Source organism: Bactrocera tryoni, chromosome 2 (assembly GCF_016617805.1).
Source record: "Bactrocera tryoni isolate S06 chromosome 2, CSIRO_BtryS06_freeze2, whole genome shotgun sequence".
In the NCBI taxonomy this organism is placed as follows: Eukaryota; Metazoa; Arthropoda; class Insecta; order Diptera; family Tephritidae; genus Bactrocera; species Bactrocera tryoni.
The window spans coordinates 32,234,298-32,287,743 of NC_052500.1; the positions used below are offsets into that span (position 1 = coordinate 32,234,298).

Genomic DNA, 53,446 nt, shown 5'->3' on the forward strand with positions numbered 1-53,446 from the left:
ACGCAAGTTTTTCCAATTTGCAAGTATTCGTGAATTCTCCACATCTGCTGAATTGCACTTACCTCTAAGATTTATCAAATTTAGCTGATAATCTGAAAATGTTGCAATATATTAGTTGTAATATATTAGTTCTGCAGATATAGAACAAAGTTGACGGGTAATTTTTAAAGTTTGCGTCGCAAAGCAGACAAAGCGCCAACGAATTTGCTAATGATTTGGCTTTCAGGGCCTTATTCAGCGACTGTTCGCTCGTGCTGAATAAGCTTTAAAATCTCCACGTAAGAAATAGAGCTTTACAAAAATAAATAAGATATAAAAAAAATAATAAAAAACAATAAAAAAATAAAAAAAAAATAAAAAAAAAAAAAAAATAAATTAAAAAAATTAAATAAAAAAATTAAAAATTAAAAAAAAAAAATTAAATAAAAAAAAAAAAAAAAATTAATAAAAAAAATAAAAATTAAAAATAAAAAAAAAAAAAAATAAAAAAAAAAATAAAAAAAATATAATAAAAATAAGAAAAAACAAAGAACTTTAGCGAAGCTAAATACAAAATAAATTACTTTTCGCGGAGTGTCGGACAAAACATATTAGACCCATACCTACGAGTTACATTATCATCTCCTATTCTCGTAATTATCATTTTAAATATAATCAAGTCACTCAGATTTGAAGAATAATTCATAGCTTAACAATTATTTTTCACCTTCACTGCACCTATTTGGCATAGAAGCTATAAGATTGTTAATAATTCATGTGGAATGTTTATCCAGGCTTGTTTTGCAGCTTTGAACAATTTGTTTTTATCTTCATTCATCTCTTTCTCTGTCTATCCTTATATTTATTACATCCCAAAGATTCTCAATAGGATTAAGATCCAGCGATTGAGCTGGCCACTTTAGTACCTTAATATTTTAAGCTCCGATATAGTTTGTCACAAGTTTCGACGAGTGCTTTAGGTCGTTGACGTGTTGAAATGACCACGAAAGTTGCATATTCCACTCGGCATGGATAAGCATCACGTTCTCTCCTTGTATATGAATCGATCCATAATGCCATTGATTCAATGAAGAGGTCCAACACCAAGCCCGGAAAAACATCCTCATACCATAATGCCACCTCCACCATGCTTAACCGTACCTTAAAGGTATCGGGGACCTAACCTCTTATTTTATATTTCAAATTAAATTTTAATTCATCAGAAAAAAGTATTGTTTTTCATCGTTTCACTGACCCATAGATGTGTTCCGGAGCAAATTGTAATCGTCTTAATAGATTTTTTCTTGATGTTGAAGTATATCTGCGCTATAACTTGCTAGTCCACCTGCACACGCTCTTCTTTGTATAGGACGGCTATTAACTCTCCAATTTACTTCTTTAACCGTGCTCACTGCCGACTTATCTGGAATCTTTTTTAGTTCTCTAAGTATTTTTAAATCGTCATGCCGTGTTGCAGCTTTGGGTAGTCCTTCACGATGGTGAGTTTCACAGATCCACTCTCCCTAAATTTCTTTATAATAAAGCTCAGTGTTGATTTAGACATAAAATTTGTTACAAATGTATTTTTCCATTCTTGTAGTCGTTAGTAATTAATCGTTTTAATTGAATTGAATGTTTGTTTCCAACCATGGTCACTTTTTGTTATTCATTTCTTCGAAATAAGTAGAATTTTAATCGCGTCACAACTCTTTATATAACGAACTTGGTTAAACTAAAATTATACTGATTTTTTATGACTTTGTTCAAATTGAGTAGAGAATGCAAAATCGTCATAAAATAACGCAAAAAACTGCGACTAGTCCAATATGTTTTATCGTAGTGAATACTGGGTACGTGTAATTTTTTTCGTATAAAATGTAAACTCTTAAACAAAATTTTTCATTGTTTCACTAAATAAACACTATGCCTTTATATTTAAGTACTTTTTTATATCCAAAATTGTAATTTGGAGTATACGACATGTTTTAGCATTCATAGCCATCAGTCCCATATGTTTTGTCCGACACTCTATGCAGTCAAGCACTGTGAGAATTTGGGCAATAACACTTGCTACTAAATAGCTAGTATGAGAAATTCAAAATCAAGAACATTTGAGTTCACGAAATTAAAAAAAAAAAACGAAATTAATTGAAGTGACTTTACTGGCGATATAAGTGCAATACTGATTAAAACTCAACGGTAAAAATAAAGGCAATATTTAAATTATTAGCTAAAAAGCGTTATCCATCGACTGACGTTAACGTGATGCATTTTCCAATTAGAGATCCGTCGCAATAACTGTAGATGTGCTCAACTGCCTGTGGCCAACCGTCCGTTTAATTAAAATTAAATTACGAGGTTGAAAAACGTAAGGCGGCGAAGAGCAAGTAAATGCTTGGTTGCACTTAACCTTAAAAAATACATATTAGTCCTTAAATACATGGAATTAGAAAAAAGCGCTGTTGTTGGTTACGTTTTTTGTAATATTTTTTTATGTTTTATTGTGTATAATTTCTTCGCATTTTTCAATTGCCCATTTTGTGAGTATATATATGTGTATGCGTGTTTTATTTGGTACTAGTGATAATATAAGAATAATTAATCCATAGAAGAGAATGCGTTATAATAATAAGAAAAAATTGTAAAAGTTCCCCAAATATCTCATCTCCACTTAAACGCCATAAGAAAAATGTTATTGTAGTACAATATAAGTATTTCATATATAATAATAATGTTCATAACAAAATTGACAAGTTTGCTTTTGATATATATTTATGTATATATATATTTGTATATATATGTTTTGCTTTGTGTTTGTTTGTATTAATGCTTGCATGTGTGTGTATGTATGCGTCTATACGTATACAAATTGAATGTATGTATGTAAGTGTTTACAGCGCCGATAAGGATTGAAGTATAAGTTTAAGCAAAAAAACAATGAAAACAAAACAGTAAATTAAATGTAATTACTATGCTACTGCGCCAAGCTTAACAGTAATTTTGAATAGCGCTTCGCTTTACTGCGAAATTTAGTTTTTTTTTCTTTTTAATGATGCTTGGCGAAATTAAAGTAAGCAGAAGACGGCTTAACAATTCCTCGGAGTTAAAGTTTTTAAATATGTTCTTTGTATGTACGTATGTATGTATGTATGTGCATAACCTCAATGTTGCAGTGTGCGTGCGCACTTACATTCATTGCTTCTTTGCTTTTTAAATGTACTATATGTAGGTATGTATGTATGTATGTATATAAAAATCAACGAACAAAATTAACAGCATCGTACGTAACATTTCGAAACTCGAATAATCAAAACCCAAACTTAACAACTGGTACTTGGATTAATTTATTATGCTATATGTAGAATTTAGACAAATTTTTTTATTATATCCATTTTTTTAGTTTTTCCTTTTCAATTTTATTTCAATGACTCCGTTAATGATAACAGTTCCTGCACACTTATTGCGCTGTCACATGACATGGTGTATTTTGTGTTTTCTTTTTTTGGTTTTTTTTTCTTGCTTCGTTTTACTTCTTATTTGCTTGTATGTATATTTATATGAATTACCTATTAAGTTATTGCTAGAATGTTTTGAAAATTAAAAATTAGCGCTTAAAAATTTCACTTCTACGCTTTTTGCTTTTCTTTTTTGAATTTAAATTCATTTATTATGTTTCAATATTTTTTTTATTTTTTGCTTGCTGTCTTTTATTTTTCTTCTTCGATTTCACTCGTTTACTATACAAGCTCTCTAATTAAATTAATTACTGGTATTTGATGCGCTTTTTATAGTTCATAGCATATATAGTTAATATGCATTGCATGTGGTATTGTGTTTTATTCTTTTTGTTTTTTTTTTTTTTTGGTTTATGTTCATATAGCTTCTATATTTTTAGCGTTTCAATGCATTAACAATATATTTTCTGCATTTTATTCACTTATTTTGCAAATGTTTATTTATTTTTTTTGTTTTGTTTTTGTATGCGTTTCTACTGTTATGTTTTACTTCTTTTGTGTTTTAGAAAAAGTTACTTATCCTTAGTATTTGCATTAATTATAATTAATTATGTTAAGACTAAACGCTCGCGTTACAATTATTTTAATTTTGTAAAGTATTTTTCGTAAACATTCGTGAAATATGCTATGTGCTGCTGCTGCTATATTTACTATCTTTTGCAATTTTACCTACCGACGGCATTTGTTCTTTAATTTTTTTTTGTTCATATATATTATATATTAAGCTATTATTATTTACGTTTCCATGCTTGCACTGCCTTATTTTATTAGGTTTAGGTTTACGCTTCTTCTATGCAGTTTGGTGAAGCTCGCAAACAAAGTGGTATGTGTATGCATGTATGTATGTTTCATGTGCGGTTTTCGATCGGTGTGCTGCAGTCACTTAAGTCGCTGTGTGAGTGTGTGTGTAGGCAATAAGATGACATTCGGTGTTCTTACAATAGGTGATTATTTAGATGCTTCTATCAAATTTGAAAACAAAAGCATTCGGAATTCACTACACTGCAATCGGTACACACTAATATCAAAAATAAGACAAAGCCAAGGACGTAAAATTTGGTAATTGTAATACTTGGTTAAATTGAAGTCAATTCAGTGAAATCCAATAGTTTTTAGGTGGAGAAAAAACAAAAAACGACAACATTAAACAAACATTAAAAACTTTTAAAATTAGAATAAAAAAAAATGAAATTAAAAATAAATAAAATAAATAAAAATAATAATTAAAAATATTTAAAAGATTAAAAAAGTAAAACAAATTAAAAAAATAAAAAAACAGATCAAAAAATAAAAATAAAAAATAAAAAAAGGTCAAAAAATAAAAAAATAAAAAAAAGGCTAAAAAATAAAAAACAGATAAAAAAAATAAAAAAAAAAGAATAAAAAAAAAAAATAAAAAAAAAAAAAATAAAAAAAAATGAAAAAAATAAAAATGAAAAAAATGAAAAACAAAAAGAAAAACTAAAATTGAAATAAAAAAATTTGATTTAAAAATAAAAATTAAAAGAAAAAAATTTAAAAAAATTGAAAATATTTAAAAAATTAAAAAACAAAAAATTTAATTAAAAAATGTTGAAAATTAAAAAGTGATAAAAATAATAAAAATCAATAGCTTGGAATCAATATCGTCATTTTAGAACTTGATCTTGTTTTTAAAAACTATAGCTACCAACTTTGGAATGCTTAGAAGCAAATTTTTCGGTCGTGTTTATTATGTTATGCGGCGCGTTAAAGAACTTATGAGTCTAACATTAACTCATAACAAACAAGTTAATTTAAAAGCACTTATTTCCAATGCAAATCTCTTGTTTAGTGCGGCGTATTTGTGGCTCTTTATTATCTTTGAGGTTAGCGTGTGTGGCTTACTAGTTTAACTGGTACCAACTGACATTAGTACACGACTGGTTCACTTCCTGCATGCATGCATACAACTAAAAGGCTTTTTAAAAAAGCTTTAACATTTAAAACACTTTTTAAGACTTCTATTTTATGCTTTACTACAACTGTCAATATTCAAAATCTCTTTCACTTTTTGCCACGCATTGACGCGCCTTCAATGCGCTGCAGAAAATAACTGTTCCTGCTGCTTCTCCTAGTTTATCATCTATGTAAGTTTGCGCTTTCAAACAAATAATCTACTTGGAATATCTTCATGTATACAAAAGTATTAGCGTAAATATTCCAAGTATAATTTTGAAATAGAAATAATTGTTGATATCGCAAATAGACAGCGACGCTGATGGATTCTCAATTTGCATCGTTTTGTTAGTAAGTTCATGCTCACGCTCACGCTCACGCTCATGCCCACGCCTACACACTCCAATGCGTACGCGAAATGTCAGACTGCATGCCCATTTTTGCGCGTATGTTGCTGTGCGACACTGGCTTTGCTCGCTCTGGCACTGGTGGAGGCGCCACCGCGCTTGCTAACCGACGCTGTAGCTGCAGTGACACTTGGTCGCTCACTTTGTCGACTGCCGCGCTTTTGCGCTGCCGCCGCTGAGTGTGCTGCACTACGCTTTTCACGCCAGCGATCTATAGGCGTGTAGCAGCACTTGAAGAATGGCGCACGCCGGCGCTGCTCTTCAGAGCTAGCGGAACTACTGCTGCTCTTTGCTAGCGACGCCTCCATTAGTGAAGTGGCGGTGAGTTCGGTTTGTACGCCGCTGCTGGTCAGACGCGCTTGCATGCCGTAGCGTCTGGGTGTTGTCGGCACGTCGACGCCGCTTGAAGATGGTGTTGGTGTGGCAGGCGCTGGTGGCGGTGGTGCCTTGCAGATGACGCTCGGCGGCTCGGTCTCGTGCAGCTCGAGGGATTGCTCCGATGAGACAGATGCGGCCGATGTGCCCGTTGTCGTCGTCGTCGATGGTCGGAACTCGTGTGAGCTGCTCTCAACCATGGCAGTGCGATAGTTGGCGGCAAAATAATTTGTCTCCAAATAGTGGCAGGACTGAAAAAGGTAGTCGTCGAATTGTTGCAGCAAATATTGCTGTTGATCGACGCTGTCGATCGCCTCGTCGCTGTCAAGCGGATATTGCGTGCACTGCTGTTGGTGCAGTGAGGCGTAACGTCGTATGCCTTTGTGTGACAGCGACGATGGCGAGGTTATCACAAGCGATTGCGCTGTCGGTGAGTGTGCCTTGTCCACGCCGTGGCCCATATGCTGTTGCTGTTGCTGCTGTGTCAGCTGCTGTTGTTCATCCAGCTGTCGCTGTCTTTGCTCCATATCAACAATTTCTATTTCTTCTATATCACTAAAACTATTTAATTGTTTCAACAAATAATGCACATCATTTCGTTTCATTTGATTATCGTCGTTTGATGGCGCTGTTGCAGCAGCTGCGGCCGTCAAGGCTGCCGCTTCCACTTCCGTCGCTATTTCCGCTCGCGTTGTACGCGAACGATCATGCGTTGCACCGGATTTTCCTTTCACTTTCGCTTTCGGTTTTGCTGTTTGTGCGGTTGTTGCTGTTGTCTTCGCTGTTGCCGCCGCTGCTGCTGCTGTTGTGAAATTAATTTTTTTCGTTTGCGAATCGGTCGAGACAATGTCGGGATAGACGAGCGCTAAGCGCTGCTGTAGTGCATCACTCAGCGTTGCTGGTGGTGCTGCACCGGCGCATATGGCATGTTGCATGCTCTCTTGCGCTTGCTGCTGCTGTTGCAAATGGTGCTGATAATAGTTAGTTGCCGGCATTGTACTGTCGATGATTCGGTTAAATTTAGCTAATGCCGTTGATGATGAATTCAACAATGACGGTGATGATGATAACGATGTCGCTACTCGTTTTGTTGCTGCTGCTACTGTTCCCACGTCTCCTCTAATTGTGGTTTTTGTTGTTGTAGTTGTAGACGACTGTCCCACTGCAATTGCTTCGATTTTGCTATATGCTTTCCTAAGTTGTTGTTGTTCTGCTTCTAGTATTTGTTGTTGATGTTGTTTTTGTTCGTGTGGTTGTAGTTGTTGTTGTTGTTGAGGCACTGTTGTGACGGTTTCTACATTAACACCATCCCATTTTAACTTAGATACTGCTACTGCTGCTGCTGCTGCTGCTGCTTCCATCGAATCACTCGCATTACCATCATTATCAACATTCAATGTTCCCGTTACATTTAAATTTAAATGTAATTGGTTTTTCATGAACAATCTTCTACTATTACTTAATAACGCGTTCGTAGTTATATTAGTTAAATTAGTCGTATTATTCGCACAAGTAGTAGTTGTAGTGCTCGCAGCTGCTGCGGCTGCCACAGCTGATGCGGCGGCCGCTGTTGTTGTTGTTGCTGTTGCTGTTGCTGTCGCACTGATTTTGGTATTAGCTAAATTTCTATTAAAAATTAATTTCCTCGACGAAATGATGTCATTATTGTCGCTCCCCCGCGATTACCGACTATCGCGGGTGGAGCGAGGCCTTCCCTAACTGGATGTCGAAGCGATTGGCGATACTGGCGACAGCGGACTGCGCGCTGTCTCACGCGGACACCCAGACAGTGTTATAACTAGCTTGCGTGAACCCGCTTGATCGCGATGCTCGCATAGCCAAACGCCCTGCCATGTACCAAGCGATAATTTACCATCAGTTATGGGGATTGTCAATGAGCTGCCGAGGAAGCAGGCTTTCACGTGCGCCGGCTGCAAGCATGAAATCAAGATAAACACAATTATTACAACAATTAACAGTATTGCAATTCAATATTTCAGAAATTTGTTTGTACCCACCATATCATCGGGTCCTTCGCACGAGTGCCTGTACGGTAGACCTTCGGGAACTATTTTATTTAACATCATTTCCATGTCGTCTCTATACATCACACATATTAAATTTAAATTAGCCAATTATAAGGAAATCAATTTGGTTTAAACATAAGGAATAGAATAATTGTTTTTATATTACCTGACGTCTGGATCCCAACTCTCATTTAACGCCAAACTCGCGGATGTGTGAAGGACTGTAAACAAAAAAGAAAAAAAACTGTTATTTTACGACACAGTCCAAAATTTCAAATTGTTTTAGAAAATATTGAAATTAATTAAAAGATTTGTATATTCTAACAACACGCTACGAAGAGAATAATTGTTTTGTTCAACTAACGGTTCTTTTCAATATTTAAAACGAATTTATATATAGTATATTTAGAGTTTAGAGTATCGAACCATTGACACGCCCACAAACACAAATGGAGGTAGGAAACTCAAATTCCCTACCAGGGACGATAGTAGGGCTGGGCATTATCTTGATATTCTTATATCTATAGTTTGAAAATGGCTTCCACGATTCCTTCAGTTCACAATATTTTTAATATGAACACCAAAGACAATGAAAATGAATACATCGAGATAGCTGAAAAACTAAAAATGTCCAAAGAACATGTTGGATGTAATATTATTGAACATTCAGGTATTACAAATCTCAGTGCAATGTGGATGTTGACCATTCTGGACAATGTTTGGAACTATGCAATCATCATCATCCAAGTAGACTGTAGAGAATCCCAAAGTCCAGCTGGCAAAGTCTTTTATATTTCATCATATGCATATTTCAAGATGTCCATTGATTAATTATCAGCGATTATCTTGATAATGGGAAACACATCAACATTGTCAATTATCAAGCGTTAGGTGAATATTTGCATCAGTCTTGGTCTTTTTCTTTGGTTTAAAGTATAATCAGCCTAATAGTAAACCTCGCGTGAATAAATCATTCCCATGTATTTTTATGTTCACGTGATTATTTTCGTTTATGCTATTGTGAACTTCGGCAAGCTGCCACATATGGTTTTGTTTTGATTTAATGCCATTGTTTTCATTTTTAATTATATATCGTAAAATTTTTTTTGACGAGTCTTTATAACCTGCATAAATTATGCAGATAATAATTTTCGAATGTATAAGTATATTTTAAGGAATAATGGATTAAACAAATTTAGTGCACTCACATTGAGTAGCAACTTGAAAATCGATGAATACCTATTTCATTCTGGAATCGATTTAGACGTTGGCCCCTCGTTGTTTTCTTTTTTTTAACCTAACATTGTATTGAATGTTGTCCAAACTAACAATTTTGTGAACAAATTTCATGGACTCGCGTGAAAAAAATTAAATTAAGATTAGGGAAAAATTTCGAATATGGGAGATTTTTCCCATGTGAAGTGCACGATAAGAATACAAATTTGTGAATTTTTCCCTGTGCAATGGCATTCCGGCGCAGTTTACGATAAGGCTGAATATTTTTTACGAGCCCGCCATTTTGCGAGCAAATTACATAAAGCAAAAAACAAACGCACTCTACAAGGTTAAGAACCCGTTTTTTTCCTCTCAGACAGCACTAATTTATAGAATTGGCTGAAAAGCAGCTATTTTATATCAACATGTCAATATACGGAAATTAGGTTTAATTGCTTAGGTATCCAATATATTCGGCGGATCTGAAACCGAGACTTTTTTTCGTTCGCAGACCTGAAAATAATGATTGTTTGAAAAAGAAATTGCGAAAATCTCGATGTAATCGCCGTGACTGCGATCTATTTTACAGCAAAAGACAAATCGTACTAAGAAATTAGTATCTAAATGTTAAATAAAAATCTTTATAATAGGTGTATAGCACTTGTTGGCAACTATATTAGAGGTGGAGAGCGTTTTTTTAAATTCTTAAATGAGTAATATCTCAAAGAATGTTGTGTCAAAATTTCAATTCGATTAGAGCAAACCCGAATTGAAGTTGCAATTCGGTCCTCCTCATTACTCCAAAACTACTCCACCGATCCTTTTTAAATTTTGAACGCTGTTTTTTGTACAGAATTTACGAGATAATAACGAAAAGTTATTTTCATACTTGTTAAAAAAATTTGTTTTATAATAAACAATTAGCCGATTTTTCGCAAAAAATTGCGTTTTTCCTTCAAAATATTCAGTAAAAAAATAAAAATTTTAATTTCGAAAAATCTTCGTTTGAATCATGTTGCTATGTGACTACTTCTGCACGGATTTACCCTACCTATAATACCTTAATTTTCATGGACTTATTGGAATATGATAAAACACTAAATAACAATATTTCGGTGCGTTATTGGTTCTGTTGGATATCGAGAAAAAAGTTAGGCCAAGGTGTTACAATACTTTTTAACACATAGCACCTTGACTTTGTTAAATATAATAATACTATACAATCGTATGAACAGACCTTCCGGTTAAGTTTCATTTGTTGAACAAAAACTAATAAAATACTTTGAAAATAATTTGTCACTTCAAGCTTCTACTTCAAATTGGTACGCTATTGACTTCGCATTTCTGAACTTAAGTTCATATGTTTTTTCAGCCTCTTCAGTTGCGTATATTAAGCGATTAGGGATTCTTTCAAAATGTCGAAATGCCAATTAATAATTTAATGGCTCGTAACTACGATTTATACCGGCGTGATACTAATGAAAGATGGAATGATAAACATCCAACCAGAATGAAGTTGCAACAATAATATGTACATATGTATGTATGAATCTTTGGAGGAGCGCGTTGTACACCACACCTACAAGAAGGCAACGCGATACATGCCAAACACATAAATATATACCGACATGCATACAAACGGGCAAATACTGAAATGCTTTTTAATTTATACAATTAATTGTTTAAACGGTGGAAACTTTAATTATAGCGCACAGTTCATAAAGAATGTCAGACACACCGACGAGTGCGAGTCGCGTGGTTATGCGGCATGCCGCAGTAAGAAGCTACTGCAGTATGAATCTTCTTTAAATAGCCGAATGGGGGTATGCAAATGTTGGTGAAACGAGCATAGCGATTGCGGCGTGTAAACGGGTGAAGTGGTGGGGGGGGAAGGGCGAGCCGATGGGGTAGTGTGTAAAACATGAAAGAAAGAAATAAAATGACTTGTGTGAAAATATGCAAAAACTGAGACACAATGATGATGCCGGCGACAACAGCAACAGCAACAGCAAGACCAACAACAACACAAACATTAATAAGAGCTGCTATAATGGGAGAACAACAGCAGTAATGCTGCAAAAAGTGGAGAAAATATACTTGCAAATATGTCGAGCCATATACAGTCATATGGAAAATAACAGGAACATACTATTTTGGCATGTCATAAAAATCCATATATTTTTATTTATTTCAGAGTAAGTTTTTTTTTTTATTTTTAGAATAGGTAAAGTAAATACTTACTAATCAATAATCAAAGAATTAAATCGGATTTAATTCACAAAAAAAACAGTTTCAATCGCTCATCTCGTTGTATGCTGTGAAAAAATACTTAGATTTGCAATATTTAAATTCTATTAAAAAAAAAAATAATTATATATTTTTTAGCATTATTTCATTGTTGCGATATTTTGATTCTTTAATATTTTATTTATTTATTTTCCGACATTGACGAGACATGTTGCCTTTACCAGTGACCGGAGGAGAGCTGTTTTATTGGTTGATTTCTTACTACTCAAAGCTACTTTCAACTCTCGCAACAAGTTTTCAATTGGATTGAAATTCGGCAACGGAGCAGGCCCAGCTAATTTTATTTTCTGAGAACCATTTTTTTCCAAGCTTCGATGTGTGCTCTGGTCCATTGTCTTGCTTGAACATAAGCTAACATCACTTCAGCGCCTAGACGCTGCCATTGTCTTCTCAATCCGATATATCGGACCTATTACACCAGAGCTGTTGAGCATCCCAGTCGCTATTAACCATGTTACATTTAGACTCATCTGACCATTGCATATTACGCCATTTCTTCACTGGCAGTTGGCATGCTCATGAGCTTTTTAGAAACATTTTGTTTTGTCAGATAAGATAATATCCTCGGCATTTCGATTTTAAATCCTTTGCATTGAGCCTTTTTTAAATGGTGAAAACGTTTAAAGAAAATGCAAGGGGTTTTTTCGCAAACCTCACAACTATAACATTTTCAATTGTATTTTCTACTATTCGTCTTACGAGTATTGCAACGCCTCGCCCATATTTCGCTACAAAAATCTCTTTCTGCGAAGGTGTTTTATTTGTTCTCGTTATACTTATATTTAATACCTTTACCGATTATAGATGCTTAAAATCCACAATATTTCAAAGAAATTATTTAGTCAAGTTCCGCGTCTCTATTATTTCGCACAGGCTAAATGGTAACATCTAAACAGATGGATCCAAAATTGCCAATGCAGTGGGAGCTGGAGTCTATTGCTCGCAGCTGGATATCAGGCGACCATTCAATCTTCCGGATTACTGCAGTAGCTTCAAGGCGGAAGTATTTGCAGTTGGAAAAGGGGCCGAGATAGCTAACAACACCGGAAATAACATAACATAATAACGCAGTACGACAGAGATTCTCCTTAGAAGCAAGTAAGCAGTAGATGTAGCGGCTGCCGGAAAGCGGCTGCATATGTACTGGGCTCCAAGCCATAAAGGAGTTCCGGGAACCGAAGCAGTTGATTACCAAAAGTGCCATCCGTCTGGCTACCGAACAAGTACAGGAAATACGGAAGTCACTAAGAACGAAATTGATGAAAGGGCTGACACGCGAATCTGAGCGAGATGGAATACCTTCATTACATGCGAGATCGCCAAGATCATGTGCAAGAGACACTTAAGAAAATCGCTTGCTTCTTACTCCCACCACAAATAACCTACTGGCGTCACATGCGATCCGGATGGTCAAAAGTGCTAACGATACATGCAGAAAGTGCAGAAAAGTTAACATGACAGAGACGCTGAATTGTCCAACCCTATCAAGAACTCGACTCAAGTATGTAGGAGCTTCGGAGTTCAAAGTACTGAACTCAATATCAAACGTAGACATCAAGACGTTCTTAAAGCTCGCAAAAAACGTTGACGTCCTATACAACGAATTCTGCAGCTCAAATTAAACTGAACCTCCATCTGACATTACTAAGGACCATTAGTAAGGACCAAAGTTCTTGTATGGAAAAAGCAGTGAAGGGTTTTAAACTATTTCAATGTTGGTTTCCCTATTGTTTTTCACATGACTGTATGTGTTTTTCACATCAGGGTATGTACTTGCAGCAATGAATATGCATGAAAAACAAAAGCAAAAATAGCATAAGCAATAACAATCTCGCCATAAGCAACTAAACAACCGTTATAGCCACTATTAACAGGTGTACCAACAACGCCAAAGGACATTAGCAAGGTAACTAAACCAAGCCACGCTTACACACACACACACACGACAAACACATACAAACATAATAACGCAAATGCAAGGGAGATATACCGCAACAAACATGGCAGCTTCCATTTTCTTTTTATTTACTTTATAAATATGAAAGAAAGAACGGAAACAACCAGCTAAATAAAAAGAACAAAAACAAAAAAGAATTCCCACATTTTTTCACTTTTGGTGAAAGAAAGAAGTATAAAAAAGAATATGGTATGTATAGTATGTATGTGTGTATGTAGATAATGTGTGAGCAGAAACAGAAACAAATAACAACTTAACAATGGAATGTGACGACTTTAAAATGTGAAGTACATAATGGCGACTAAATTAAATTATGTGCTTTACAAATTAAAGATGGGGCAAGAGGCGAATTACGCGCCCAAGCACTCATCATAAAGCGGACTCAACACGTGCACACATACAAATACCAATTCATACATATGCTGGTATATGAGTAGCATGCGACTATGTTTGGCCTCGTGTGCCGCACGGTATTTATGTAGGGGATGTGGGGGTTAATAAATGTCCAATGATGACAACAAAGGCGATGAAGTAACACAGCGATGAAGGACACTGGCGACATGTCGCGGACTTCTTTGTTTCGCGAAATATTTAGTTCGAAATGTAAAGGTGAGCAGAACACCACACAGAGCGAAATAGAAGGAGAGCGAGAGTGGGCCTGTGACTCCAATTGAAGCACTAATATACACTACGGTGGCAATGCATTAGTTGCTGGCTTCGAATTGCCACTCTTCTACTTAGATGAATACTCGTACCTCATTAAAGTGATATACATAATTGCGTACTACTTTCGATATCTATTTTATTATGATAGTCTGTATTCGATTCGCCACTCTCTTTGACGAGTCAAAGAAAGATCCTCTTTATTATGGCAGGCTTGCTGCTGAACCCTAGATAACATTCTAATACAACACAAACTCAATATGGTGAAATACCTACTAAAAAGTGATCCAAGTAGAGGTACTTTTTCAATAGCGTGAGTCGTGGCAAGCTGTCGTGTTATTTTCGTTCAGTATTGTTTGGCTTTTCATCTAGAAAAACTTACAACTGAACAACGTTTACGAATCGTTTTACTTTATTACGAAAATTCAAGTTCCGTAAAGAATGTCTTTCGCCGCTTTGCTCAAATTATGGTCAACATAATCGGTCTACTGAACGTACTATTCGCAACAACATCACCAATATTGGAACCAAGCATTCATTATTGGATAATATTCGACCGAATAGACCACATCCAGCACATAGTGAAGAAAATATAGCAGCCGTAGCTGAGAGTGGAGAGTCGATTCGGCGCCGTTCGCAGCAACTCGGACTGACGTATGGAACGACTTGACGCATTTTATGTCGAGATTTTAAATTGAAATAAGACTGATAAAATACAGCTTGTACAAAAACTGAAGCCGATCAATATTCCCAAGCGACATCGCTTCGAACTAAAAGCTCTTGAAAAAATCCAAGAAGATCCGACGTTTTCGACTAAATTTTGTTCAGCGATGAGGCCCATTTCTAGCTCAATGCGTATGTAAATAAGCGAAATTGCCGCAGTTGGGACGCAGAGCAACCTAAAGAGATTCAAGCCATTTCATCCACTGGATAGAACGGTTTGGTGTGGTTTGTGGGCCAGTGGAATCAGCGATCCGTATTTCTTCAACAATGATACCGATGAGAAAGTAACCGTCAATTTCGAACGTTATCACGACATGATAACCGACTATTTGATGTCCGAAATTTAAGTTCGTGTTCACGGCCACGTTTGGCTTCAACAAGATGGCGCCATTTCCCAAACACCGCATCAATCAATGGATTTATTGAGATAACCGAATGAAAATAAACATTCTCCATTAAATTTGAAGTTTGTGTTTTTTTTTTTAAATAAGTTTCCTCTAAATGGACCACCCTCTATCTGCCCTAAAAGCTGAAATGGATCGATTTCAAAATCTGTTCATACAAAATCACAGTAATTCGATCATACATAATTTTAAACACCATATTAACCGATAAATACTTTTTTTAATTTTTTTTCGGATATCTAAATTCTAATTGCTAAGTTCTTAATAAGAACGAATACATATTAGTAGATAGGGTATTTTGATTGGGCTCTAAATGCACATATAGATCGACTCTACGTAATACCCTTCTAATCACTAATCTCTGTATGTATTTGTATATGTTTTCCCTCACGTGACACCATTTCCCTGTCGCATAATTGTGGTATTTATAAACATGCATGCATGCATTATTACAGCGTTACTCGTATGTGTGCGATGGAAACGATTATGTAATTGTCAACGTCATACTTGTTACACTGACAGTAAACGCATTACAAATTAAAATAGAATACCCAAATGAAATTACTAATATATTCAAATTCGTACGACATTTGCAAATTGATTCAGTTGCACATAGACACAGCTCCTTCGCCTGCTCACATACATATACATACATGCCCATATATGAATGTAACATACATACATGTGTAATGTGTGGGTTTGTTTTTAGGTACACTAGGAATCAAATGAAAGTATCAATTTCACAGACGTGTTTTCAAAGCAAATCTTAAAAAAAAACATGAGTAATTCATGCAATAATATTATTTAAATAATACTTAAATTGTAAATTATTATACCTTTTTCCAGGAATAGAAAGAAAAAGCACGAAGACGTTTTGGCAGGCTTCGAACCAAATTTACTAATATTTTAATGGAAAATTATCCCATTGACGCTTCAACTTTTGGTATTTTGGATTCCAAAATTGAACACAAATGCGCAATTGCATTTAAATGCGGTGAATGAGCTGACCAGTTAAGTTTTTCGATTAAGCTTTCTTCAATAAAACGAGTAACCAGGTGAAAAGTGTGTGTGGCGTCGTTAGATAATGAAAGATAATGTCTACCGAAGGGTGCAGTGTAAATTGCCGACTAAAATTGCTCGCGCACTCCTTCGGCCATTGAATTGGATATCAACTCTGTCCTCATTTCTCTTCGGATAAGACATAGCCTTTACCGTAGTCCAAAGCTTACTAACACAGGACTTCAGGTGCTCTATCCCTTTTGTCCGGTTGTTTTGATTTATCATTCCTCGAATCTCCAAATTGAGATCCTTTATTCGGGGATCACAGAGATCGGCATGGCGTACGGTGTCGCGTTCATTAGCTAAAACAGCTGCTTCGGCTGGGAAATTCTTCCAGATGAAGCGAGCAGTAGCTGCTGCGATCATTTTGCGAAATTGACGTTCGCCAACGATTATGTCCATAGGAATTGGTAAAGCGGTGAAGATGCTGTCGCTAAATTCAGTGAAGCCGACCCAGTTACCTTTGTTAAAGTCAACGAAGGTGCGGTTGTCCACAGATATAAAGTCGGGAGGTTTCTCAGTCGAGATAATTATGGGCAGATGGTTTGATGCGAGAGTTAGTATAGGTCGCCAGCTTATGCTATTTATCAGACCAACCCTAGCATGGCAATATCGGCCGAGCTATTACACGTGCTTATAATTCTAATGGGGCCTTCGTCATTCATTGTGTTCTGCCAGCTCCATCCCCTTTCAGCAACTTTTCTTCGTATAAGTCGCTCAGTGTGTATGGAAATTGTGGGTTTTGCGTAAGAGTCTCTGTCCTGTCTTACTTTTCTTGAAGTTTTCAAAAATCTTACATAAACCGAAAATATTCCATTTTTCAGATATTTTTTGATACGTTTCACCTCTCTTCCTATCTTCTACAATTAAGTTCCGAATTCTTCAGTTATACCTTGATTGAAAGGAACTAAAACTAAAATTATACTTTCATTTGACGCGCACTCATAGGCTTACCTGCGAAGGCTCGACTCTCAATCGAGCAAATATTTTTTGTGTATAAATAATAAATGCAAATTTTACTCCATTTCATAACGGTGCATCTGCATGATATGCTTTAATATAATTATACTTTCATTTGACGCCTTGTGTAGTTACATATGCCCTCCTAAATAGTTAAATGCATTATGCATATCCTAATGCGTTTGTAAATGCGACAGTAGACAAACGACAATGAGACTAAACTAAGTGCCATAAACCAAGGTATTGATTCCATAGACTGGTGGAAAGATTTACGGTAGTACAAGTATAATACTCTTGCTGAGGATCTTAGTGCACAAAACTAATTTTGACTGGGATGTAGAATATCATCCCACGATTTCGGGTTTAAAATGGGTATTTACGGATAGAGAAGGTTCTCAAGATTAACTGACTTATTGTTTTTGAGATATTTGCATTTAAGGTTTAAAAATTCAACAATTTAGAGTGAGTATTTAGTTTATATTTAATTTTTTTCACCAAATCGCTGACCAAAAATTTTAAGTGATTAAATTACATTAAATCTATTAAGAAGAAGAATAAATCTATTCACTATTCTAAACTTTTCTAACTGTCATTGAAGATTTATAAAACAGCTGTTTTTAACATTCAAAAATTCACATCGTTTAATATTTATTAAAAGAAAATATTGTAATATTTTACTTCGTTACAAAAGTCATCTTGTTTTAAATATTTTTCATTTAATAAAAATAATGGACGCAGTCTTTAATTTAAGATGTCGATTTCCAGGTGATTTCAGATGCATTATTTTTAATTTATTTGTTTGTTTACTATTTTTTCTCTTGCATTGTGTAAATCAGCTGTGATAATGTGATAAATTTCACTACTTACAAACAGATGGCGCTTAATCAGCGTAGGGAGATTTCGGCAAGTTTGGCTTCAAATCTCGTCGGTGACAAGTTTAACAAGTGTCATTCTTGTATGGAAATCTTGTTAAATCTAATAGAATAGAGAGATAATCCGCTCAACAGCCCGAATCTCGCGATTAAGTGTCGGTCGGAACATGGTATAAGGCACACACTGTGATAGCTTCATATTATTATTGTGGTTTTTACATGAAAAAAATGATAATGGTATGAGTCGAGTAATGTGGAATCAAAAAAACAATTCTTGACAGACTTTTGGCAGCAATTGCTTACAGGGTTCAAAATCTCGTGCGCGTAATACCCACTGGCATTTTAAACGTTTTATATGACGAGCTCACTGGCACGTCAAGTGAGCCAGGAATCGACAGCAACCGCATTAACTAGTGTTTTTGTACATTTTTTTCTTGCATCACTAGTGTTGACACCATGAGTAGCAGAAACATTACACTTATAAACGCCACCAAACACATACGCATATAAACACATACTTATGTATATCCATACATACATAGATATGTGAGTGGGTATCCCTGTGTCAAATGTTTGTTGCGCGGCCATTATTACTGCGGTTTATGATGTGTTGTCACTGGTGAAGTGAAGTAGGCGGGGATATGGCAACGACTCGCAACTGCGCTTATGAATATGTTAACTATTTTTGTTATCAATAAAGTACAAGAATATGTCTATGTACATATACAAAACAAAATAAAATGGTTTAGCAAGCCGAAATGGGCTAAAAATTTGGATTTCGATTGCGAGGATAGTGTTAAAAGCAAAATATAGTAAGGAATTGCGGTTGTCATCGACACTATCTGCCGGAAAGACTCGAAACAACGAGGAAACAAGGTCGAACCAATGAACTAGGGATGAGGGATCTGAACAAATAGGGTTATAATGCTACGGTATCAAGGACACAGGTTGATCTGCGATTGACAGTCTCGTGATATTCGGTTCGCTGGATATATTGATTCAAGCAAGTGTTTTCGGGAATGATTTCAAAAGTGAACAAGTCCCTTTATATTTATTGTCCATCTTAAGTGTGGCGTTCACCACCAAAAGGGTATTGTATATGTTTTTTGGCTACCCCGAGGATACTTGGTCAAAGACCGGAAGTCGTAAGCTGCCTGAGCCATATGTAAAAAATCGTTTCTGACCACTCCCAAGTGAATGGCACTCAGAGAACGTTCCTCACTTGTGTGAACTTTTTACACATGACTCCATCCTTTATTGTATAGAATATATGCAACCGATTAACATTACCCGTATAATAAGGACCCCTTTGTATGAAAGACCCACAATTCTAGAAGTAATTCAGTCCGGTTCGGTTGATTAGAGGCAATAATGTTTATAAAAGAAAATACTGATTACAACAACTATATACATATCTGATCTACTTACAAATTATTCAAATAGAATGTTTTTGAGTCGACAAGAAAGCCCTGAAGGTTACATATATTATGGGCAATGTTTGCATACAACATCTACTTCTAAGTTTTTTTTGAAATATTTGGGCCTATTCCATGCATTTTTAAATGGGTTAATACGCCTTTCCACACTAAAAGATGCGTCCAGAATGGGATTGGTATGGCATTATAGAAAGTTACGGATACCGTTAACTGATAAATTATTTCAGTAATCATAAAATCATTTGTTTTTAGATCACATATAGATATTGTAATCAGGCTTTTTTTCAAAAATGTATTGCCTCTAATCAAGTGTACCGGACTGCACTGCATATAAGCTTACCTATACATCTATGGAAAACGTCAATTTACATACAAATGTAAAATGAATCGCAAAGCCTGACATTTTTTTGTAATCACCATTATTATGTATGTATATGTAAATATGTCTTCTTACAATATTACACTCATTAACACATTTACAAATTAAATATGCACATGAAGAATGCAAAGGTACATATTGCCACCTCACAATAAAACTTCCAGCTTATGCACATTCAGAAAGCCCAACACTGCAGCGGCACCCCTTCACTCCCTTGCATTCTTGGCGGCTGATGTGTAGTGTTTGTTGGCATTGTTTGCTCGGTGTATAAGTTTGTATAGACATGTGAGGCAATACATAATTCATTATTCTTTAAAATGGCATTTTCCAGATTCATAAACACATTAGTGGTGACTTTACAAAGTAATTGTCTATTTACAGGCTGTCAGTCATGACATAAAATCTAAAGGGAGCATTACAACACACCAGCAAATGGAAATGTACATCGCAACATTTTGTAAAGTTTAATAATTTCGCTCGCCTAACAGTTTTTACAGTACCTAATCCTGATTGAGAAATATCTTAAGTTGTACATACATACATATGTAATTATTTGCGGATATATATCCGGTAGTAATTCGAGTAAGATTTCAGGTATCTTGTTACTTGTTGCACGTCTACCTTGGCACTCTGAGGACTTTATGGTAGTATATAATAAAAATTTAATTTTTAATCTAAAATGTTGGAATAAAAAATTGGAAATATAATTTTCAATTCAAATATTTTAATTAAAAAATACGCAACCTTGATTAAAGATTCTCGCAGCCGACTTAGAAGCATACATATGTAAATATTCTTGCCTTCGCCATTACCGATTTCAATTTACCCATTTGATTCCATATAGAGAATGTTTTGGTATTAGCATATGAAAATCCCGCAATTTGTCACTTCCGTTTCGAATAAAGCAGTGTTTTTGAGATCGCTGGTATCTTAGTTTTTCACCACCAGAAAAAGTTTCCTAATAATTCTTAAAAAAGTTAGTAAAGGAAGTTTATTTTAAGTATTCAATATAAATTTAGAGGTCATTAATTTTGATCGGTCAATTTGTGTGAAAGCTATATGCTATAGTAATCCGATTTAAACAAACCCAGCATTCATTATTGGATAATGTTAGACCGAATAGGCCACGTCCAGCACGCAGTGAAGAAATTATAGCAGTCGTAGCTGAGAGTGTACACGAAGACCGTAGAGTCGATTCGGTGCCGTTCGCAGCAACTCGGACTGACGTATTGAATGACTTGGCGCATTTTACGTAATCTTAAATTGAAAGCTTTTGCAAGAACTGAAGCCGCTCGGCCTTCCCAATCAACACCGCCTCGCTCTATGCGTTCTTCAAAGGTTCCAAGTAGATCCAACGTTTTCAGGACAAATTTTGTTCAGCGATGAGGCCCATTTCCAACTCAACGGGTACAAGCAAAATTGCCGCATTTGGGACGACGAGCAACCTGAAGAGATTCGAGAGTTGCCATTTCATTCAGAAAAAAAACGGTCTGGTGTGGTTTGTGGACCGGTAGAATCATATTTTTCAAAACGATGCCGATGAGAACGTAACCGTCAATGGCGACCGTTATCGCGATAACCGACTATTTGATGCATGAAATTGAAGCTCGTGGTCTAGGCGACATTTGGTTTCACAAGACGGCGCCACTTCGCACACATCGCATCAATCAATGGATTTATTGATAGAACACTTCGGTGAACAGATAATTTCACGTTTTGGCCCGAGCGATTGAGCACCTAGATCAAGTGATATCGCACTGTGGGGATATGTAAAGTCTAAAGTCTTTGCGAACAATCCCGCTTCGATTCAGGCCTTGAAGCAAAACCAGTTACCAGTCGAAATACTCGAATGTGTCATCGAAAATTGGACTCAACGGATAGCCCATTCTAAGACGTATCGCGGTCAACATTTGAAAGAAATCTTCAAAAAAAATAAAATGCCAAAGAATGTTTTTTCGAAGGATAATAAATGTTCCTCATTAAATTTGAAGTTTCTGTGAGTTTTCTTGAAAAAAGTAGGCAACCTATAAATGCATCCACCTTATATATGAAAGAAGAATTTTGAACAAGGTCAGTATAATTAAATGGATAACAATTTGAAGAAGATCATGCAAAAAACCAAGGAAATAAATGGTGAGGCAGAGCAGTCCTTGATAAGATATATGTAAATAAAGTCAACTTTATTACTACATCCGATAGCCTTCTCAAAACCGAATTATTTACACTAAACGCATTTCAAATAGTTATGGAAAATTAATGCTTTTTAAGTGTTGCTTTCAGTCAGACCGACGATACTTTGGATCCAAATGATCCTTAACTTGGGCGCCACAGTCGTCAGATTTTAAATCAATTGAAAATGTACGGAAAGAGGTTAAAGTTGTTCTTAGAAGCTAAACTCCTTCTTTCAATAATTATTTAGTATTTACTGGAGACAATATGTTAACTCATGTCCGAAATTGAACCCAATATCTCCTATATATAATATATACTTGTGTTCAAATTAAAAGAATTGTACGAAAACAAAGAAGGTATAAATTTTTTCCTAGAAAAAAGTTAAAAGACACCAACGATTGATTTCTTATATGTTCGAAACTTCTTGATTAAGGAGCAGCATCTATAGGGCCATATGAGTGAACCCTTTTCCAGCTTTTTGCAAATTATTCTAAGAATGTAAATGCGGGTTCTTTCATAAAATAATTCAAATCAAAATAAAAATATTTTATTCCACTAAAATCCCTCGTTAACAAAAGCCTAAACAACAAATATAAAACTGTTCTGCGACAATCATACTCGCACTGTAAAAGAAAATCAAAAGTAAAGAAAGCTTCCGCATTGAAGAAATCTGTTTCTGTCTTTACAACCGCAGATATCCTTGCAAATTAGGTTATAGCGCACTGTGGACATGTTGTTTTTGCAATGGCAAACATAAAGCTGTGCGATGTTAATGTAGCAATATGACCCAAATTAAATCACCTTCGTTAGCATATTCGTAGTGAAATAAATAAATGTAATATAAAGAAGACTGCAAGCACGCATCCGACACAGTATAAAAAGGCAACACGCACAGACAGAAGGAAAGCAAATAGGCGAGTAGTCGGCGCATAATGAAATAGACAGGTGATGGGCTGAATGAGTCCATTGCTGGTTTTTGTCTCCACACTATGCAATCAAAACTGCAACACAGAACGCAAACTACTTCCCAATTGGTTTGCTTGCAGTGAGTACACTGTGGGTCTTACTAGTTTGCAATTAAATTTTGTGTGCAATGTTTTTCTTTTTACCGTAATCTTAGGTGTACGGCAACTGTTGGGAGTTCACAGAAGAAGTGAAATTCTATCAATACTAGAATTTTCGATACGCGGGTTTGAATACCGCATCCTGTGTGCAACTAGTTCCGCAGGCTCAAGCCTAAAACTGTGCCCTCGAACAAATTCGTCTAACACACTTATACCTATAGTTCAACCCCGCGAAACAGCTTCTGCCTGGAACTCCCATTAGATAATACTGATGACAACAACTAAATGAAATCTTACCATTTGCCGAGCCTAACAGAGTTAGATCCCCGAAGTAAAAACCCTTTAGCCAGATAAATGCCTGCAAATTCCCGAACATAGAACCGCCTGCTGTTACCGACCAGACTACAAACGCAACGAGTTTCCGACATGCATTAAACATCTTTCACGGTTTTTTGGGAGTCAAACTGTCATTTATAGCAGAAAAAAAGTCTCAATTATCTCGCAGATCTTGAGTGACCCTTGAGCAACTTTGTTCTGAATACTGTAGCAAGTCAAACCCTACCTATTCAGAATCGATATCTAATCCATGGCTGCATGTAGTGAGTCTCCGCATGACTCTAACCACCTCTTTGCAAACGCTATGAAAGGAATTCATTTAAGGGGGTATTCTTGTCTAGGATTTTGAAAAAATCGATTTTTTTTTGCATATCTTGAAGGTTTAGACTTTCAAAAATATGACCTTGGAAGGATTTTTCAAAATTCGACTTATTTTCGGAGATACAGCCGATTTTGTGACGTGGCGTCCGTGTTCACTAGAATTGTCTCCTAAACTTTAAACACGTTTTTCTCAAAACTGACTTTTTCGGAACGATACCCACGATTTCTCAGGTTCTACTGGACCGGTTTACTTGAAATTTTTATAGAGTCTTCTTTATAGGCTTGTGTATGGTTGGAACTAGCCCCATCCCCAAATTTTTATTTTTATTATTTTAAAAAAATTCGAAATAGTCAGAAAAAGTGATCCAAAAAAACTTTTTTTTTCAGGCAGTCGCCATTTTGTGAAACAAATTTTTTTCACTTTTCCGTAGTTCCGGCCATTGCGACATTATTCTAGATTAATAATCTTTTTTTTTGATTTCAGATAACTAGGAGGGTTGAAATCATGGGTATGGTCACGTGGAAATTTTTAGAGACCCCCTACTTTGTCAGCTCATAATTTTTGAAATTTTTTACTCTTTTTAATTTTTAATTTTTTTCTGTACTCTTCTAAAATTAACAAATAGCTAATAAAAAAATGGATAGTAAAAATATTAATTGCCTTTTTTTTACGACACTTTAAAAATTACCTGAAATTCATGCTTCTAGACCAGAATACCCCCTTATCATCATTGTCCCTATGGTCCGAACCCGTCAAAGCAACATGTTGCCTGGATGATTTTGATGACATCTAACTTACACCTTGCTGCCCCAACAGCGTCTGGATAACCGGGAACAACAACAACTAAATTCAACCCTAAATAATAACCATTATAACCGTCTGAACTTCGCCATTTACACCTTCTTATAGAGGCATTGAACTGGTCAGTAGTTAACCGGTACGAATTCAGTGAATTTGCTAGCCAAATAATTTTGCTGCGAGGGTTATAGAATTATACAAACATATTTATTTACATACGTATGCATATATGTAGATGAGGCTGCGTGCGCAAAAATGCATGAGGAAGTGTTAAAACATAAAATACAGCACAAAGATGAACTATAAAACAAATTTTCAAACTAACTTTTGCATACGTATATGAATACCGGGTTTTCCAAAAGCGATTATATGATTTCTAAGCGTAAATTGAAAGTTTGGTCTGGTGGAATAATCGGTCCGTACTTTTTTGAAATGCAGCTGGTGATACTGTTACTGTCAATGGAGAGCAGTATATAGTAAATCGATTATAACCAACTTTTTATGGCCACAATTGGAAAAAGTTAATCTTGACAACATCTGGTACCAACAAGACGGAGCTACGTGCCACATAGCATGTGCAACAACCGAATTATTGCGTGAAATGTTTAGGGTTTCGATGATTTCAAGAAATTGTGACATTGAATGACATCCCGGAAGTTGTGATTTAACACCATTAGACCACGTCTTGTGGAATTATTTGAAGTCATTAGTCTTTAGCAATAAACCGGACTCTTTTCAAGCTTTAGAAGTCAATATTAAACGTGCTTTTCACGTTTCATATCACTCTTACTGGAAAACCCTGTACTATGCTAGATATGTACATGTATACACATGGGCACATGAAAAAAGAAATATGTCTGCATATGACCAGAAGTGCATAACAAGCGACGGAATGACGACTTTCAATGGTTCTAAGGTACACACTTTGTTCACATCATTAAACACACATATACACGTTTATACACGTATGTGTCTGATGTTAACACGTTGATGCATTTTTATTGCTTGCAGAGCTTTACATTTTTCAACCACATTCAATTGAGGCCAAGACATATGAATATTGATTTCCATCCCCTCCGCAGTTTACCTTTCATTTCCTCCATTACCGGATTCAGCAATTGAGCTTTGAACAAGCCTCTTATTGGCACCTCTTTATTGAATATTAACTGCTGATCGTTTGATGGTGTAAACCTATTTCAAATTAGTGATTACATTTCAACCTACGCCAAACTTGGGACTTTTGTTATTAAATTTAATGCTGTAATTGGTCACGATTTTTTTTTTTTTATTTTATTTATACATTAATACTAGTTCAAATGAGAAAGAACTAACAAGCAACTTGAATATGACTTAAACGTATAATTACAAAATTACAAAACTACTATGAGAGGTATTGGCTAATTTGAAAGATCGCTGGGTTTGAGGCGTTTGAGTCGTCTTGGTGGTCCATCTCTAGAAGTTAACATGGCTACTTCTTCGTAACAATGCTGTAGCAATCTTGCACTATGTGCTGTTGCAATTTTTAATATTTCTGCGTTAACCGAGTTCACGCCTAGATCACGCTCTATATCAGCACATCTACAATACCAAGGCGCTTTGACAATTAGTTTTAGTACTTTGTTTTGAAATTGTTGGATGACTTTCTTACTGTTTTCGTTAGTAGTACATCCCCAGAGTTGTGCACAATAGCTCCATATCGGTCGGAGTATTTGCTTATAGATAAGTAACTTATTTCCGATGGATAACACAGATTTGTTACCGATTAACCAATTATAATTTTTGAGTCGGATGTCCAGCTCCTTACGTTTGTTTTTTACGTTAACTTTACACCGTAGCTTAGAGTCAAGCGTCATTCCTAAGTATTAAGCGGAATTAAAGTATGGTATTCGTGAACCGTCTATGAAAATTGGTAAGTGCTGTAGCTTGTTGTATGTGAAGACAATGTGTACAGACTTAGCTTCATTCAGTTTTACCTGCCATCTCTTTGCCCATTGTAGGACTTTTTTCACAGCTGTTTGGAGATTAGTAATGGACTCGTGTTCACTACTACCAACAGCAAGCAACGCGGTATCATCTGCAAATGTTGCTGTTGTATAGTTGCCGTCTACTGGCAGGTCTTGCGTGAATAGAATATAAAGAAGAGGGCCCAACACACTACCTTGTGGAACTCCTGCTTTTATTTCCCTAAGAATAGAATATTTGTCTCCTTGTTTAACGCGAAAGTAGCGATCTGATAAATACGATTTTATGATGTCATAATGCTGTTTCGGTAAAATCAGTTTCAGTTTCGAAAGTAGTCCTTTGTGACAAACTTTATCGAACGCTTTTGCAAAATCCAAAATGAGAGTCGTTTTATGAGAATTTTCTCAAAAAACTTCGATATTATCGGTAGAAGTGATATGGGCCTGTAAGAAGATACATCATATCCTGGTCTTCCTGGCTTTGGAATCATGATAACTTCTGCAATTTTCCAATAAGTTGGCACGTATTTAAGATAAAAAGCCGCGTTAATAATGTTGGTAATTTTTACTATACTTATTTGAGGAAGCTGTTTTAGGACCTCGGCAATAATCAGGTCGTAACGGGCGATTTTTTGTTTTTCAAATTTTTGATTTCCTCACTTAGCTCACTGCTTGTGCAACTTGAGATTTCTTCGCTTACTTGACTGGAAGCAGTAGGATAATTTACGTGTCTTTCATATAGGGAGAATATTTTGGCTAAATAGTCCGAAAATACTTCTGCTTTTTTTGAGACGTCTCTGGCCCAGCTATCAGCACTTATTTTAATGGGACATACTTGAGTTTCTGGTGTTTGTAGTCTTTTACAACTTTTCCAGAGAGAGTAGTCGGAATTTCTTCCAAGGTTTAGGGACCGAAGATATTTTGCGAAACTTTCAATTTTAAGCCTCTTACTTTTCCGAATAAGATCTTTAGAAACTTTATTTAGAATAGATTTATCAGCGGTGCAACGAGTTTGATGCCACTTACGTCGTAGCTTCCTCTTTAATTTAATTATTTCTCTTATATCATTGGGATATTGAGAGTCAACAGAAATTTTGCTTAATTCTTGTGTACTTTTCCAAGCTGCGTGCTGCATACTTGTTGTAAAGTGCAAAAGTTCAGATTCCAACTGGTCTGTATTTAATATAGTCATATTTACTTTCATAACATTCCATGATCATTCTAAAGTATTCCCAATCCGTACGTTTATTATACAAGGCCGCGGTTTTGTCTTTAAAGATGACGCTTTCACTATAGGTTAAATATATTGGAGAATGATCCGAGTTAAGGTCATAACACAATGAAAAAATCTATCAGGTCTGGAACCTTTTGATTATCTGATGGCCAATACGATGGTAAGCTCGTCGAAAATGCGTCACTTCCGGTTGACTGCAGTGTTTTATTGAGTTCTCTCCCCTTTGTAGTCGTAAGCCTTGAATCCCAGTGCGCGTTCTATGCGTTGAAATCACCACCCATTATGAATCTATACCTGTGTCTATTTATTAAGTGTTGGTACGCTTCAAATTGGATTTGATGCCTTGGAGGACTGTACACAGAGGTAAGTGAGAGCGGACTTTTAACTCCGTAAATAGTCACTGTTGTAGCTTGAAACTTATGAGTTGAAAGTTTTTCTTCCTCAAAATGTTTAATCGCATTTTTTATTAATAGTGCGCTTCCGCCACGGGCGCAATTGCTAGGATGAATTGTATGGTAAGTTTCATAGTTTTTAATTTTAAAGTAGATTTGTGACGTAAAATGTGTCTCCGATATCATACATATGTACGTCAACATTTTCCGAGTTTAATACAATTCCGATTTCAATCTTATGTTTGATTAACCCATTTGAGTTCCATAAAAGAATTTTTATAGATTTAGACATCTTTGGTATTAAAAAGATATTTTTCAAGCTTGCATAAGCGATTTTGTAGGGAAGTGTTGAATTCGTCTTGTTTGTTGAGTTTCTGTAAGATCTGTGATAAAATGCTATTATTGGATATATTTCACTAGTTTACAGTATTGAACTTTTTGTCTGTTGCCGCATATTCTGCGATTGATATTGTTCGCTTATTACTTGTTTTTGTCAAATCTACCCTCAAAAATTTTTGAGCAGCTCGAATTACTTTGTATTTGATTTTTATCATTTAAGCATATATATTAATCGAAAACAGACGTATTTTACTGTGTTAAGATTAGTTTCTCAAGTTTTTGCGTCATAAGTAGTTCAAGAAGACGTTGTTTAAATAAATCACATCATTTTTGCTACATATGCGGAGAATATGTGTTTAAAAATTGTAGAAAAGTTATATCAGAGTTGGTGAAAAATACCTATTTTGAGCATTTTGGGGTGCTCTTGGAATATTTAAAATTATGGAAAAGAGGTAAAAGTGGTAAAAGAAGTGTCTTTAAATTTGCAACACCGACTATTTGGCGAGAACCACGAAATCATCTCGTAGACTGTTATTTTTGTATGATCTTGTAAGAGATTTAAATCTTTCTAAACAAGCTTCAGAATTGTTAGCATCAAGACCAAAAGAAAAAAATCTTCAGATACTAAAATAAGTTTTTATCGTGAAAGAGATACAGAATTACGGCGTTATTTTTCCGAAGAAAACGGCATTACCTTTTGGTCAGATATCAAAAACTTGTTGATAAAAATGGGCTTGAAGCGATACGAACTAAACGACTGGCGTTTATTCACTGACAGCTCAAAACGTAGCCTTAAATGTATTCTATTACATAATGGAAATAAATACGCTGGGGAACCTATTGTCCACAGTACAAAGTTAAAGGAGGAATATTGTAACATTTCGCTAGTTTTGAACGAAATAAAATACAATGACCATGAGTTGCAAATTTGTGTCGATATAAAAATGGTCAACATTCTTCTCGGTCAACAAAGTGTTTATACCAAGTTTCCCTGCTTTATATGTCTTTGGGACAGTAGAGCTAAACAAGAGCATTGGGTGAGAAAAAACTGGCCCTTGAGAGAAAAAATGGAGCCTGGAAAGCACAATATAGTCCACAATTCATTAGAAGCTCGTAACAAAATTATCCTGCCACCATTACATATAAAACTGGGCATCATGAAACAGTTTATAAAATCACTAGATAAAGATGGGAACTGCTTTTCTTACATTTGCCAAGAATTTCCTCAGCTCACTATGGAAAAGATTAAAGCCGGAATTTTTGATGGCCCCCAAATTAGACAACGAAAGATACTCAAGTTAGAAATTCTATGACTGAGTCAGAACTAAAGGCTTGGACAGCATTCGTGTCTGTGATGCAGAATTTTCTAGGAAATAAAAAATCTGAAAATTATATTGAACTTGTAGAAGACCTTCTGCTACAATTAAAAAATATGGGATGCAATATGAGTATAAAACTCCACTTCCTCCATAGTCACCTAGAGAGGTTTCTGGAAAATTTAGGAGATATGAGCGAAGAGCAGGGAGAGCGTATGCATCAAGACTTACGCGTCATGGAAGAGCGCTATCAGGGTTTCTGGGAAACAAATATGATGTCTGACTATTGTTGGTCTCTAATACGTCATTTTCCAAAGTCTACACATCGGAGAAGAGCTTTAAAACGAAGTTTTTTAGAACTTAATGATTAATTATGTTTCCTAATAAAATTTTTCTTAATAAATTCATGTTTTTTTCTGTGTAATACCTGCATAGCTGAAACTCTGAAACTAGAGCTGATAAAAATATTTAAATTATATTTTTGGAAATAGCATATTATATGTAGTCAGCAACAGCTAAAATTTCTTCGGCAACAAATGTACTGTAAACTAGTGTTATCATTATTATTTGCTTTTAAAACATGAGCAAAAGTAAATTTTTTTTAAGTTTCAGCTGTAATTTTAGAATCTTCTTGTTGATGACGTTTATTGATTTTCTTCCCGAAGCCTACAGGACCTTCTACCTTTTGGGCTAGACCATCACCTTTTTTGTGGCCGATTGTGTTAGCTCGTAGTTTTTGTAATTCTTTGGCAACAAGGCCTCCTCGATAGTTGGCTGGATGTGCTTCGCCACAGTTACAGCAATTAGGCTGCTGCTTCTCTGATTCCGAACATTCAGATGTCTTATTACCGACGCACTTAACGCATCTTGGTTGTTTGCCACAATAGTTTTGTGTGTGGCCAAATGACTGGCAATGTTTGCATTGTGGTTTCATCTTAGGCAGTTTTACCGATTCAATAGAAACTATTGAATTTAATATAGTTTTGGTTTCGTAAATCTTTTTTATGTTCTCCATGGGATCGAATGTTACCAAAAACATGTCGAGGGAAGTTTTAGTTTTCCACTGAAGACAATTGACAGCACTCAGCGCATTTAATCCTTGCTTTTTTAAGTCATCAATAATCGATTTTGGATCATAAGAATTGTGGAAATTTTTTACAATAACTCTAACTGGCCTAATTTCTACTCGAAAGTGCTTTTGATATGCATCTGTAGTCCTCTATGGAGAAAGTATTTACTTTGTATATTCCATTATTTAAGAGTTTAACGGTAAAATTGTTTTTTGCCTCCGATTTTGCAATAGCATATAGTTGCTGATAATTACTGCCGTTGGCATCTCCAGACACCATAATTGGTGGAGGCCGCGAACTATTTTTTGGGGTAATCGGTTTTGATATGGCTTTATCTTCTTTTTCCGGAAGATCAGGAGAATACTCCGCTTTTCGTTTTTTTCTGGCCTTTTTTTTTAGAATCCATTCCGTTTCTCTAGCTAGTTCTTCTTCATCCGTTGAGAATTCAACCTTATTTTCCAAATTCGGAATATTCTTTGCATCAGTTGACTTGAGCTTTATATTTTCGGCTTTTAAAGAATTGACTTCCAGTGAGAGTTTTTTTTTACACATTTGTTCTCTTTCCTCTAGCTTTTTTGATAACTCTTCGATTGTGACATCTTTTTTGGCAGTTTTAGTTAATTTACCCCCTACTGGAGGTGGGGTCTTGATAATTGGCATAATTGATTTTAATATTTGCTTACAATTACATTCATATAAATAAATGAAAATGTAAACATAAAATAAACAATACTTGGCAACCATATAACTCAGTTGCCTTGTGAATAATTATTGATCTAAATTTTTGGTATACTTTTAGGCTAAGGTAATAAAAGTAATTGTTTGTGGCGCCAAAAGTCTCCAAAACAGCTGATATTTTTCTCCTCTGTGTCCGATAAAAAGTGATACCGGCGAAATAGCAAACCTTCCAATCAAAACCAATCAGTGGTTGCAAGTCGCTGCTTTTGCACTCCACTACACCTGAACACCACGCCTTGGACTCTTCGGATTGATGAACAGATTTTGCCAATTTTCTGCTTTTCTCCACCGAAATTATTTAATTTTTTTAGCACGCACAATTACTCACTCTTTTAACAAGCAGAGTTGCCATTCGGTGGTCACAATGTCATTTTTATTTTGTAATTACAACAATAAATAAAATAGATTTAGGAACACACCTACATATAGGGCCACAAACGATGTTCAAATGTTGAGAAAATCGAGGCGAATTGTTTTTGAAGACTTACATGATCTAGGAGTGTACGTAAGTGCCATAAATCTCCAAAAAAATAACTCAAAAACACTTTTAAATAAAATTTTATGAGTCAGAAACTTTTTTACCCATTTGGTTTACCAAATTCCCAGGACCCGCTCCTAGAAATCAAAATCTGATTAAGATCAGTTACTAGCTGAGTTAACAGCAGCGCACCAATCGTTTTCTTCTTTTAACAATTTGGCGCCAATTCGGGGCACCAAGTGTAGTCAGGTTTCTTCTCCACCTGATCTCTGCAACAGACTGGAGGTATTTCTCTGCTTCCCCCGGCGTGTACTGCGTCGAAAACTTTCAGAACTGGAGTATTTTCATCCCTTTCGGACTACATGACCTAGCCAGCACAGCCGCTGTCTCTTAATTATCTGCACTAAGTCACTGTCGTCGTATATCTCATATAGCTCATCGTTCTATCGAGTGCGATATTCGCCGTGGCCAACAACGCAAACATATAACTTTCGCAGAACCTTTCTCTCGAAAACTCATAGCGTCGACTCATCAGAAGTTGTGTCATGGTTTTTAAAAATTATGAATTCGATTCAATTGTATTTCGCATATATTAATATTGTTTCAAATAGCAATTAACCGTCTGAAGAACAAAAAGCGGCGGGGCCGATGGATTGCCGACCGAGCTATTCAAATGCGGCGGCGAAGAACTGATAAGGAGAATGCACCAGCTTCTTTGTAGAATATGTTCGGACGAAGCATGCCCGACGATGTGTGCTCTGTCCAATCCGCAAAAAAGGGACCCCACAATCGCCGCCAACTACAGTGGGATAATCCTCCACAACATCGCACATAAGGTCCTATCGAGCGTATTGTGTGAAAGATTAAAGCCCAACGTCAACTGATTGGACCATATCAATGTGGCTTCAGGCCGGGAAAATCAACAACTGACCACATTTTCGCCAAGCGCCACATCTTAGAAAAGACCGGTGAACAGAGGATGGAGAGGTGGTGTGTCTCTTCGTCGATTTCAAAGCCGCAAGAAAGGAGCTGCATTTATGCCGCTACGTCTGAATTTGGTATCCCCGCAAAACTAATACGGCTGTGTAAATTGACGATGAGCAATACCAAAAGCTCCGTCAGGTTCGTGAAACACTCATAGTAATTAATTACAGTCTTACCAACTTAGCAAAATATATTTTTTTGAATGTAATTACATTTTCCGGGTACTTTTTTGTCACAATTTATGTATAGCAACTATCTATTTGGAATATTTATATAGCCCAGCATGGTAACTGTTTATGGTGTATTAAGTAGTTTCAATAAGGGAAATTATTTTTATTTTAAAACGTTAAATATTCCATTATATTCTAATATTTTATAAGATTTTCCAAAATATTATAGTTTGAGAAATAATCTTGACTATATTTATTCGAAATCAATGAAAGTGTTACAAACACCCATTCGTTGCAAGAGCTAAAATAGCCTTGCGAGAAATGTTGAGTCTGAATTTAATAATACTACAAATAACAATGCAAAGCGAGATTGTACTAAAACAAAACAAAAACGCAAATCGAAAAGTTAATACATAAAAGACATTTGAAAAGGCCTTGCCATATGCCTTTATCTCTTATACCAAGAGTTGTGCCACAATTCGCTCCACTGCAGCACAGCACAGCACAATCCGTAACCAAGCTTGACCTCAATTTTTGTTTAGTCGGTAGAATTAAAGAGCAAATTAAAAAGGACTAAGCAACAGCAGCAATAACAATTCCATATATGCTGTAGATGAAGACGGGCTGAGAGGGCAAAACTTGAAATAATATCGAAGCAACACGAAGGGCACGGGATGATAGACAACATATGAAAACCTCAATTTCATTCACTGCCGCGACCGAGTCGCACCGAATGGTTTTGGATTGAGTTGCGGAGCAAGTGTAATGAGCAAATAACATACATACATACATATAACCACTTACAGTCACAGCAGTGTAAAACTATAACTAAATAGTATGTGAGGGCATAAATTTAGGGGAAAGCGTCTGCTCATAAGAACGAATATGTCAACACCGAAACAATCACAATCGATTAATAGAAACGGCGCTAAATTTCATATGTACATATGTACGTACACACATATATATATATACATATGTATGTTATGGACCCAGTGTATTTTATGTACGGACAAATTGGCGGAAAAAAATACGAAATCATATTTCGTATACAACTGAACATGATGACATGACCAAAGTGTATTCAACAAAGTGAAATAAGTATTTGGCATTTAATTTTTCTTTACGCCGATATGATATCTACATATGTATATTGTCATTGATTTTACCCTTACGTTTATCCAAAAATTCAAAATTTGAAATCCAAAAGTAAACTAATTTCAAATGAAAATTCTTACGCCTGAACAAGGTTTACAAAAGGTTCAACTTTATTACGAAAATTCATGTTCTGTAAAGGATGTGTTTGGCGTGCTTCGCTCAACCATCATCCATCTTGAAACCAAGCATTCATTACCGAATAGACCACGTCCAACACGCAGTGAAGAAAATATAGCAACGGTTTGGTGTGGTTTGTGGGCCGGTGGAATAATCGGTCCATATTTCTTCAAAAATGATGCTAGTGAGAACGTAACCGTCAATGGAGACTGTTTTAGTGCTAATGTCGCGACCGTTCCCATTCCCAGTCGTTTCTACGTAACCCGAACGGATCCAAATTTTGTTATCCTGTCAAGGACATCACTTCAAATTCCAAAAAATTTTACGTACAGTTAAAGAAAACCCAATTGTAATCAGTAATGACCTTGCTATTTAAGACGATAAACAGATTAGTGGATGAGCGAAAAATGGTCGTAGAGAATGGATTTTCGTATAGAACGCCAAAAAAGAAGTTGTAGAAGTGTGAGTTCAATAACCAAAGAAAAATCTAAAAACATTTTAACAAGCCTTTGGAGTTTTGGTACACAATTTTAATTTCAATATTTAACGTAAATGCAAACAAAAGGTTCTGGCGCAAGGCAGAGAAGCGCTCAACCCAAAGAATACGGAAAAACTGTTTGTGGAAAATAATATAGACCGGAAATCGTATCTAGCTATTCTACGAAATAATATGAAGTAAAGTGCTCTTAACTCGTTTTTTATTTTATTTTCTTAATGTACATACAAACATATATTTAAGAATACACACAGAATCATATCGTTCCGGTGAATATTTTTGAAGTTACATGGAAATTTGAGGAGGCGTTTCAAAGTGCTTGAAAGTGAAAGGCCGGAGCGACAGCGCCTATCTGGAATTTCTATCCGCTCACAGTTTTGTATTAACTGACGCATTTAGTTCATTGCTGAACCTGGTCAGCCAGCAAAAATCATCCGGTTTCTATAACTAATTCAACTGGTACATAATAGAACTCTACTTAATTTTTTTTTCTCATTTTCCGATTTTTTAGGTTAGTTTAAAAAGTAAATGTCTTTAGAAAGCAATAACAAGGGTCTCCTAGAACATGAAGAGCTGAACGAGAATATCAGTCATTTTTTGGACAACGGTTTTAATTACGAAGACAAATTTCACTATGCAAAATACAAGTTGATATACTTGTCTCCTGATATGGTTAGAGCAATAAGTTAATTTTTGTAAAAAAAAAGACGATGCATGTCACATAAGCTTGAAGAGGCGTTGTTTTTGCGTGTGTACTCCCTTATAAGTAGAACTAGTTTAGTTTATTTGCCACTTGTGAAGTAAATACTTCAACGACAACAAATCAATAAAGTCGGTTTTGGCTTTTAAGGAAACCTCATTACTACAAATCATAAAATGTTTTATTACAATGTTAAAATGGCATATTTATGTATATATGGTAATATTAAAGTATGGTCCGAAGTGTGGTAGCTCATGATAGAAATTCTGTTTAATTTATAATATAATTTTTATATAAAGCACAAGAATATGTATTTCACATTCTGTCTCTTGCAAGAGTCTTTCTTTGAATAGTTAATAAGCGAAATTTACTTACTTTGCACGTGACACAATCCCACTGAAAACTGCCCTAATTCGGGCATCTGTCGGAGTATCTCTTCTGTGACTAAATGAACACCTCGATGCTGTGGTCGTAAATTGATTTTGCGTTGAAACCACGCCGAGCCAATTTGCAGGCCCGAACTACCGCCAACACCGCCACCACCTCCGCCACCACGGTGATTGGACGATGCCATTGTGCTATTGGACGAAGAACTGCGAATGTTGCTATTGCGGCTCGCACTAGTCTTAATGTTGTGGCCGCTTCTGGTGTTGCTAATAGTGTGCTGCTGCTGCTGTTGCGGTATAGTGCTGCTATGACTGCGTCGTCCACTGCGACTGTGTGCACCACCGCCGCCGCCACCACCACTTGCACCACCTGTTCCTGACGCCACACCAGCACCAGTGCCTGCACCACCACCTGATGACGATGGAATCGCCGTTGTTGTCGTCGTTGCCGTTGTTTTAGCAGCAGATGATGCTGCTGCCGCTGCCACTGTTACCACTTTACTCGATCGGCGACCACCTGCTGTCGGGCCTGAAGCAGCAATAATTGCTGGTGATTTTTTGCTTGTATTTTTCGTCGACGTTTTGGCAGTAAAGTCGCTTATAAATTATTACTAATTTTTTCACAACTCGTATACTTTTTTCTATCTTTCTATTAAAATCGCAACCAACCGATAATTTCTTGAATTAGTCGTTGCAATGCAACTAAGCTGACACTACTCGTTATCTGGCTTAAACTTTGAATTGACTGTGCAATTCGCAGAGCGGTTGTAAATTGTTTCCTGTGTATTATTTTCACCCAAATCTATAGCAGTGATGTATACTGCAGCACTCGTGTTTGGGTACACGTGATAGAAATATCTTGTGCTTTCCCGATTTATACTTTTAAAGACACTAAGCCGCACACGTTTCCACTTGAAATTATTGCATTCTGGTTACTACGCTCAAATCTATTGGGAAAGCACCTGAAATTAAAAAGAAATGTCATTCAAACCTTTACTTGTAGAACATACATATGTATGTATGTATAATATAATAAAGCTTTTGCACATATGTAGACGTATGCATAAAAACATATTTATTCCTTTCAAAAAATCCAAACTTGATTTACCCGAATTCTGTTTAAATGAGCACAAATACAAAAAGCAGGCTTAACTTAAAAATTAATTTATAATAAATGTTAACAAATAATTATATTTTATAGATCAACTGAAGCACACCAACTTTAAGTCAAAATACAGTCATTTCTTTTAATTAATCCTATTATGTTCTATAAGGTATCGGTTCACTTTGTAAATGTAATCATAACAGTTCTCACGCCTGACACAGATTTTTTTACTGTACAAACATATATTTTATAAAATATATTTAGTAATAATCAGCTATTATCTTTTATATTAAATCTATTGACGAGGAAGGTAAATCATAAGACCTTTAGAATCCAACTTATTTTATTGATTGAAGTAAATAACTGACTGCTACCAGACATATGTATGTATGTATATATTTTATCAAAAATAAATTGACAAAATTATTAAGACAATACAAGAACAAGAAAAAACATTAACTTCGGTTGCAACGAAACTATAATACCATTCACAAATAAAAAAGTTTCCATAACAAAACTTGATTTTGATCGGTCAGTTAGTTAGACAGCTATGTATGTACATATATGCTGTAATGGTCCGACTTGAACTAGAAAAGGAGGTGTGCAAAATTTCAGATTCATATGTATCTCAAAATCTAAGGAACTAGTGGGTAAATTTTAGAATAGCATTCGCTGAATTCGGGGTCAAAATGGGTATGTATGGTTAGTGGAGGAGAAGACAATATATGACATTAATATACATATAAGTATAGTTGCCACTCACTTATGATTTTTGAGATATTTGCAATTAAAGTTTAAAAATACAACTATTTAAAGTGCGTGTTTCTTTCATTTAAAATGAATTTTACACTTATGTATATTTCCAACTTTTTATATACTACACAACACTTCATTAATTCCTTTCTACACGTTTATTTTATATTAAATAGGAAAGAAAATAACTTTAATTCAATATTTAACTTTTGTTCAATTATTTTTGTTTACAACAAAGGGGTGCATTCTAACAAATAATGACGTTACGTTTTCTACATATTTTACAAAGGAACTAAAACGGTAAAGGAAACAGATAGTATGCCAATGGTAGGAAAAAATTGCACATTATTAGTTTTTCGCGTAGAGTTCTTGTCTACATTGCCTTCGGCCGCGCTTCAAAGCAAATAACCATGGCAGGTCCTACACTGGTCGATCCAACACCGGGATTTATAAAGCGGATGGAATTTTTTTATGAATTTTGGATTTGAACCAAAGTTAAATATTGAATTAAAATTAGTTTTGCACTATTTGCCACAAATGTATAAAAACGAATTAATGAAGTGATAAAATGGATATAGGTAAATGTATAAAAGAAATTATTGAAGTGTTAGTGGATATAAAAGTGAAAAATATATATATAAATCAAAGAAACATGCACATTAAACAGTCTCCGAGGCTTCCTTCAAACTGAATATACCCTGTCCAGGGTATAAAAAAATGTGGAGTCTGATTTTGTTTACTCAATCTCTTTGTGTAGGCGAGGGTTGTATCTATATATCTACTATGTATGTATGTAGGTCGTTGTTATTGTCACTGTAAAAGCTAATTTAGTGATAAATGATTGAGCTCGCATTCAAAATTTTTTTAATTCCGTTGTTGTTGTTGTAAATTATTTAATTAACCCCACTGCCACCAAGAACCGTTTCTCAAATTGCAGCGATAAAAGTGTTTATTTTGTGTTATTTGCACATTCAACGCTAATGCATTTCCAGATAAAAATATTAAATTACACATTAAAGTGAAATAATTGTAAGTTTTCAGCACAATAATATTTTACTTGGAAAGAATGTACCCAATTTAAGTAAACAGAGCTACTTTCGGTGGATGGAAGCAAAAATTCGAACGATATATGACACTCAGCCATTCAGAACAAAACTGAGATTGAATAATTTCTAATTTTTTGTTCTTAATTTAAAATTTATGAATTTAGTGGTTTTTGGGTTGATATACTTCATATGTATGTACAGTGGTGTACACTTAAATAGGAGCGCAGTAGAAGCGAAAATATTAGATGCGCACCTACGTTCCCGCTGTTTATCAATAGATAGCTCCAACAATTAGTGGTGAAAGAATTTAATATATCCAAAATGTGTTAAACTTAGCCTAGACATTTAAAAAGAAACTACGTTTCCACATTAGTAACTTTATTTATATGTCATATATTTTTGATTGTGCGAATATGTACAATTGCTTGTCAAAACCTTCAAATACGGTTAATTCGAGACTTTGCTCGATGAGGATTCAAGTTAAACACAAGAATGGTTCGCTTCAGTTTTGAGAGTGACCCTCCAAACGATTTTAAAGCGACTATATGCCCTGAGAATGATTCAGAATTAAGGAACTGGGGTTCCTTATGACCTTAATATCAAGAGAGATATTGCATCGTCTGATTATTATTTGCTTTCTTCGATGGCACATGGTCTGGCTAAGAAGTCACAAGACCACACTTTTTTGTATAGCATCAAAAGATGAATAATGGTATTCGAGCCTTGCCAGGAAGACTGGAAAAAGTTGTTACTATCGATGGATAATATTTCGAACAATTCATTTCTAATACAGCGAGAACTTCAGGTTCCTAATATAATACCTAATATATAAAAGTTTTTTGCATATTCCCTTTCGTTAATTGATCATTTGCATATTGTTTTGGTAAAATTATGGCTGTGCGCAAAAATATAAAAAACGCATAAAGTACAAGTTGTAAGTTGCAAGTTATTAATTAACGAAAGAGAATATGTAAAAAAAAAAAACGTTATATTATATATTTTAGCTTCTAATGCGCTTTTATATCTGTAAGTTGAATAGGTGAAAGCCCATATGTAGACACTATAGCATTAACTAAAATATGATTGAAGTTTTAAAAATATTAAATTTTCTAGTGTTCGTAATCAAGAGTCATTGCCCTTTTGGCCTTTTTATATTTTAAAGCACAAAAACAACGCAATCAGGGTACATATAAGAACTCATGCTATAATATACATATGTACATATAACGAAGCCTCAGTCACTGTCTGTACTGAAGGAACTTAAATGCAAATTCGTGCCTTATCGCCCTAATTGCCACTTGGTGCTATATTATTTAAGTTATGTAGCCTTTGCTGAAGTACCAACAGACCGGCTCCTTCGAGGAGTTTGAATAAATATCCAAACATATTCGAACATATAGCTAAGCACAAACATACATACTTATACATACTTGCATGGAGTACGGCAGTGACAGCAGGCCAAACACGCCAGTCAAAATGTATAAAAAATCAATTTCTTCAAATGAATGCTTTGAAATCTGTTGTTCCTTGAATTTCCGATTTGAAATTTCGGAAGACAATGAAATAAGATACGTAAATATTCTAAGCATTTTATAAAAAAAAACTTCAATTTATAATTTCACCAGCAAATGGCACATACAAGGCAACAATTGACCATTTTTAATTCACCAAGTATACATAAGTAGCTCATTATAATAATACTATGCTCATAATTCTTTGAATTTTTTTAATTATTGACATAACAGTACTCGGTCACCGCACGCCACGTACACACACCTGTACAATATTCAACATACCGAAATGTAGTCAACGATACTTGCTTCGCGTTTTAAGATTTTTTCGCTAAATTGAAAATAAATCGTTTATAGAACCACTATCAGTCACTTGTACGTAATTTCCTCAAATATGATAATATATTTATTCTTCTTTTAGCAAATCGAGTGGAAAACTAGCACATTAAGATTTTTCTTCTCGACCAAATGACACAGTATTTGACAGTTCTGAAAATTCGCAAATTCTTTTTTACATGTTCTTCTTTATGCTGTTATTTCTTGATACTCGTTGCGGAGAACGTCAACGAGACTGTCCCCAACGTGCGCTTAACCAACGAGTAACTATGGAAATCGCTATAGTTCTGATACAGTGATCTACTAGGAACGTGTACAATTTAAAATGGAAATAATTTGGAATCAGTTTACTAGCACACTGAGCATTACACACATTTTTAAAATGCTTTGCAATAACTAACATTTCTATCAATATACATAGATAATTTTTTAATAAGTTTATTAAACATAACTAAAGAATATCACTGTAGTGGAATTAGTGACTGAATTTAGATTCAATTAATTTTTTATAAACAAAATAGTAGACATTGTGATTATGAATTTTAAATTTTAATCTTTTAATATACAAGTATACGCATGTACTTGTATCTACAAATCAGGATGTCAAGTGTCAAATTAGGAAAGTGTGTCCAAAACAGCTATTTAAAATAAATTATATCTGAATTAGGAAAGAATATGAGATCTTTTAGCATGCATTACACACAAAGCATTAAAGTATTAAATGAATATGAAGACAAACTATTAATAGTATTTAGACAAAAGTCAAGAGGATAATTACATGTAGTAAATGAAGCAGCTGTGTAAATTTAATGTATGATGCTGCTTCTTTCTACTTATTTCTTTATTGGTTTTACAATTTAAGGGAAAATAGAAAAGATTTAAAATTCATATGTATATACATATGTATGTACATATTAGGGTGCCCGTTATTTCACAAGCTGATTTTTTTTTCAGACGCCCCCTGAAATTTTATTTTTCCTATATATGTATGTACATATGTATGTATAATATTAATTGTATATATGTATGTATGTATGATTATACATTGTATATACGTACTTATGTATTTAAAACTTGACATGAAATCAACACTTTAATGAGATGAGAAAAGTACATTTACATATTATAAGATTATGAGGAAGACAGTGAAGCCAATACGAATATCATTTATAAGAGTCAAATGATTTTATTTTTTTGAATAGCTTAAAAATTGCAGCTATGTGTCATGATATAATTTCCTTCGTTTGCTTCCACTGTCTTCTGTGTCAATATATTTGTGTTTGTGCAATCGCGCAGTAAAATATTTGTTTCAAGCACTAACCTCACACATCCGGGTGTGACATAACAAAATGTTGCGGTTTGCTCCACAACACAACCCATGCAAACATTAGAAACGAAATGAATGAAAACGAATTTAAGCCGACTACTACAAAGACATATTAGGACACAAGGTTAGAGGCCACGAAATCACAAAATATAAAAAAATAATACAAAATAGTGGGGAATGGCACAGAATATTTGATTGCTACGAGCATTGATTACTTTCTGTTCGAGGCCTTTTAAGTCCTTGGACATAAAGGCATTACTTTCCTCAGTACTTTTACTAGCAAAGGCATGCAAATCTTACTTTTTCCTCATTTTTTCAAACAGCGTAGTTTTCGATCACAAATTGCCTGAATTGGACGAAGTGAAAATGGGTGTGGGCGACGAGGACGAGTGGGTGGTGGTCGCTCCAGAGGGCTGTCGTATTGAGTGCTGTTGCTTGAACTGCTTTGTTGAAATGATTGCCTGCATTTTGTAGCACACATTTGAATACTTCATCCTTGATGTACGTTGCATTAAATACGCTATTATTTGAAGAAAAGCGAAACTCGAGCTTTAAACCACAATACGACGAATTATTGACACCGAAAAAATTGCATTTGTGCGAAAACTGTTCATGAGAAAATTAACAAAATTTAACAATACAGGATTGATTTGACTTTTGGTTAACGATTGGTTGGTTAGTTAGTTGATTAGTTGCTTAGTTGCACGTACAATATATTTATGCATATTAGTATGTATGTAAGTATGTATGTAGTAGTAGCCGTGGCAGTGGCACATTAAAATATTTTACTCGTTGACTCGTTGATATTTGCACACACGCTTCTCAACTAAAACTACTACATTTGATTGTTGTTGTGAGCTCAAAAAATGATTTGCAAAATTTTTTAACCGTTACAAATTTTGCTGTTGGCATTTTTTCTTGTCGTTTACATTTTTCTATTTTATTTTAAAGCACTATTTATTGTAGAAGAAGAAAAAAACAAATCACTTACTGGCCTCCCTTCGTTGTTTTTCACCTGCGCCGTTTCTATCACGTTTTACTAGCCTTCTTTATTCTCTTTTATGCTCTTGCGACTTTGCTAATACTCTGGCTCCGCACTCGTTCATGCTTTTTACATGCCACCACGTTCACTTCACTGTCTTTCTTCTGCGGTACACTTTACACTTTACACTTTTCCGCTTTGATCGCACACACACGACCCTACAATTCCACTCTGCCACCACGCTACAATGCCTAAAAGTGTGCTACTATACTAAACCAGAACGCTCCAATGGTACAAAGAACGCCACGGTACACTCGCACGCTGCACACCCCTCGCCCCGTATTCGCATATGTGTTTGTAGCTACGTTTGTGTAGTGCACGACGTACTCGCGTTCGCTCATTCACGAACCTAAACCAAAGCAGCAGGCGCACTCATTGCCATGAAATTGAAAATTTTCATCACTAATTTTTTTTATGAATCCTTTACATACATATGTATATGAACATGCTTTCTTTAGATAAACTTATTTAATCAGCATATTGATATTTTGTAGGCCCTTGTGCAAATATTTTTATATGGTTTTTCACTTATACACACACTTATAATTTATATATTATTCTTTCTATTAACCGATGTATGGCGTTTATATATGTATGTATATACATAAACAGATTTTCAACTACATATTTGCACAGCATTACAATTGCTAGAGCATGCGGCTGATTAAATTTATGTAAATTAGAATTTTGCACAGTTTTTTCTATATTTATTTAGTATTCCTGTGCCTTATTATGTGCTCGACAAAATTTTCTGCATTCTTTGGGACAGACAAACAGACACTCGCAAGCAGCAGTGAACCTTAACTTTTCGTGTTTCCACCTCTTCGTTTCGTGGTGGAGTGCTGCATCGAGGGATATTTTGCGAAAAACTGGTTAAAAGTAGGAAGTACTCGCCACAAATGCAACTCAACTCAAATCGTCTCTCGTCATGTCCTAACTATTTGGCACGATGAATGAATGAAGGCGTGTTTGAATACACCACCTACCGCAAATCTTTGAGAATTCACCAAAATGAATCAAACTCACGTGCAGCTCAATGGGATGTACCATCATACATAAGTAGTTTAAGAAAAATTATTATAACAGCTTTTATGAATGGCTGCTCTTCTTGTTCTCAATTATTTGTAAGTAAATCGAATCTTTGTTGTGGATGTAAATGCTGCTCAGTGGACAAAGTAACCGGAAACGGATAAAGTTGAATTACGAGTGCTATGAGGTGGCCAGAATATTTTTGGACCTGAATTAATAATTAAAGTTTTTACCCAAAACTTTAATAATAAAACTACTTTGATATCTACTTATATATGTATATGTATGTACATACATATGTAAATAAAAATAACATATCCAGGTTAACTCGTGATTTGAGTAATTTTAGCAGTAAATTTAGCACACTGTGTCCAGTTTTATTCAACTTACCAGGTAGTATAGTTTATATTAAGGAGTTTTATACAGTTAGAATTTTCAAAAAATCGATTTTTTATTTTATTTTCTTAATCTTATACATATGTATATAAAAATAAGTTGGGTTTTTTGTCTGTACGCTATGGCTGACTAAACCGTTGCATGAAATGAGAAATGGCCTGAACCACTTTGAAGGTAATCTAATGAGGAAAAATTCAGAAAATGCTCATTTTTAACGAATTTACGAGTGTAAAAAAAACACTACTTATAACAGAGAATGTTATTTAACATTTAGCTAAGCTGCAATACACTGAGAGCCAGTTATAGCGTGAATAATAACAAAAACAACATTTTTTTGGATGCGTCATTGTACTGGCAAGACGTTTCTTACAAGCTTAATACTTGCTGAAATAAGGCAAGCAGGGAAGATAGCGACAGCAGTTGCTTCGTCAGAAATTGCTGCAAATTCAAATTTACCTTTTAAACTTTCGTTATACTTAAATTGTGAGCAACAATCAATATGTTCTATCCGCAAAAATAGAGGCCGGGAACAGAACATTAAAAGACCTTAGAAATTCCTTTACACTCATGGGCGGGATAACTTTTGTATTTGCTGGAGATTTCCGACAGACCCTTCCTGTCATTAACAGAGGTATGCGAGCCGATATCATCAAAGCATGCTTATTATTTCTTATTATTAACTATTTCTGTAACCTCTTTACTCCTAGGTTCATAGTTGTCGCCTCGGAGTTGCCCTATACGAAATCTTTCAAACTGATAACACAAAAGAACTTCCTGGTAAGTAGGTAACTGGGACTCAGAGAGATTGTACGGATATATGCCAAACACAGGACATTTCTGTCTAAATTTAAATTTAGATATATACATTTTGAGTTCTGTGTTCTGTTGAGAGAATATAAGTGATAGCACTCGACGAAATCAACGTCAAGAAGTGTGGCCGCAAGCCGATTTTCACCTTGCGCTGTGGCGCGCCGCCTTTTCGCTCGTATCTCGGGAACGGTTCGTCCTACGGCCATGATCACATATACCATTTCGGTAGCAAATGAAGTGACAAATAACTTTTGTTTTATACATTTTGCCATGAGATGCGTATTTCAGGCGCTAGGTAGACAATTTCACGATTTTAGGGGTTGAAGATGCAATCCGATCTCAAAACAAAAAGTTGCATTGGAATCAGGAAGTACTAAGGCAACTTTTCCGCACTATTAGAAATCCCGAATAGAAAAAAGTCCGGAATCGACCCATCCTAATGCTTAATATCGTCGCCCTTATGGACTTCGGTTGAAAATATAAAAAAAAAGTTCCCGTAGAAATAAAAAATTACAAATTACCATTTTCCCATGGAGCTAATTAACCCCTTCTGGACTGTCACCACATGAATTGACTTTAAAAATTGGAAGTCCAATTAACCTTTTGAGGAGTTTAAGTCATCGCCATCGGGAAGAGGCTTCTTATACCGAGGATTTCGATGATCCCAAGTAATCTGCCAATCCCATTTAAACAGCTTAAATTTTCAGTGAAAACATCTGTTATTACCTCAATGTAGGTTCTAACAAACCTTAAAGCTGGTGGGGGGCAATGATAGACTTATATCGAGGGAGAATTAATTCATTCTAATTTCATTTTGATCTTTTCATTGCTTATATACTATTTTAGAAAACTATCTTAAATAACGAAATATATGTATATGTTTGTATGTATTGCAGTATATTGTTTATGCTGCTTGATCTAGGGTTGTTATCAATACATGTGTGTGTGTTTAATGTTACCTCATTTGTAAATTTTGACTTATGTTTACCCATGCATTTTTATTATTATTTGATGCGCATTACATGTAAATGCATGAGTATGTTTATATACATACATATGTATAGTATGTATGTATAATCAATATATTTAAAAATAGACATTTATTTTCGGCTTTGCTGATACTAAATAAGTAAGCAAGTTCAATGATATTTGAACAACATCTTTCGCTCTAACTACAAGCAAGTCCCAACGCCAACCTTTCGAATTAGTTAGTACGGATTGACTTACGAAGAGAATGTTTTACTCATGGCCAACTGTATGTTGGTCTATCGCACATCGAAGGTCCTGAAAATCAATTTATATTACTGCCACAAAATAAATTAACATCAAGCTCTAATTCAATAAATTATTCAGGAGCAGAGAAAGTAAAATATGCAATAAAGGCCTTTTTACAAGAATTAAAAAAAATAATAATAATAATACGAAAAATACTTCGAATTTCATTCATTTAACTAATTTGTAATGAACCTACGCAAAAACGTGAAAATATGTATACAAGTCTATTATAAATATAAATATACAAAATTATAATAAATATAAAAAATACCCGTGTAAAGCCGGGGCGGGCTGCTACTAAGCATATATTTAAGAATACACACAGAAAATTTCATATCGATCCGATGAATATTTTCGAAGTTACACCCAAATTTGAAAAGGCATTTCAGAGTGCTTGGAAGTGCATTCCAAACGTTTAACGCGTTTTTCTCAAAATGGTGTTTTCAAAGTCGGTGATCAACATTACTCGAAAACGGCTGAGCCGGTTAGTCTCTAATTTCAATACGCTCTGCTTAAATATATTTTTTAGTATTTAATCGAAAATCTTTTCTCACCACTAAATTTTTTTTTTAACAATTTAAGTCTGAAATTATGGTCAAAACCCGACTTTTTTTTAAACTGACATTAAAAAAAAAAATTATTTTGCTTAATCCTTTGATTAATTACTAGATTTAATATTACTTTAACGAAATCTGTTTGGTTTAATAATTTCAGAGGATCCAGTTCAGAGATATAGTGGTCACCACAAAACATATTTTTTGAGAGGAGCTCCCGGATATCCAAAGAAATATTTTTACAAATACTAAATCTTAAAATATAGTTAGAAGATACCATAATACATACCATACCATAATATATATAAATCTTGGAACAATAAACTTAATAGTTTTCTCAGAAAAATTTTGGAATATTAGCTTTTTTCAATATTTTCACTGTATATAACCCCTTAAATTTAAATTAACTTAATTATTTTCGTTCAATATTCATAAATAAAGAATATATATTTTTAAACATTAAAAAATGTATTTTCAAAATTGAAAAAAAAAATTAATAAATAAATAAGCACAATTTTTAGTAAACTGCCAAAAGGAAAATTCATTATTTTTTCTATTGACAAATATTTGTGTGAATAATTTTAAAAATTAAACCTGAAGTCCCTTGGGTTCTAATGCCGGCAATTACGTTTTCGTAATTAATATTTTCACTGTATTGAATGGTTTATCATAAGAGTAATAGTATTTAATGTATGTCATAGCCTTTGCATCGCCTGACCACATCTACTACATATATGTACTATATAGGTTTCCTACTTTTTTAAAGAAAAAAACACAGAAACTTCAAATTTAATGGGGAATGTTTATTATTATTGGAAAGAATGGCCGCGACTACGTCTAGATGGTCCATCCGTCCAATTTCCAATTTTCGAGGATTTGTGCGAGCATTTCGACTGGTAACTAGCGAATGACACGCGTAATGTTTTGCTCCAAGGCGTTAAATGAAGCCGGATTGTCCGCATAGATTTTAGAGTTTGCACATTACCACAGAAAAAAGTCTAACGGTGTGATATCACACGATCTTGGTGGCCAATCGACCGGTCAAAACGTGAAGCCGGTCAAAACCGAAATGTTCTCTCAATAAATCCACTGACCGATGCGATGCGTGTCCTTATTGAAAACCAATGTCGCCGAGATCACGAGCTTCAATTTTAAGCAACAAAAAGTCATTTAAATATGGCGTGATAACGGTCCCCATTGACGGTTAAGTTCTCACCGGCATCATTTTTGGAGAAATATGGACCGATGATTCCGCCGGCCAACAAACAACTCCAAACCGTTCTTTTTAGGTTGCTCTTCGTCCCAAATGCTAAAGTTTTGCTGAACAAAATTTTTCTCGAAGACGTCGGATCTTCTTGGAACTTTTCAAAAGCCCATAGAGCGAAGCGATGTCGCTTTGGAAGGTCACGCAGCTTCAGTTCATGCACCAGCTGTATTTTGTACACCTTCAATTTAAGACCTCGACATAAAATGTGGCAAGTCGTTCTAATATACATATTTGCTGGTTTCAAAAAATTTAATTTTTCAATTGATGATGACTGTTGAGAAGCATAATTTTAATTTATAACGTTACAAGCAAATATTCTTATGAAGTATAATACGTAAATCATAATTGGATCAGTTGTAGTGAAATGTAGTTGAAAAGTGGTAGAAAAAACTTGCAAAAAAATATTTTAAAGCGCTGTGCTCTCCTGAGAATTCCGGACCCCAATCTTCCACCCTCTCTAAGTGGACATATCAAAAATCTTAGAGATAAGATTAGCAATTGCAATTCAAAAATTCTTTTTGAAAGAGCAAAAAGTAGGAATACGAAACTCTGCCCACCTCTATGTCTATCATTCTTAATGTATTTTTTCTTATTTTAAGGATATTGTCTGAGTTATATGCTTCGCACTTGGTTCTAAATATTTGCTCGAAATTGAAAGAAACCTATTAAATATAGAAATAATTACAATTGACAGGCAAAAATACAAAGTAAATAATATTAAAGTGTACAAGTAAGGGAGCGTAAGATCAGGCGAACCAAATTTTGAACACTTTTCCAAATTCTAAGGATTACTATAAGTTAAAGAAAATTATTTCAAACTATTTAAAATATATTTTATTAAAACTAAAGCTAAGTTAGTTTGTCAGTATAGTTTAAAATATTTAAAGATCACTGCTCCCTAGCTATATTTGTGTTTTTAGAGTTCTTCGTTAGAGAACAGTAGAATTATTTATAATTTAAATATTAAAATATAAGGCTGAACCCACACCGGATTAGTCAAAAACGTCTTTGACTAATAAGACACAAAAACGTGTTGTGCTCTAATCCACAGCAAGCGAAGCACAATGCGACATTTTGTCTCGCTTGGTGTGACGATGAAATTGTGCCAGTCGTGCGTTCCAAAGTAAACAGGAATCTAGCGCCCCTTGGTGGCGCCGTCTATATGTCGACTGGTGCGTTAGAATCTGCTATCTTTATCGATTGTCCAACGAGACATTCTTCATGACATTTCATAAATTGGAAGTGAAGTTATTGCGTTTTAGGTGTCAGTATGTTTGTTTTATCGGTGCGAAAATGAGCTTCGAACAAAGGGCCAACATTAAATTTTGTTTTAAAATTGGTAAAACTTTTAACGAAACGTTTCAATTGATGAAACAAGTTTATGGCGATGATTGCCTATCCCGTAGTAGACTGCACGAGTTGTTTTAACGTTTTCAAAGTGGTCGTGAGGACATAAATGACGATCAACATGTGGGCCAATCAAAATCCGTGATCACCGGAAATTCCATCGAAACTGTGCGTGAATTCATCAAACATCAGCCGAAATCATCATTGAAAGTCATGGAAATGGAATTGAAAATCTCCAAAACATCGATTTGTCGCATTTTGACCGAACATTTAGGCATACGAAAGGTATGTGCACGGTTTGTTTTGCACAAATTGGCTGACGACCAAAAATTGCTCAGAATCCGTCTCATCGATCGACGCTTGTTACCGATTATTTGACAAAAAATCACCTGATATGGCACCGTACGACTTCTTCCTTTTCGGAAAAATGCATTTCCCCATGAAAGGAGAGCGTTATGCATACGTAGAGGCCATTCAAAAGGCTTGCACCGGCATACTGGCGGCCATACCGGCCAATGAGCTAAAACACTCGTTCGACTTGCTTTTGGACTGTGCAAAAAGCTGTATTGAAGCAGAAGGAGACTATTTTGAATAAAATAAATTTTTGCCGAAAAAACCATTTGTTTTGTTTTTGTTTTTAAGTCCTGTTTATTTGGAAAACACCTTGTACCAAAATTTTATATCAGTGAATGAAGCCATGATCACTTTCAAACGTTAAAAAATATATATGTAACTAATAACAGGATTTTCGAACTCCCGTCTAACTCTACTCCATATGATTGGTGATCGTATGTGAAGTATCTTAATGAATCTCAGGGAGCATTTTATTAGTATGTGGCAAGTTAATCTCAACGCCCGCTTACTACTTATAATGATTACTGTTATTCTAACATGTTTTGAACTAACGATTGCTTGTATCACCTAATAATTATCGAGTTAGATATATGATTACATATGTACATACATATATGCCTGTACAGGGTTTGTCCGAAAAGTAACAGTATTGAGTCGATTAAAAAAAAAAAATTATTGAACTGATAGTTACCATTCTTTAAAAACTTTCAAAATAGGCTCCGTCTGCGTCGATGCAGCGCTGCTAACGCGATTTCCAAGCATTGAAGGCGTCACGGAAGGCATTTTTCGGAATAGCCTTGAGAGCCGAGGCGCATGCTGCTTGGATCCCCTTTGTCGTCCTAAAATGACGAGACGAGTTTTTCTATGCAAGAGATAAGATAAGAGATTGAGTAATAATTAAGATATCTTAAGGAGCATGTGTTCCTTGGAGAAAAGTGGGGACGATCGTAGATCGGACCACTGCCACGCGCTCAAAACATTTAGTGAAAACCTATAAAGTGCTATGACCTAGCACAAAATTAAGATATAGAACAATAATAGTCACATGGGATCGCAATAACCCCTGTGGGTTAAAAATTAAAAGAAAAATAGGCGTGGCTTCGTCCGCTAATTGTTTAATGTACAAATCACCAAAACCACTTAATCTACAATAAGCAAATCCGCTTAGGGCACTTCCCCTATAACTGTACTGTTAAAAAGTACTTAATACACCGTCAGTAACTAAAGCGACTGAAACTTAAAATTTTACACCAGAGTCGAAAATCACTATAATGGGTATGATTGGGGTAGGCATAGGTCTTGACTGATTTACTTTTGGCATTGAACTACTGTATGCTCGCTTCCACCACCTGGAATATACTGAATTAATTTTATACATTTGAAGCACTAGAGCACATGATTATCAGAAGAAGATTTTCTTTGAATTTCGATAAGGCAGTTTATAAATTATACTGGGAAGTTGAAAACTTATGGAACGTTTTTAACTATTTTTAGAAGAAAAATATAAGAATTTCCTAGAAAGTTCAGTTAATATAGTTTTAGTAGGTTGCAAGATATATACATATGTATATATGTACACTAAAGCTACTATTACAGGGCGGACCCATGCACACTTTTCCAAAATTTGCACCACAGTTGCCAATCACTACAGTTATAGCTAAATTTCCTAACGTTAATTATCACTTTTAATATTTTTTTAAATTAATGGCGTTTTGTCAGCTCCGAATTTTCAAAACAAAACTATTCAGAGTGCCAGCAGAGACGTGTACTAAGTTTCATTAATTATTTCTATTTGCACGGGGAGACGAACGGGCGGATAGGCAGACATCCGGAACTCAATTCGTCTTGACTTTCCGATCACTTTGATATACATATGTATATATATATATGACTCTTTACGTATCTCGATTAGTTTTAGATGTTATAAACAAGCCTTGGGCGAACAAAATAAATAAACTCTGTGAAGCATGTTGCGAGAATTTAAAAATCTGTTCAAGCGTTATATACTATATCTCCTGAGTATTGAAAGATTTAAGTCAATTATAACGGAATAATTAGTCATGGATTAGAGCAGAAGCAGAAATGAGTTTGTAGTCAGACAAATGCAAAAATACTTACATATATACTTAAGCGAAAACCCACAAAAGGGTCATAGTTAGCAGTGGTCAAACAAACGTGAAAAGCAGACGCAACCGGTGAGCTGCACGCCAATAGGTGAGCGACAACAACAATAACAGTGTAGACAAGCTATAGCAAGTGTTCATCACGCCATAAAGACGACGCTATGCGCTGGCCCTTTCCCGTAATCACCTTTTTTGCTTTTGCTATCTTAAAGTTATGCCAACTATTTCCACAATTTTTACTTAACAAAATGTTCGTATACATGTATAGTTTAGTATGTACATATGTATGTGTATAGTTGCATATAGAGGATTCTACGTATTCGCACTTTTTTGATTCAGCATATCCGTCCGAGCAAAACAAAACAAATTAATACCATCAGCAAGGAGTGCCCCATTTTCAGCTGTGGTGCAAGTAATGACCTGCCACTGCACAGTGGATCACGTTACGACATATTCTTCACAAATATTTGTGCAGGTATATGTGACTGGAGTAACTCAAATTAAGTAAAAAATTGTAAAAGCGCAGGTGCAGATAAATTTGAAAATATGATTAGGAACAGTGATTTTTTTTTATATCAAAATGCACCGATATTTTAACTGAAGATTTGTTATATAAAATGAAAATTTTTAAAATGGCGATTTATTTCGCAATATACATAGTTTCCACTTAGCTCGATACACTTAACGCTTCTTAAACACGTTTGTAAACTACATTTTCTGGAAGTCTGTCAAGCAAGCTTATGTG

General features: G+C 35.1%; 2 protein-coding genes across 2 annotated transcripts; both read right to left on the minus strand.

The window, feature by feature from the left end:
- Positions 1-5,213: 5,213 nt before the first annotated feature.
- Positions 5,214-7,649, minus strand: LOC120768585. The gene has a single exon (XM_040095344.1). It carries the CDS (start codon positions 7,630-7,632, stop codon positions 5,833-5,835), a length of 1,800 nt encoding a protein of 599 aa, XP_039951278.1. The 5' UTR covers positions 7,633-7,649; the 3' UTR covers positions 5,214-5,832.
- On the minus strand, positions 5,303-41,334 carry LOC120768586 (UPF0047 protein YjbQ-like). The gene is made up of 5 exons (XM_040095345.1): positions 40,761-41,334; positions 36,416-37,388; positions 8,387-8,441; positions 8,212-8,293; positions 5,303-8,124 (listed from the first exon to the last, which is right to left on the minus strand). Exons 2-5 carry the CDS (start codon positions 36,612-36,614, stop codon positions 7,909-7,911), a joined length of 552 nt encoding a protein of 183 aa, XP_039951279.1. The 5' UTR covers positions 36,615-37,388; positions 40,761-41,334; the 3' UTR covers positions 5,303-7,908.
- Positions 41,335-53,446: the final 12,112 nt, after the last annotated feature.

What these genes read in the sequence shown, in the direction of transcription:
- LOC120768586 (XM_040095345.1), bottom strand. Translation starts at nt 36,614, where the DNA reads ATGGCATCGTCCAATCACCGTGGTGGCGGAGGTGGTGGCGGTGTTGGC. An exon ending in GGGATTGTGTCACGTGCAAA is followed by an intron (nt 8,442 to 36,415) that starts GTAAGTAAATTT and finishes TTTTGTTTACAG; the next exon opens with TCCTTCACACATCCGCGAGT. An exon ending in GCGAAGGACCCGATGATATG is followed by an intron (nt 8,125 to 8,211) that starts GTGGGTACAAAC and finishes TCATGCTTGCAG; the next exon opens with CCGGCGCACGTGAAAGCCTG.
- LOC120768585 (XM_040095344.1), bottom strand. Translation starts at nt 7,632, where the DNA reads ATGAAAAACCAATTACATTTAAATTTAAATGTAACGGGAACATTGAAT.